Consider the following 69012-nt stretch of genomic DNA (forward strand, 5'->3'; position numbering starts at 1 on the left):
GCGGCGGCGGCGGCGGCGGCGGCGGCGGCGGCGGCGGCGGCGCACGCCTTTAATCCCAGCACTCGGGAGGCAGAGGCAGGTGGATCTCTGTGAGTTTGAGGCCAGCCTGGTCTACAGAGTGAGTTCCAGGACAGGCTCCAAAGCTACACAGAGAAACCCTGTCTCAAAAAACAAAACACAAAAAAAAAAAAAAACAACAACAACAAAAAGAATTATTCATGGTCCCCTTGAATCAGGCAGGCCTGAGACCAAAGTGAGATCTGCATGTGTGACTTCCAGATGCAGACGCTGAAATGAAGCAGCTTCTCTCTGACTCAAGGTAAGTCTTCAGATTCTAGAGCCACCACAAAAAGAGTTCAGCTGCCCCGAAGTTACCCCTCCACCAGAGGGATCCCACAGAGAATCATCACAGGGACAGAGACCCACTAAGGAGTCTTGGAGTCACAGTGACACAGAGGAGCTGACAGGAGCTGTCCTTGCTAAGCCCTGTCAAGACTGTACATGCTTGAGCCCTATGTTTTCTTAAGCCTTGGCCAAGTATGTCCAACCTGTGGCCCATGGGACCACATGCGCCCCAGGATAGCAAGGAATAGGGCTCAACACAAAACTGCAAGCTTCCTTAAAACATGAGATAATTTTGGCAATTTTTTTTTCTTTGTAACTAAATTGCTTGGTTCTCTAACATGAAGTTTATAGACAATAAAGTCAATCCATAATATAAAAAGGTTGAGCACTAGACTAAGGAAATAGTTCAGTCGGTAAAATTTTTGCCTCAGAAGCGTAAGGGTCTGAATCTGTCTCCAGTTTGGCATGGTGGCCCACACTTGTAAATCCAGCCCTAGAGAGGGAGAGATAGCTAGATCCCTGACAGAGCTGACTGGGGCATCAAGAGAAAGAAGAAGAAGGAAAAAGACACACAAACACATAGAAGAGCTCATCAGACAGACTGAAATCTCAGCCCGAGAAACCTCAGCACCCGAGAAGCTCAGCACACTTACTATGAAGACTTGAATGGGGAGGCAGGGTTATTCCATCAGCTGAAGGAGGCAGGGCAATTATACACAGATAAAAGAGGAGGCAGGATTTCTGGTAGACCACTGGAGCAAGGAAAGATATTTAGCTCATCTCAGCAGGAGTACTGTCTGTAGGGGAGCAGTCTTCAGACTGTAAATATCTGGAAGGAGAATGCTGTGGTGGACATTTTCTGGAAACACTATCAACATCTTCACATGGATCAGAAGAGAAGGCTTTGCCATTTCCCTCAGAGCCTCACTTCTGGGGAGGTGGAAGGGGGAGGCTTTGCCATTTCCCTCTAGGTCTGAGATGAGGATCCTTGACATGGTCCGTGCCCATGTCAACAACACACATTCACTCAGGACTTCACTCAGGCCTTCCTCTACTTCCATGGCCCTTGAACTTGCAGGCTATATACTCCGTGGGTGGCAGGCTACCAGTCCCAAAGCAGGTGGACAGTGTTCCTACGGAGAACATCCAAGGTTGTCCTCTGGCCTCCACATGCACACTCACACTCTTATCTATGTGCATACACATGAACACATAAGCATTTTCATCTTTTAAAAGGCTGGACACACATTTAAGCTTTGATGTGATGCATTAATTCCCATCACTCTGACAAAGAACCTGAGATAACTTCAAAGGAGAAAAGACTTACTTTGGCTCAGTGATTCTGGTCTCTAGCAGCTTGGCCCCAGGCCCTTGGGCCTGTAAACAGTAAATTATGACAAGAGCGTAGTGGAGGACACTGCTCACCTCAAGGTGGTCAGAAAGCAAAAAGAAAGACAGAGCAGGGTACCAATATCCCCCTTCAAAGACATGCACTCAATGAGCTCTTCCTTCTAGTATACTCCATATTCTAAAGCAGTGGTTTTCAACCTGTGGGTCGTGACCCCCAGGGATAATATATCAGATATTCTGCATACCAGATATTTACATTATGATTCATAACAGTAGCAAAATTAGAGTTATGAAATAGCAATGAAAATAATTTTATGACAGTTCCTCACAACATGAGGAACGTCGCAGCATCAGGTAGGTTGAGAACCACTGTTCTGAAGCTTCCACTACCTCCTAACAGTTAGGTTATCTGGGGATGGGCTTCAACACAAAAGGCTTTGGGAGACATTTCAAATCCAAACCATTACAAGTGGCTTGATATTCAGCCACAGTGCCTGAAGAATTGCCTAAAGGAGAGGTCTGTCCCTAGCTTGTGAAGGAGTTTTGACCATCAGACCCAATCAGAGTCCTTGGGACTCTTGTGGGATGTTCTTCACTCTTCCTTGGAGTACCTTGTTTATACCTATATTTCACCATTTGTGAAATCTCCTGTTACACAAGCCACATCATTTTTGTCTTATTTCACTCCATAGTTAACATGCGACCTCCCAATAGAGCACAGTAGATTACTTGCCCAAAATGGTCTCCATTATTGCTGTCTCTATACACATGTCTTTCATCATGAGACTTTTCAGCTCTTTTCAGTCTCAAGAGGAGTCTGTTGCCACTGCTCTCAAATCTACATTGGGTTGTGACTTGCTTTGGCCAACACCACGCAACCAAAGTGACTTCTCCTCTAAGGACCTTGCATGACTGCCAGTTGCCTTGGGACAAGGAACTGGCTGGAAGCTGAGAATCACCCATTCATCCATCACGACCCCAGCCAGCTCCCAAGCAATCCCAGAGACAGAGCCACCTAGCTGCCTTGTAGCTGGCCACAGATACATAAAGTAAAACAGAACTGCTCCATCTAAATCGTCAACTGCAGAATCACAAGGCAAATAAATGGTCATTTAAGGAACTTCATTCTGAGTTGCTTTATTCTTAATGCAAGTGCCAACTCTTTTCAAAAATAAATTCAGTTAGTTCTCCCCGACCCCTTGAGATGCTGTTTACATTAGGTTTTTGTTCCTGTGACTTAAGGCCTAACATAAAGAACTTAAGGTCAGTCTGAACGAGCCTATAAATCCCGGCTACCCAGGAGGCTGAATCAGGAAGGTCACAAGTTCAAGGCCTGCCTGGGCTCCAGAGAGCTGGGGCTGTAGCTCAATAGTAGAGTGCTTATGTAGCCTGAGCAAAGCAGGTCCAGTCTCCAGGAGGACAACATGAAGAGGGGGCTGGAGAGATGGCTCAGTGGTTAAGGGCATTTACCACTCTTGCAGCAGACGTAGATTCAGTTCTCAACACCCATATCAGGTGGCTATCCGCCACCTCTAATTCCAGTTCCAGAGGATCTGACACCTTCTGGTCTCCACAGGAACCTGCAGGCATGTGGTACACATAACTCAACTGGGCACATAACATACACATAAATAAAAATAATGACTCTTTATAAAAACAAAGAAAAGAAAACATAAAAGGAAGAGTTTAGGGAGCATGTGGTAGCTCAAATCATGGCACAAAGGTGTAGTAGGGAGACAGACAGACTGTATGTGAGACAGAGAGACTGTATGTGCTAGTTGGACATCTCCCTTTTTTTTTATTCCGTCCATGGGCTCAGCCTACAGGATGGTGTCACCCATATTCAACGTGGATCTTCATCCCCTTAGTTAATTATCTCTGGAGATGTACTCACAGACACACCCAAAGGAGTATTACTACCTCCCAAGAGATTACCAATAATCCAATCAAGTTCACAGCCGAGATCAAAACATCCCACTACTTAAACTCAGAGGACAAACACATCAGAGTCCAAGTTTAATTTGCAATAGGAGAACTTTATTAGGAAGTCAGGATAAGGAAGGGAGTGGGGCCACCCCCAGGACACACGGAAGAATTAAGTTTTCCCCAGCCGTGAAGCCTCCCCAGCAAGGAACACAGCCAATAGATGTCCAGAGGCACAATGCCAACTCCATCCAGTTCCAAACAGGGACCCCGGCTTGTTGCCGGCTCGTCTTGACATCGGGATGCAGAAAGCGTGCTTCATGTAGGTTCTGCCCTCCTGGGGCAGTCTCAGCTGGGGCTGGGTGGGGAAAGTTGACCGGGGCTCTAGTATCGCATATGGTAGGCTGTGGGAGGGGAGAGAGACAGCAGTAAGAAGAGAGGCTTTGGGTAGAGACCTAAAAAAGATGAAGAAACTAGGAGCAAGAAGCCTGGACCTCATAGAGCTGGAGAACCCTGAGCTGGAAGGACTGTGGCCCCATCCAATTCCCAGTCTCTCCTGGAGCAACTCAGAGGATGGAGAGCCCATGGACTGGCCCCCTTCACCATCCCACAGCCTTGTCAGTAAATTCAGTTATATAAGCCCAACTTCATCCCTAGATGCACATCCATGCCCCTGCAGAGCAACTGGACATGCAAAATGCACAAGACACCTTGTAAAGGAGCAGTTCCCTGATACCAACAGGCTTCTCTAAGCTATACAATGCAGGGTTGTTATCCAGACATTTACAATAACATCATATTGGATTTTTTTAAAGATGAAACCCTAGCTTAAAGCTCAATGGTTTTACTTATCTATTTACATCGGTATTTTGCCTCCAAGGATGTATGTGCACCGTCTGTGTGCCTGGTGCTCTCAGAAGTCAGAAAAGGCTATGGGATCCCCTGGAACTAGAGTTCTCAATGGTTGTGAACCACCATGGGTACTGAGAATTGAATTTAGGTCCTCTACAAAAGCAACAAATGCTCTTAACTGCTGAGCATCTCTCCAACCCAGATATTGAATTTTTACGGCATTAAATTCAATTTGTACATAGAAATTATTCCACGACCTGGAGACCACCTCACCTGCATGAGTCCTTTTTAGAGGCAGGCGATGGCACCAGTGATGGACTCCCTTCAACGGGTTGTACTCACTGACAATTGACTAAGACCTCGGAATCTCTTTGCCCGTGTGTCGATCCAGGCCTTCCATCTACTGATGGTTGAAGGCACTGGCCATGGAGCCCCACAGTGCTGCACCCATCATTTGGAAAGTACATGGTTATGAGGAATTAACTTGCTCCTTCTGGACCTCATTTTCCATAAGTAAAACCTATCTATAGGCTGCAATAGCGTGACAGTGTACAGTTTTCAATCCATGTCCTCTAATTACTGAGACTCAGGCCATGTGCAGATTTAATTTCATCCAATGGTCAGTTAAGAACCAAGTAAGGGTCTATACTAGTTTACTAGAGACTTTCCTAAAATCCACTCCTGTTCAGAACCTGCAGTTCCCCCCAAAGAAGTCCAAAGATACACACACAAAAAAAGCATAGTTGCCTAGGTGCACAAGAATTCAATAATTCCTTACCAAGTGAATCGTCATCACAGTCAGCAGATTTTGAGGAGGACTGGGACTGAGATGGCCTTCTGTCTCCTCCTCCATAGCTGCCTCCACTTCCTCCTCCTGAACTACTTCCTCCACCATGGCTGCCTCCACTTCCTCCTCCTGAACTACTTCCTCCACCATAGCTGCCTCCACTTCCTCCTCCTGAACTACTTCCTCCACCATAGCTGCCTCCACTGCCTCCCTTGGAGCCACCTCCTCTACTTTGGCCACCTCCACTTCCTCCCCTGGACCCACTTCCTCCACCATAACTTCCTCCACTTCCTCCCCCAGAACTGCTTCCTCCACCATAACTTCCTCCACTTCCTCCCCCAGAACTGCTTCCTCCACCATAGCTTCCTCCACTACCTCCCCCAGAACTGCTTCCTCCTCCGTAGCTACCTCCACTTCCTCCACCATGGCTGCCTCCACTTTTTCCACCCTGGCTGCCCCCACTTCCTCCTCCATGGTTGCCTCCACTTCCTCCTCCATGGCTTCCTCCACTTCCTCCACCACGGCTGCCCCCACTTCCTCCTCCATAGCTGCCTCCACTTCCTCCTCCATAGCTGCCTCCACTTCCTCCTCCACTTCCTCCTCCATAGCTGCCTCCACTTCCTCCTCCACTTCCTCCTCCATAGCTGCCTCCACTTCCTCCTCCACTTCCTCCTCCATAGCTGCCTCCACTTCCTCCTCCACTTCCTCCTCCATAGCTGCCTCCACTTCCTCCTCCACTTCCTCCTCCATAGCTGCCTCCACTTCCTCTTCGTCTTCCTTTGCCACTTCCAAAGCCAATTTGTCCAGCTCCAGAAGATTCACTGAGGATAAAGGAAAATACATAGGTACATATACAAGAATGAACCTGGACAGACTCAAGTGTGAACTGAGGCATCCCAGCTGAGAGGGAAGCGTACCCTCCCCTCCCTGGAGCAGAAGTAGCCCCTCTCTCTCATTGTTACCATTTTCCTTTCCAACACTCAAAAGTCCTGAGTGCTCCCCCAAAAGACACACACACGGGATGAAGTCCTCAGTCCATCAGACCCTTGCATACAAGAACTTATCAAGCAGCTTCTATTAAGAAGGCTAGAAATGGTACCAGAAGCCCAGGGACTCCTATGACATTCCACAATGTGGAGTCTACAGACTCCTGAGGACCTACAAGTCTTGTTGGCCGCCTTCAAGGAGGCTTCGGTAAGTCTGAATTTCTTTTTCCAGCCGTGTCTTGATGCTCAGCAGAATGCCATATTCCTGGTTCTGACACTCGGTTTCTTCCCGGACCTCAGCAAGCTGAGCCTCCACCTGACTGATCTGTTCCTGAATCTGTTGCAGCTGGCCACAGTAGCGGTTCCTTGTGTCTTCCAAAGCCTTCTCTAAGGCCGATTTCTAGGGAGCAAGAGGAAACTTTAGAATGTTCCGATCCTGGCCCATCCTGAGGATTCTATAAAGCCATCCCGTGCCCTGCCCTGGCAGCAAATCTGGAACAGGACTACCAACCGTGCTAAGCTGAGTCTGCAGCTCAATTTCCGACTCCTGGATGCTGTGCCGGAGCTGAGACACCTCCTTCATGTTGCTCTCCATCTCTTGGCCACTGTTGGTCACCTCTTGTTCAATCTGGGTCATCTGCAAACCAAAGGCTCAGTTAGGAACAGGTGGAGCCAAGTTCTTCTGTGGAAAAAGACTGTGCCTCACTCATTAGGATCTTCACCTTTAAAACCAAGGCTGAGACCAAGCCAAGGATAAGCCACTGGATTCTGGGTGCCACCAGCCAGGTTGCCCAATCCTCTAGACATCATATTCCTTTTCAGCAAGGCTTCAAGGCCCTTCATACTATGTCCCAGAACTATCTTATAATCTTATCTCCTTGCATACATGCAGAATGGCATGCCTTTCTCTACCAAGCTCTGTGCCAAACTTTGGAGACCCAGGGAGGAAGGGAGCAGGCATGGAACTCAGTGTGAAGTCATGGAACTGTGAAAAGAGGCTATGTGTCTCTACTAGAGGCTTCCATCACATAGGATTATAGTGAGTTGCCCGTGCTCTAGACAACCAGTCCACGGTGGTTGCATCTGTGTGTGACAAATGAAGAAGGGATGTGTGGCATCCATTGGAGGATGGATAGCTAGGTAGAGCTATGCTGAGACATGAAGAGGTAGAAGGATGAGGGATGAGAAAAGGGGGAAAGGATGTGGAAGAACACCTGGAAGGAGGGTTAGAAAACAGAATAGGCAACCCACTCTGCTCACCTTGGACTCATAGTGTTGCTCAATGTCCTGCCGGTTCTTAGAAATGAGATGCTCGTACTCCTCACGCATGTTATTGAGGACCTGGGTGAGATCTGTGCCGGGGGCAACATTTATCTCCACACTAACATCTCCATCATTCTTACCCGTCAGCAGCCTCATTTCCTGCCAGGGAAGAAGAGCACATGAGAATGGAGTGGGATCCTCCCTGCCATCTTTCAACCCTCTCCCACAGTCCTCTCAGAGTGCAAAAGAACATCATTGTGAAATCAAAGCATGACTGCCACTGAAGGCCATGCTGTGAGGAAATGGGAGAGTGAAGAAGAGAGATCTCGCAGTCAGTGCTCCACAGCACCCCCTGCTACCTCCAGCCTTCTGCTCCCCCCTGCACCCACTAAGCCAACGGAGCATTAACCTACCTCCTGGTGATTCTTCTTAACAGCATTCAGCTCATCCTCCAGAGTATCAAGCTGTATCTCCAGATCAGATTTCTCCATCTTCAGACCTTCCAACACCTTCTGCAGGCCGTTGATATCAGCCTCCACCCCTTGCCGCAAGGTCTGCTCCATCTCAAACCTGCAGGCCAGCCACAGGCAGAGAATGATCAAGAGGGTACCAATTCTACTGGGACTGCCAGAGCTCTGCAACTTGGGGCCAAGGAAGTGGGAACCAGTAGAGGGAGGAGAAGGAGGGCAAGACTCACTTAATTCTGAAGTCATCCATAGTCATGCGAGTGTTGTCCATGTCCAGGAGTGTTTTGTTGTTCCTCATTGTGAGGTCTACAATCTGAAAGAGAAGATTACATGAATGGGCCATGCTTCCTTGATATGACCAACTTCAGAGAGAAGAAAAGGCCAGACATAGCCAGCAGAGGGGATAATCCCATCCACGGTGTCCAGGAAGCAAGAGGATTTTTCCATTAACGTGTATGTTGCATGGCCCCCACACCGGATGTGCCCAGTGTGGTCTTCACTCATTCAGCAAATATTTGAAGATCTTCTGCAAAGGCAGTGTAGGGTCTAGGACAAATCCCAAGGAGCCCACCATTGCCCATAGAGTCCAAATTATCCCAAAAAGTCATGAAAAGTTGAGATGGCTTTGGCCCTCCTGGGAAAGCAGGAAAGACCTGGAAAAGGAGATGACATCTGAACCAGGTTCTGAAGGACAGCTAAGATTGCATGTGAGTAGATGGATGAAAGAGATCTGCAGCTGAAGAAAGAGCACATTCAGAAACACAAAGATGTAAGAGCAGGAGGAGTGAGTGAGAACATCAAGGACCCCAACTGTGGACTCCTTTAGGTGGAGGCTGAGTGTGGGCTACCTCTGTGGCTACTCAGCACAACACAGGGTAGTCACCCACTTAAGTCAATGGATGAATAAGTGGATGTGCAGATGGTTGGATGGATGGATGGATGGATGGATGGATGGATGGATGGATGGATGGATGGATGGATGGGTGGGTGGGTGGGTGGGTGGATGGATGGATGGGTGGATGGATGGGTGGGTGGGTGGATGGATGGATGGATGGATGGATGGGTGGGTGGGTGGGTGGGTGGGTGGATGGATGGGTAGATGGATGGATGGGTGGATGGATGAATGAACGGCTGGATAGATGGGTATCATCCTCACAATTAGAGATTCTCTCCATCTTTGATCAATCAGCCTGCATATCTGAGTCCTGAGGACCTGAAAAGATTAAGAAGGGCCCCTCAGAGCCCAAGATGAATGGAAAAGGAATGATAAGGCTGACTTAAAACCAGGTCGAAAGGAAGCTCCAGTCAGGTCCCAGCCCCGCTAGTATTAATCCAAGCTTCCTCCCTGATCTGTCCAAACTCAAAATGAAATACCAGAGTTCAAATCCAAGCACAAGCCCCTAAGATCTTAGAAACCAAGCACAAGTTTGTTTGCAATGAGAGTGTAGTTTTTAAAAGGTGATTCCCTGGTATGGCTTTGCTTGGATTCTAGCCTCTTACCTTTTTGTGAGAGAGGTTGAGAAAGGGAGAGAAGGAAGGAGAGAGAGACAGAGACGAGATTTGATCCTTGTGCATACCCTGTCCTTCAGATCTTCAATAGTGTTGTAGAAATGAGAGTAATCCTTCTGGAAGATTCTGGACCCCTTCTTTGAATACCATTCCTGGATCTGTTTCTCCAGGGAGGTGTTGTCCTGCTCCAATTCCTGTACTTTATCCATGTAGGAGGCCAGACGGGAATTGAGATTCTGCATGACGACCTTCTCATTGGTATTCAGAATACCACCTTCGCCACCTCCAGAGCCACCACCGAAGCCACCACCTCCAGAGCCACCACCAAAGCCACCTCCAGAGCCACCACCAAAGCCACCTCCAGAGCCACCACCAAAGCCACCTCCAGAGCCACCTCCAGAGCCACCACCGAAGCCCTTAGAACCTCCTCCCCCAAACATACCGCCAGAACTCCCTGCACTAAAGCCCCCTCTGGATCCTCCACCATAGCTGCCACCACCTCCACTGCCACAGGCCGAAAGGCCACCCCCGCCAAAGCCACTGGAAGAGCTAAAGCGGCCCCCTCCTCCACCAGCCCTGGAGGAGCGACTGAAAGAAGATCGCATGCTGCCCCCGCTGCCCCCTCTGCCTCCTCCGCCACCGCCGCAGCTGCTGCTGCTGCTGCTGCGACTCCAGAAAGATGAGGCCATCTGTCTGCAACTCATGATGCTGCCTCCTGGGATCTATAGGCAGGAAGCGGTCTCAGGGTTGCTGGGTACTGAGCCATCCCTGGAGCTGCCTACTTATACCCCCTGCTAAAGGTGGCACGCCTGGGTGTGCCCTCACTCTGTGCCAGCTTCCCCCCTCCCATGGACTCAGAGAAGGTCTAGGGTATGGGAGCAGCAGGGAAGCCCCAGGCTCTGCGTCCCTCGGTGACTGCCCGTCAGCAGCCCAGCCTCTCTCCATTGTGTGGGGTAATTTGATGATATTAGGCTGTCAAGGGCACCATAAATCAGCCCTGTTGCTGAGGGGGTGACCTATATCCTACAGTCTGGTGTCTGACTGACCTTGACAACAGGTCTGAGACAGCCTTCTCAGTATCTAAGATCAAAACTCACTCTCTAAACTCGCTCTGCCCACACCTGGTGGTCATCACTGTGGGTTGAGCTGCGACCCTGGTACAGAAGTTACCGTGAAGGCTAGGGAAAGTGCAGACCCTGTCCACAGGGAGTTGCCAGGATAAGCAGAAAGCCAGCACCTGCCCTGGTGAAGCCCCTATCAGATGGGAAATCCAGTTGTCAACATCCTTTAGGCTGACAGGAGAAACAGGGCTCTGCTCTTAGGACATGCCAGCTTGCTGAGAGGGTGCTGTGGCCAAAAGATGGGGATAGGTGCACAGCTGTGCATCCTCCAGGGTTCTGGAACAGCGTGTAGCATTTGTACAGAAGACTATGAGAAGATTATGGCAAACCCAATAAATACAGCCCGTCACTGTTGAACGGCTTTACAGCAGGAGTGTGTGTGTGTGTGTGTGTGTGTGTGTGTGTGTGTGTGTGATGCGTGTGTACACACAAGTGTATATACACATGTGAAGGGCCAGAGTTGTCGAGTGTCTTCCTCTGTTGCTTCCCACCTTATTTTTGGAGGCAGGGTCTCTCACTATCCCTGGAGCTCACTGATTCATCAAAACCACCTGGCCAACAAGCCCCAGGGATCCTTCTCCTCAGCACTGGTATTACAGTGCATCCATGTAGGATTACACTGCTATGCCCAGCTTTCTGCCTAGGTGCTGGCAATCAAACTCAGGTCCTTGCCCTTGCATGGCAAGCAGCTTGCCCACTGAGGCATCTCCTCAGCCTCTGAACTGATTCTTTTGCAGAGCCCCCCGCAGTGAGTACAGACCTTCCCTTGGTTGGGTGCCTGTCATATGCTCAGCCCTGGGGGTGGCGGGATACCAGGATGTGGCTTTCCCTTGCTCCTGATAGAACCCCACACTTATTCTGATCACCAATGCCAAAAGAGATTGGAAAAGAGGCTGTGGGCTCTGCTGTCAGATCACCCGGGCACAGCCCGGACTCTGCTCCCTGGCTAGCTGATAACTTGCTTTCCTACGCTGGGCTGCTGTTCTCTCCTCCAAAATGTGGTTTGCCCATCCCAGGAAAGGAGGCATGAGAACAGCTCAGGTAAATACCAGACTGCTTCTGATCATCCAACCCCTCCCTTGGCTCTGAGATATCAGTTTCTTTTTTTTTTTTTTATAGATATCACTTTCTAACAGCTCTCCTTGCTCCTATCATGCCCCTTGACCGTTTTTAAATCTTTGAACCATTAATTAATCAATGTGTGTGTTGTGATGGGGGAGATGCACCTGCCTTGGTACACAAGTCAAGAGAACCTTATAGAGTGGGTTCTCTTCTTCCACATTCACTGTGGTTCTGAGGTTCAAGCTCAGGTCTCCAGGTTTGTGTAGCAAGTGCCCTCAACCCACTGAGCCATCTTGTCAGCCCCCTCGGCTCTTGAGCTGTACCTGAGATGACCCTTCTAATATGTCTCCTCTGACATCTCTGTACTCTTAAGACAAGATCCATGCTCCTGGTATTCATGGTCAGTCTCCAGTCCTGGTATCCTTGTCCTGTTTCTCCCTGTTCTCCAAACCACCTATCAAGTCATAAAATGCTCCCTAAACAACCCTAAACTCCTGCAGTTCCTTTCCTACTGAAATATTCTTTCATATCTTCTCTGTTCAGGCCACTGGCAAACCTATGTGCCTCCTCTTCCAGGAAGCCTCCCTGAGCAAACCCGTGTGCCTCGTCTTCCTGAGCACTCCCCCTCTGAACTCCCACTTAGTCCTTTGTCCAGTTCTGAGTCCTCACCTTGCATCTTAGGGCCTCTACCACCAGCAGCACCACCCCACTGCAGCAAGGATTCCTCTCCTCCCGGACCTCAGCAGGGGCGTCTCTAAACCTGTACCTGCTCATCTTGCACATGCCCCAGTGCCCTGACCCCATGCCTGCTCCAAGTAAGATCCCAATAAAACAGAATGAAAGAAAAAGAACCAGTTATTTCAGACAGATGTCCAGGGCTGGAAGAGAACTGAAGACAGGAAGAAAGTTCACGAAGGTTGACGAGGGCCCAAAGCCCTGGAGGTGTGGCTGAGGGGTAACAAGGCTCTTCCTAGCAAGGGTCTGGAAGAGGGTCTCTGGATGGTAGGTATATAAAGAGTGACATATGAGAGATGCTTCTGGGTGATGCATGGGGACTATGTCCAATAACGGGGTGGAGCAGTCCAGGAGCTGGGGCACTAGAATTGCAAGTTGGAGACCAGCCTAGGATTCATAGCAAGATCCTGTCAAGACAACAGCAAAAAACACTGATCATGTGGTAAGAAAAGCATTCCCCTTTCTATTTTTCCAGTCTCCTGATTCTTGAGAAAAGAAATCTCAATCAGCACCACAGTCCCCTTAGCAGCTTCCACACCTGTCAGTCATTCTAGCCAAGCAAATCAAGCCCACTCTGGCTCAGAACCTGCAGGAAGCAACAGCATCTAGTTAGACCTGTCTGCCTCGTTGCCTTCTGTGAATGACAATTGATTCTCACTTTCCTCTTTTTCTGTAGTAATACAGGATTTCTGCTACAAATATGCTTGTTGAAATGGAAAGTGAGCTAGTTTACCAAAATGAGTGAAGTAAATATTTAATGGATGATACAGAACATGTTAATTAAAATAGACAATGAAGTAGGTAGAACTGAATGTTAATAGCATTTTTTTTGCAAGCCTAACACTTGAGAAACTCTTAGACCAAGGCTAGTGGGGAATCTGATCACTGTCCTCAGGATGATTCTAAACCTCTGCCCACATTCCTGGCAGGCTCCACTGGAAACACCCAAGGCCTGCCCTCAGTGTGATCCGAGGCCCGGACCCACTCTGGTGTCCTTTCTCCCAACTTTGCCACAGGCACACTAACATAACCAGTCTCAGATGGACAGAAACTCCAAGTCCCAGGGCTTGAGCTGGTGAAGGACAGGTTGGGCCAAGTTGGCGTGAGCAGCTTCAGAGAGAGCAGCCCTTCTGTGACCCTGTTCTTAGCAGATGCGTTCTGTTAGGTTTGATTTGCCTTGGTACAGCTTGGCTTGGCTTGGTTTGGTTTTGTCGTAGGGTCTAACTAGTATAACTGACCTTGAGTTCATGATTCTCCTGCTTCAGACTCCAAAGTTCTGGGATTACTGGCTTCTTTTTGCTTTTCCCTGAAGGTTACACCTATCTGGACCATTCTCTGCCTGGATCCAGGAATCCCTAAGCAGCCCCTCCCATCTGAGTTCAACGTGGGCACAGGCCTTCCCCCTGCATCTGGCCACCTCTGTATGTGGCTTCCTATGCCTCTACCCCTGAGATGGAGTCCTCCCCATTGAGCACCCCAGGACAGCGAAGTGAAGGCATCAGTGGCTGGCCAGTGAGGCAAGGCTGGGCCCCCATCAACCTCACTCTCCCCACCCTTGTGGCCTCGACCTGTTTCCCCATGGGAAGTCCTTGCATGCTGAGTTTCCAGGATGTAAACACATTGCAAGATGGAGGGATCCCAGTATGAAAGCCCAGTTGTCTGTGTGTATGCATTCCCTCCCTCCCTCGTCCCCTCATCTGCTCTCCTTCCTAGTCTTCCTCCCCCCACTGCCTCCCCCCCACACTCCGCATCTACCCTCTCTCCTCATCTACTCTTCTTCCTTCTCCCACTGCCTCCCCTCTCCCCCCGCCCATCTACCCTCCTCTTCACATCCACCTTCCTTCCCATCCTTTCTCCTCCCTGTTCTCCTTCTCCTCTCCACATCTGGATCTACTTCCAACCCAAAGAGGAGCCAACCATGCTGGGTAACTCCTGTGAGCCAGACATACATTGGTGTTACAGTTTTACACCATCTTCCCCCTTCTTCCAGCTCTGCCTGGCATGGGAAAGGTAGTGCCAGGCATGAGGAAGCTGACCATCCTAGACTGAGGGAGAGACCTCTCCCTAGCTGTGTGACACGGCCCATTTTTTTCACCCTCTCGGGGCTTAGGGTCAGCCCTCCAAACCCCATTCCCACACCTCCTGACAATGAACAAGGAATAGATGTCATGTAGCTCAGGATACCCTACCCTGGGTCCCCATAAAAACAAATTCTGTCTCTATAGCCCTTGTCCAGACTGCAGCTAATACTAGAAAATTCCAAAACATCTTAGAATATTATCCTGACTGTGAGTGGCACTAAGTATGTTTTTTTGCCTTGCTCTTGGACCATCTAGATGACCTGGATTCAACCCTCTTGCTTAGTGTTTGCCCATCCCTTTAGTCAATTGGACCCCCACCCCAGTCTCCCAAATACAGTCCCTGCCCTCAGAGCATAGATGGAACTGAACAGAAGGACTGTGAGAACCAAAGAGACAGAAAGGGGAACCCTGAATGGGTTCTACCTGCAAGGTCTCAGGGAACAGGTCCCCTACTAGAGGTATGGGGACTTAAGATGAGGCAAGGCCAGCCCCGCTCCGGCTAGAGAAGCCTCCTGGTTGCCTGTACCCAGTCACCCAACCCCTCTGGCCCCACTTGCTCCCCACCACTGTGTGTCCTTGAGCTCAAGTAAAGCCAGAAGGTCCTGAGTCATCATGAGGCTGGATGCTGGCCGGAGGAACACAAGCATGACTCACAGCTCCTCTCCTGGCTCGTGGGCTCACCCCTCTGTGAACCACCGATGCACGTGGGCACGTCAGGTTGATGCACAGCTGGAGGTGCCTGCATATATCTGTCAACAGTGACTCTTTCATGCTGAATAGTCACCTGCCACCACCCCACCTAGCTAGACCCCACCAGATTAAGGCACCCCAAGTCTAAAACCAGCGTCTTCCACCTATGTAAGGAACACTGCTTCCCCTCACCCTGGAACCAGCTTCCCCATGGTAAGTTTTGGATGCATCAATCCTTGAGCACCTACTGTGTTCTACACACTGCATGAAGAGCTGAGGCTAAAACGATGAGCAAGCCCCAGTCCGTCAGGCACCTGCTCCACAAGCACAAGAACCTGAGTTCGGATCCCACGCAAAAAAAAAAAAAAAAAAAAAAGGCTAGGTTTGGCAGTGTGGGGAACAACTGTGGAAGAAACCCAACCTTGACCCCTGGCCTACACGTGTATACACATGCAAGTGCAGCCTCACACACATGTGGACACATATAACACACACACACACACACACACACACACACACACACACACAGAACCAATGATAAGCAAGCCTTATCTCCTTGAGCAACCATAGAACAAAACAGACTCCTCCCATCAATACAAAACTCAAAAGTGAAGTAAATGTTATTGATGGCCAAATGGGAAGCATGTACCAAAGTCTGCTGTGTGGTCTGAGGGATCAGGAGCAGTCACCTGAGAGCCGCCAGAGTGAGGGGTGAGCAACAACAGTGATCAAGCAAGAACAGATGAAACTCACTCTGAGAGAGGGATCAAATGCCCTGGTGTGGAACAAGTAATCACAAATCAGACATCCAGCATGGCTGAAGGGCAGCACGCTTCATCAAGGAAAGGATTGGGGAAGATAAAAATGCTTACAACTTCATGTGAGGCTTAGATGAGCTCCTGAATAACTGCTGAGCTGAGACCCAGCACACTGGAAGACATTATCCCGACTCTCAGGGACGGTGGGCATGCCTCTGCCCTTCCTCTTGGACCATCTGGATGACGTGGGTGTCGATAATCTTCCTGATTACCAAGTCATCCTTCTAGTCTACCGGGTTCCCACTTAAGATCAAGAGCCTGTGTCAAGAAGGTATCGTAGGTGTTGTTGAGGACACATAGTCCCTCCCTTAAGGAACCTGAGGGCTGGATGTAGCCGGGTTCAAACTGTATGACTTGGAGCAGGATGGTCTCCCTTAGAAGAGGAGATAGGACAGATGATCTCCATCCACCTAGTACAGCCCCATTCTGCGTTCAGAGTAGGTGGAGAAAGTAGCTCCTCCCAAATTACATTAAAGGGGTGTGGCGCCACAGCCTTCATTGGGCTAGCCCCAGGACTCTGAGAAGCAACCTTCTTGCTTCCACTAGGCGGTGCTATCGAGTCACTTTTCTGGTCTGTTTCACTGGTGGGGACAGAGCCCAGGTCTCCAGTGGATGCTGTAGCCTTTTAGCCCTGTGAATAAGAGAGCTAGTCATCAGTAGAAATCAGCTGTTGAACGTGGTGGCAAAAATCAGGAGAGGAGGGTGTCCACATGAGACCCCAGAACTGCTGTGATGCCTGCCCTTTGTTCCTGGGGCCCTTGGAATCCAAGCCCACCACTTAACTTTCCCCACTCACCAATTCTGAGCTTGCTTATAGCCAAGTGACCTCAAGCAAGTCTGTCTTTTCCCTGTGTTCCTTCCAAACAGCAGTGGCAGTGATCCAATCAAGGACAGAGGGTGTCCCCCAGCACACTAGAGCCTACGGACTCATACATCCACATTCCTGTAAAGCGGGTTCCTTTGGAGGATAAACTCAAATATCACAGGAAGAGTAATGACTAGAGATCCATAAGCAATCCGTAGCATTCTGGGCTTCCATCTCCACTAGTGAGTATGGATGTGTTTTGCTCTCCGCCCAACCCAGATCACCCTTCAAGTGTGAACCATCCCCTATAGTCTATGTCATACTTGACAGAAAGTTCATTGCTCTGACAGGCATCCTGACATCTGGGGCTCGACATCCATACAAGTCTCATGAAACCCCTTTCTACATGGTTCCCACCACTCAAAGGCCTGGGAACCATCCTTTCCCCATCTCTAAAGTGGCTCTCTCACCTTTCCTCCCCTCTAAGGTCCCAGTCCTTCAGCTCCAGGATGTACACCTTCAGATAAGGTTCATCCCAGCTGAGCCTTGCAGGATGCCAAGACTCAGACCAAACGTTATCAAAAGTTTCAATGTCACAGGCTAGTCCTGACTTTGCTGGCATTGTAGGTAGGGACAAAGGACACCAACAATACTTCCTTTTATTAATAATGCCTCGTCTTGAACTACCACAGACCGAACACTATACACCAAGCTCCAAGCTAAGCTCATTGGCTCCATGAAATCATTTAATTCATCAGCATTGTGCAGTGAAGGTATTTATCCTCCATCTTGTGAAAGAGGAATGTGGATTCAGTATCCTGACCCAATTCTCCAAGGCTGGTGAAGATAGGATTCTCAGGTCCAAGGTTTTAGCTCCTTTGTCCAAACTGTCTTTCTTCATTCCCACCCCTACATTCAACTCTACTCAGCCAAACGAACAAGCTGTTGAAATGGATACAGAGCCAGACAACTTTTTTCCTAGCCGGGGGCAGTGAGCCCTCCCCACCCTTGGCATCTGCCACTCACCCAGATGGTGCTCCTCCCCTTTCTATTCCTTAGTCATCCACAAGAGAAAGCAAAAGTCACTCCTCCACCAAGGGGTGGCTCCTTATGCCCTCACTACGGAGCCCAGTCTGGCTTTAAACTCACAATAGTCCTCCCGGATCCATCTCCCTAGTGCTAGGTTACATGTGTGACCCATCAGACTCGGAGGTCAGCCTGGATCTTAAGGTGTATTTACTTGTTAGATTTGTATATCAGCAACAAGACACAGGGTCCGTCATTCTTCCTGCACAATGAGGAAACTGAGAGCCAGGCTCTCCGAGGTCACTAATCCAGAGCAGGGCCAAGGTTAGAAACCACTTGGCCTATTCTGGAAGCCTCTGGAAATGTGCTTGTCATGAATGGTACCCAGCATTGCTAACACAGCTGTGCCTTGAGCCCACGGACTCCAGGCACCATGCTGGACAATGTTCTTACAGGTTGTGTTTCCAGCCAACATCCCCAAGACCAGGAGAAAGGCTATCATCATTTCCATTTTACAGATGTGGAAACTGAGGCTTGGAAAGGGGTCATCTACTTCCTCCAAATCAGAGGTTCTCAAACTGTGGGTCAAGACCCCTGTGGGGGTTGAATGATCCTTTTACAGGGGTCACATATCAGATATCCTGCATATCAGATATTTACATTACAATTCATAAAAGTAGTAAAATTATAGTTATGAAAATAATTTTATGGTTGGGGGTCACCACAACATGAGGAACTGTCTTAAAGAGTCACAGCATTAGGAAAGTTGGGAATCACCTCTCTGAACTGACTTAGACTCAATTCTAGACTGACTCAGACCAGGGAGATAAGACCACCAACAGAGCATGAGTTCTTACCTTAACTTCACAAAGTTTGGGAGGACTAGTGAACCCCATAACAATGCACACAAAGATGAACACTTATTTGGAAACAGGATATATAAAGGAAATTTGTAAGTTCCAATACAGAGTCATCTTAAAGGATCACAAAATTAAGAATCCTTAACCAAAGGCCAGTGAGATGGCTTAGCAGGTAGAAGCACTACTCAAACTGACAACCTGAGTTCGATCCCCAGAACCTACCTCAGAAGAAGAGAACCAACTCCCCAAAATTGTCCTCCAACCTCCACATACACACTCTGACACAGGTACATCTGCACTCGCACACATATCGTGCACACACAATGATGATAATGATGATAAGTTTATAATTTTATTTTAAAGAATTCACCTAGTACACTGCCTGGCACCTAAAGGCACTCCATATCTGGTGAAGGTGTGGACCAATGAATGAATGAAGAAATATGCCTCTGCCCTAAGAGATCTCATGACCTGGTACACACAGCCACCTATATCTTCTGAGGTGGTGAGAGCCAACCTGGGATCTGAGCCAAGCCCGCCCCCGGGCCCTTTCTCCCAGTCCCAGAGGCCAGAGCCAGGTGCTTGCCTAAGCTCCAAAGGAACACTACCCACATTCCTCCCACCCCCACTCCTGACAATGACCAGGGAGACAGTGATTGTGCAACTCAGAAAAGAAGCTTTATTGATTGCCAGGAGGGATGAGGGTCACGTAAAGGGTGAAGTGTGGGGGGACAGTAGAGGGGTTCTTTCAGCAGTGTCTGTGACCACACAGCGGCCTCTAAGCCTGAGCAGTGCCTAGCAGCCTCAGTTCTTGGTGCGCAGGACCTGCTCGTGGGTGGAGACCACCTTGCCGTCATGCACATCCATGACCTTGGTGCGGATCTGGCGATTGGTGGAGGTCACTAGGGAATTGGAGAGAGAAGGCGTTAGCGGAGGTGGACAGATGAAGTGTTCTAAAGTGGCGAGAAGCCAAGAAGCTGAGGGGTGAACTGTCTCCTGATGCCCTCTGTCCTGATTTCCACCTGACACACTGCTGCCAGGGCACCCTGTAGTCATGTACAGTCTGTGTCCTCAGACTGGAGCACTCAACCGGTGCTGTCCAACTAAACCCAGATGCATTAGAAGGTCCAACTAAACCCAAATGGATTAGATGGGCCATCTAGGGTGCTGTCCGTGGTGCTGATTTCCATTATCGTGGCGTCTACCCAGACACCCATTGGAGAAACAAGGTGAAGGTCACCAGTCCTAGTCCTGAGGAGAGCTAGGAAATGGCTCTTTCTATCTGAAGAGACTCATATGGGGATACTGAGTAAGAACATTTAGCTTAAGCCCCAAGAAAGTCCTAATCTAGGTCCTAGATCTGCTGGAAGATCTGAAGGTTCTCCAGAGCCCAGGCACAATGGAAGGAGAGCCTTACCGTCTCTTGATGACTGAGAACCAGAGGAGAACTGGGAAGATGAGGAGAACTGGGTGGATGAGAGACTGTAAAAACAGAATAGCGTAGAATGTTAGACATTTGGGAGACATTTCTGAAAAGAAGGGGCATGGACTAGAGGGTGAATCAGGCACTCACTGGGCATCCTCGCCCTCCAGCAGGCGACGGTAGGTGGCAATCTCCTGCTCCAGCCGGGTCTTCACATCCAACAAGATCTTGTACTCCTGGTTCTGCTGCTCCATCTCACAGCGCAGCTGAGCCAGCTGCTCCTCCACGCTGCTGATCATCTCCTGGATCTGGGCCAACTGCATGCAGTAGCGGCCTTTGGTCTCCTCCAGGTTATTCTCCAGAGATGCTTTCTGTGAAGGAGAGAAATGGGGTGGTGGATCACTGGGAATGGCCATGCCCCTTCAATGAGTCCAACCTCTGTGTGCAATAGCATCCCTACCATGCTGAGCTGGGACTGCAGCTCGATCTCCAGGTTCTGCATGGTGCGTCGGAGCTCAGAGATCTCACTCTTACCGCTCTGCACCAGCTCGCTGTTGGTGGCCACCTCGCGGTTCAGCTCCTCGGTCTGTGAAAAAGAGAACACCATTCGCACCAAAAGAAAAAAAACCTGGAAGGCAGGTGATCTGCATCCCTTCCTCTCCAAATGACACCCACCTTAGTGAAGAACCACTCCTCGGCGTCCTTACGGTTCTTCTCCGCCATCTTCTCATACTGGTCTCGCATCTCATTCAGGATGCGGCTCAGGTCCACACCAGGAGCTGCATCCATCTCCACATTGACATCTCCACCCACCTGGCCTTTCATGGAGGCCATCTCCTGCAGAGGCAGAAAAGGTCCCATAGTCAGAAGCCTCATGGCTGACAGGGCTTTCTAGCAAGAGGTGATCCTGGCCTGAACACTGCCTCCCCATCTGCCATTCTATTACTCCTGTACATCCACCCTTTAAAGCTGGCTTTTCTGTTTAGCTCTCACCTCCTCGTGGTTCTTCTTCAGGTAGGCCAGCTCCTCCTTGAGGCTCTCGATCTGCATCTCTAGGTCAGCTCTGGCCAGGGTCAGCTCATCCAGCACCCGGCGCAGGCCATTGATATCAGCTTCCACACTCATGCGAAGGCTCAGCTCTGTCTCATACCTGGAATGAGGCAAGAGAAAAGGAATGAGCTATCCATCCCAGCCACACTGAAAGCTTTGTTCTCTTCCTATGTGTATCATTCCCAGAGTTGGCACCCAGGGGTGTTGCGGAGAGTCAGTATTAGACACAGTGCCCATTGAGTGCTTAAGTCTGAACATTCCTACAGTCCAGGGAATAAGGATCATCATTAGGCATTCACCTGAAAAAGGCACCTCCAGCTACAGCCAATAAGGCTCAAGGCCTCCAAATATGACAGCCTACTGCATTTTAGGGACAAGTGGGAGGAGTTTGAGCACCTCTCCCTAAAGTGTGGCTCTCACATCTGGCTGTGGATCAGAATCACCTAGGTTACAAATAACTGAACTGAACTCCCAGGGTGGAGTCCAACAGTCTTGTATTTTTACAAGCACCCCAAGGGGTTCTCCTGGCACCATCCCACTCTGGTTAGGAAGCACTGATCCAAAATGCCCCACCCTGCAGATGCTGGAAGCTCTGAGCCACCACATTGAACACTCACTTGGTGCGGAAGTCATCGGCGGCCAGCCGGGCATTGTCGATCTGCAGGAGGACATTGGCATTGTCCACAGTGGCTGCAAGGATCTGTAGAATGGAAAAGCCACGGGCCATTTGTTAAACAGATATCTGCAGGCAGATTTCACTGCAGCCTGCACTGACTGGCCTTTCTCCCTTGCTCTTGCCTGACTCTTGTTCTTCTCATCCCATGTTCACCACAGCAGCCTGAGAGACAAGCTCACATAGTCATTTTCAACGCAGGACTTTGACTCCTGGTCAACACAGGAGCTGTGCATAGGTCAGGCCCCAGACTCAAAAGCCCTAGAATTCAGGTCTTATTACTATCACTCACCTGTAAAACCTAAGATGGGTCCTGGTGCTTCGAAGTCTCCCTAAGGCTCCCTACATACCCTCCATCTTCTGGATCCTCCTCTCCATACAGGACAGTCCTATCAGCTCTCTGCACACACACACATTCCTTTCTAAGCCCATGGGGCATGGACCTCAGGTGGGACTTTCCCAAGAGACAAAACCCAACTTGCCCAGGGGATTAGAAAAAAAGGAAACTGGAGAAGAAAGGCACACAGATGGATCCCTGAGCCTGGCTGGAGTTCCTGCCAGGGACTTGTCTAATTTCCATAATTTATGCGAGGCACTAGAGCCAAGCAGGTTAAACAGGAGCAGGAAGAAGGGTTCTGAAAGCATAACCCCACCAGGCTCTCTCTGGTTCAGGGTAAATAGATGGGCCGTGATGAGTTGTGGCTGTGGGTTTTCTATGTCTGTCTGGCTATAGGGAAAGGCCAGCTGGAGAGAAAGCTCTTGGGCGGCGGCGGCGGCGGCGGCGGCGGTGGCGGCGGCGGCAGCCCAGACTAACAAGCTAATGAGCAGTTTGAGTGTCTAGCTCGGCGGCGGGTCCGTTACAGTCTCACTCCTCCCTTCTGCCCGGAGAGATAACTGCCTCCTACAGCAGAAAGTGGGCCACCAGCACTCTAGTCTCAGCTCTGCCCTCCTCTGTTGTGTGATCTTTAGCAAGTCACAGCACCTCTTAAAGCTTTGGCTTCTTCCCCTGCAAAACGTTAAGGGCCGGAACCGTTGGTCTCATGTGGGCTAAGAATTGGAGCTGAGAAAAGCATGGGGAAAAGCCAGGAAGGGACACCATCTTCTCACTGGCCAGCCCTAGTGGGGATGTTCAGGGCCGCAGAGAGAGGGATCTGGGACTGGAGGCTGTCCTGCCTAGGAGTCTAAAGATGACCTGAAGCATTGGAGGAAACCTGAATGGCAGGTCCTGCTGCCCAGTTGACCCACCTTGCTCTTCAGGTCCTCGATGGTCTTGAAGTAAGGGCTGTAGTCTTTGATCTCAGTGGGCCGCTGCCTCTGGTACCAGTCACGGATCTTCACCTCCAGGTCAGTGTTGGCCTCCTCCAGGGCTCGCACCTTGTCCAGGTAGCTGGCCAGCCGGTCATTGAGGTTCTGCATGGTCACTTTCTCACTGCCCACCAGGAGCCCATCACCACCACCGAAGCCACCACCAAGACTGCCACCGAAGCCACCCCCAAAGCTGCCACCACCGAAGCCACCCCCAAAGCCACTACCCAGGCCACCCCCAAAGCTGCTGCTGCTGAAGCCCCCACCGTAGCCACCCCCCATCCCGCAGGCTCCCCCAGAGGAGAAGCGAGAGGAGCTGACTGACAGGCCCCCATAGGTGCTGGGAGCCCGGCAGGATCCTCCAGTCAGGACGGAGGAGATGCGGCTGGAGCCACCACTGATGCCGCAGGAGCCCTTCATGGAGCCGGAGGAGGTGAACTGGCGGCTGCAGGTGGTCATAGTTTTGCGAGAGGTGAGCCAGTGAGCAAGTGAGTCTGCGGAGAGAAGAGAGTGCTACTCAGGAAAGTCAGAAAAGGATGATAGTGCTTTATAGTCAGGAGTAGGGGGCGGGCCTGACGGTTTCCATTCCCCTTGGCTTTCATCACTCCCAGGCCAGCGCCAGCTCCCCAGCAGCTCCCTCCTCTCCTCTGCCTCATCATGTCTGTCATATTTTACTGGAAACTCATTGTTTGAAGTGTTTAGGGCTTTCTCGTCCCGCCAGGCATGATTCATCAGGGGAGGGGTGGGCCTGCAGGCTACACTTTCCCATGAGGCCCTGGGAGCCACAGCCCTTAGGAACCCGCGCTCTGGGCTCAACCAGAATGACGGAGTAGGGCCTTACCACACTGTAAACCTGCTTACCTGTTAGTCCCCACTAAATGGGGATGGGAGGGCTCTTTATTACACATAGAGAAAGCCCACCATAGCAAGAAACAGGCATCTAGCTGGAGAGACACCAGAATGGCCCACCCTCAGCACTACCTGCTAAGGACTGGCCATGATAAAGGGTCTGTCACAGCTTCAGCCATCCAGGTGGCTCAGACTCCAGGCGGTTCCCCTCAGCCCTAGGTACAGATCCTAATATCCACCACGCACCTGCACACAGACCAGTGACATTAGCCATTAAGTCACCAAAGGTCTCACGGACACAGCCAGAGACATTGAGGAAGAGCCTAGAGTCAGGTACAACCCAGGACATGACGCTTCTCAGAGCCTCAGTTTGTTCTTCTGAAGAGTGGGAGCAAAGAGCACCCACCCACTGTTTCTATGGCAGACAGCTCTGGGGGGTCCAACGAGACAATGACGTTGAAGGTTTTTGTCAACTTTGTGTGGCATGGAGTCTGGCCGGAAGGTTAGTGCTTATTTTGGTCTCAAAGCACGTGAGGCCACATGCCTGGGATAAGCCAAACTTCTTTGTTTCTAGTCTCAGATGTCAGGAGAGCTGAGGCAGAGGGACAGAGGGCTGGCTCAGACACCCTCACTCAATCCCCTGTGGAGCTCACCCCAGACATGTATCAGGGAGAAATGCAGGCACCTGGGAATGGGGTGGGACTGAGTCAAAGATATGGCCAAAGTGGACATGGGGTCCCTGACTCCTGAGTCCCTGAAGGACAGGGGACATCTCCAAGAGCCCAGTTAGTTCTGCTTCAGAGGTTTGTATATCAAGCTATCCCATATCTAACAGGTTTGTATACCAAGTTTCAGCTATCCCGTATCTAACATGCTTGACAAACTCCCAGAACACCCACTTCCTGCCCCCCCCACACCCTCCTGCCAGCCCCTCAGCCCCACAGACCCCAGCAGGCATGTTGGGAGGAATGCGGTCCTGTCTGGGACTGCCTGGCATGTCCCATCTTCCCAGACAGGCCCCAACAGCCCCCGCTGAGGCTCCTACACTCTTCTTAGTATCACCTGCTCCCAGAAGGGAAGCAGCGACTCAGACAGCCAACCCCACCTGACCCTGCCTGCCACCAAAGCAGAAGTCAACACCCTCCCCACCACAGGGCTTAAGAGCTCAGAAGACAATGTTAAGGCAGACTATTGAGGCTGAGGGCTCCCCCAAATCTGCCTCTCTAAGGACTAGCAAGGATATGAGTAACCTGGAGCCCCACCCGGCTCCACCCACCCCTGACAGACACTTCTAATCTCTTTGCAGAGAATATTCTCCACAACGGTGACCCAGCCCTTCAATCTCCCCAGCATGAGACGGAGAGGATTTGGACTGAAGGACGGATACTTCTGTTGGAAACTGTGTTGCTGTTGGGTGCGGTAAGAGGTAGGGGTCTCCTTCCTGGAGAAAAAGACAGAATCCAGGGAGGTCCACGGAGAAGAGCTGGGTGCAGAGCCCAACCCTAGCTTCTTTAGTGGACCTGACATCGTTGACCAAGAAAAGCTGTCCCCCCCCCCGACCCCGTCAGTCGGTGGGACTCCAAAGAGCCTCCCTGCCAGTGCTCTCCCCCACCCCCTACCTCTCCCCCTCCTCTTCTTCCCCTACCCCTCTACTCCTCCAGTTTCTCCTCCCTCTGCTCTTCCTCCTCCTCCTCTGGACCTCATCTATACCCTGCTCTTCTTCTTCCTCTCCCACCCCACTCCTCCATCTTATCCAAACATAGAGATAGCAGGGAATGAATGTCGGATAAACACACACAGTCTAAGAGGAGACCCACCCCAGGCTCTGGTCCCCCCAGGTAGAATACATCAAGGTCAACAGACATAGACTCCATGGCCAAAGGGCTGCCAAAGGCCCAGCCAGTTGGGGTATGGGCACCAGACAGTCCTCTCCTGTCCCCATGGTAATGATGATGATGACATTTTCAGGACATGCAGTCTCCGAGGCAGCAAAGGTTAATGAGTTGGAATGGGTGTCAGATAGGCACCTCTGTCTGCTGGGACCTGGTGTACCCCTACCTCCTGTAAGCATGTTCTGTGTGAGCACCGTATCTGCCCCTCCCTCCAGCCTGCCCGGGAACAGGGAAGAAAGGAGGGGCTTAGGCAGCCAGCCCTCCGTGGTTAGTGAGTCTCCTACACCTCCCTGCGGTAGGGAGACCCATGCCAATCCAAACAGGTGAAGGGACTGGGCCAAGCAGCCCCCACACTGCCTCATTGTATGCTGAGGCCTGGGTGGAGCTAAGGGATTACATCTTCATGGAGGAGGAGCCAGGGCTAAGAAAGGAGGCACAAGCCTTGCCCTAGAAGCCCACAGTCTAGAGAGAGAGATACTGGGAGAGACCGTCACTACCTTTGGAAGTCTTTGGCCTGGAAGAAAAAGAAAAGGCCTTCAAAGTTGCATAATACAAGAGCAAGCCTGAGAGAACTAGATATCACCCACCCATTTCCCAAGTCATCACAGCCTCAGCAGCTTCCACAATGAATGCCTATTTCCCCCATTCTGGAAACCACATGCCCTCAGAGAAGATGGAGGGACCACACTCCCTCTGAAGATCTCGGGAAGGCTCCTTCCTGACCTCCACCAGGCGTCTCCTGGAGTCCCTGGGTTTGTGGCAACAAAACTCCAAGCTCTCCCTTTTTCTCCCCACAGCCTTACTGTGCGTCCAGCCCTCTTGTTCTGTCTCTCACAGTTGCACTTATTGGATCTAGTGGCCCCCCAATCCAGTGTGACATCATCTCAGGCCTTACCTCATCTGTCCCTGCAGAGACCCTACTTGACTTTGGGAGGACACCACTCAAACCCTGTGTTAGCAGACTGGGTGCCGGTAGCCAGCTGTGGAGAAGGCAGGGAAAACTTGGCAGAGATAATTAAGGTAAGAGGTGGGCAGGGCCAGTCTGGAGGTTTCTGGAGAGAGTAGTTTTGAGCTGTACGTGTTAGGGTGCTGGGTGCAGGGCAGCAGGGAGATGCGGGCTTCTCAGTACTGCTCCAGGCTTCCCTCTAACCCCCTCCTTTAGCTCCTTCACAAACACACAGCTGCTCTGAGATAGAGCAGTTTTATTTTTATTTCTCTTGTTTTTATTTTTATTTTGGTTTTGTTTTTGGGTTGTTTTTGTTTGTTGTTTGTTTTCTTCTGGTTTTGTTTCGTTTGAGATAAGGTCTCCCCATGTAGCCCAAGTTGACCCCAAATTTGTCATTTCTGCTTCTATTTCTTACATCCCAGTGCTGGGATTATAATCCCTTATCACCATGCCTGGCTATTTTTATTTTTTTTATTTTAAAATAATTTTAGATTCTCAGGAGTTTTCAAAAAGATATAAAACTTGATCAGGCTTGGTAGTGCATGCCTGTAATTCTAGTTCTTGGGAGGTGGAGGCAGGGGAATTACCCTCAAGGCCACTCACTGTCAGCCACACAGCAAGTTTGAGGCTAGCCTGGGCTACATAAGACTCCATCTCTTTAACAATAATAACACATTTTAAAATTGCAAAACAGAGTTCAGAGAATACACTCGTACCCTTCAGCCAGTTTCCCTTGATGTGAACTCCTCTTGTAAGCACTGTACAGCTTTCAAAGCAGTAAGTTACAATGTCATTAGTCAAGCACAGACATTGCTGGAATTTTGCTGTTTTTTTCCAACAGTGTTTCCTCTCTGCTACAGACTATATATTGTAGATCTCATGACACATTTACTCATCCGGTCCCCAGAGCCTCCTCGGGTCTAGGGCAGCTCCTCCACCTTCCCTGTCTTCCATGACCTGGACACCTTTTGAACAGTACTGATTGGCTCTCTAGTAGAATCTCTCTGGTCCTGTTTCCCTGCTTTCTCATGACCAGACGGGTGCATTTGCCAAGAAACCCACACAGATGTTGCGGCATCCTTCCAAGCACCGTATTAGGTCGGAGGACAGATAGATACCTTGCTGTGTCTTGTTGCCACTGAGTTGATGGTGTACACGGGCCAGGAAAATTTCTATTTTAACCTAATAAACATTGTGAAGGAGAGACCTAGAGGCTGCACACGAGTCTGATTTCCCTTCATCTTTGACCTCTAGTGTACGGTTCTGTCTTATCACCTCTTGAGCTCAAGAATCTGACTTGTTCTGGACTCCCTAAAGAGCTGTGGCTCCAGAACAGGCCTGGGGGAGGCAGGAGTCCACACCTAGAGAAAATACTCTTTGGCTCCCTCCTCTACCCCAAGTCAGACTGGGCGTCCTGGAATCATCTTACTGCCCAGTCTAGAACATTCCCATGCCAGCTTCCTTTAGAGAAATTCTACATATTTCTCCTTTGTTATGTGGAAGGCAGGAGTAGGGGAGTAGATTGGGGGTGGTAGAGCTGTTGGTATTGGGGGTTTTATTTGACTGCCTGTTTGCTTGTGACAGGCTCTAACTATGTAGCCAGGCTGGCTTTGAAGTCACAGTCATCCTCCAGCCTCAGCTTCTTAGTTCTGGGATTATAGACAACCACCATGTCTGGTCCAAGCATTTTCCTCATTCTGTTTTCTCTTGGCCCCGTCCAGCCCTGTGGGAAAGAAATAGACAGTAAGGTCCTCCCCAGACACAGGTGTGAAATATGGTCCCTAGTCCCGATGTTGGCCTTCCCTATTTTTCCTGATAAAAGGACCTTCCTTCTCTTCCAGGCCCCTAAGCCCCACCACCCCCTCCCTGCCAAGCCTCAGAGAGAGGTCTCCTAGCACTCAGGGCTCTCATTTGGAGGGAAGCTGGGACCCAAGCAGTCTCTACTGCAGAGGACAGGGATGGCTAAAACATTTTGTCCAGAACAGACCAGCAGGCAGGGAAGTAGGCAGGGAGCCAACCAGAAGCCTAGAGTAACTCCCCCAAAGCCGAGAGTCCACTTTCCTCCAGCAAGCTCTGCCATTGGCTGGTTGCTGGTATCCCAGGTCAGCCTGGCCATCTGAGTCATGTGTCCTTATAAGAACTTGGCCTGACTCAGCAAATACGCCAGGTCAAACACGTTGGCACCTGAAGCCTGTCCAGGCTGCCTAACTATGTATGCTACAAAGCCTCTGAGACAGAGACTGCCCCACACTAAAGATGAAGATTGGGGGTGTGAGGACATCTCAACTTCTGCAGCAAGGGAGCTGCCTCATATGGTCCAACTCCTGCTTAGCCTGGATTCAAACCCCGTTTGTCAAGGGCAAGTTTTCTTCTACTAGAAGGTCCCTCCCCAAGAGACCTCAGCCTAGACTCTAGACCAACCTCTTAAGTTTACAAATGGGAATGTAAGGCTCAGAGGGCTAAAGGGATGTGTATAAAGACACACAGAAGATCCCACTTCAAAAGTGAAAACATTTAACAATGCCACCAGGGTCTGGGAGAGGTAGGGTAAGAATATATACAGAGTGCTCAGTCTGCACCCCAGGATCATATCAAGGTTAAGAACATAGGTGGTCAGATGACTAAGATCCAACAATAAATCTGGTTACTAACCACCCACTGGTTTCTACCACAGGGAACATGCAGCTTTCATTCTCTAACCCATTACCCATGATGCTCCACTGTGAACCAAGCCTCCAACAGGCCAGGCTCATTGCAGGCACCTACATCCCCATCCAACTCCCAGCCTCTGTCTTAATTTATACACTTGTCCTGTCTCCCTTTCCAACTCCCTCACTCTCCTTTGGACCCAACCTCTGCTCCATCTGGCTTTAAGATATGATTTCTACTCGCATTGAGCAGATGCTCAATAAAGGACAGATGGACAGAGGGACGGAGGGTGAGGTATCAAGGAGGAAGAGAAGAAAAGGGGGTGTAGAAAAAGTGGATAGGTAAGATGGATGATAGTAAATAAGTGGTCAAATGGATGAATGGATGGTCAGATGGGTAGATGGATGGAGGGTGGGCAGATAGATGCATAAATGCAACGAAGCAGAAATGAAAGGATGAGATGGGGGATCCAGGTGATTGGCTCAGTGTTACAATGCTTGCATAGTATGCTTACGGCTCTGGGTTTGATCGGGTGGGGGCAGGGAGCACAAGAATAAGTAAATGAGTGAAAGTAGCATGGATGGATGAATGGATGGATGGATGGATGGATGATGGATGGATAGATGGGTGGATAGATGGATAGATGGATGGATAGATGGATGTATGGATGGATGGATGGATGGATGGATGGATGGATGGATGGATAAATGGACAGATGAACAGGCAGAAGAGACATGAGCAGTGGGTGAGCAGTTAAGTGAAGGAAGGCAGTCTGGCCAGTCCAGGGCAGGGGGGAGTGAGGGTCGTTTGCTGATGCTTGGGGATCGGTAGGATACCAAACCAGCAGAACACATGAAGAATGACGTCTCATTTGCTCAGGGAAGCACCTAAGCTGAGCAAAGAAGACAAGAAACCCGCCCGATGGAAACTACAAGCAGCTAAGCCTGGCTGCAGCTCTCAGCTCAGAGCTGGGCCTGCCTGATGAAACTGAGAGCAGAGACTGGGGATGAAGAAGGTGATGAGACTCTCAGTCTCCATTCAGACGACACTGGGACTCCCTCGGGGCTCTAGGAAGTGGTGTCATTGGGCTGTTGACTGAGACCGACTGAGACCGCCATGGTGTCCTCATGGAACATACCTGGAGGGACAAGTAGAAAGGATAACGTAGAGGTCTTGCCACTATCCAAGGAATGGTGTTGGCTCAGCCCTCTCTCCCAAGAGGTCTCATCAGTTCAGGCCACCTGGCTTTCCCCCAGTCTCAGTCTTGCTACCGTCTCTGTGACCTGAGTCCTCCTACAGCTCACTTCAATGACTTAGAGAGCTGCAAAAGTACTTCACCTGGTAGGTATTAGCATATTAATTCACTGTGGTTACTCTGGTCTGATGGGGGAGCCCCATTCTTTGCCATTGAGGCAGAATGGTGGTAGAGAATGAACAAGCTTTATTCAGCAGGCTGAATGGAGGCCAGAGTCGGGAGGCTTCCAGGTCGGGTAGGTGGCACACGGAAGGATTCTGGAAAAGAGAACGTTGACTCAGGGTCAGAAAGCAGGAAAAGCTCTGGAGGGTGGAGCAGGGAGGGCATTTTCAGCCAGGGGTGGGGCTGTGGGAACTCCACCACCACAAGGTGAGTTGCTGGAGAGTCAGCAGCAGGGTCAGAACGGCTGTGTCAGGAGTCCTCAGCCACCAGGACTGGGGACAGAGAGCTAGAAGCTCAGCAGTTTTACCTCAAGGGTAAAGAGTAAAGGAGTCTTTTCCACCAGGCGGGAATTTGAGAGCAGATCCAAAGTCTTGCAGTCCATCTGCTTCCCAGGACTGAAGGAAGTTCCTTAGGACTGTGAGGGGGAGTAGGGTTTCCACAGTCAGAAAGGCTGGGGTTCAAGGCCGGGTACTAAAGGTCAGTTTGGGGGAAGCCCAAACCAAGGTACCTGAATCTATGAATTTTAATAAAGTCAGAAAAATGTTTAACAACCAGTTACCCAGGAAAGAAAGGAAACTACACTTTGATCATACATTTATGGTAAATTGTATTACTAGAAGAGGTGGGTGGATGCTGTTGCTGTTTTCTACCAGCTCATGTTGCCACACCTTCCCAGACTCCTGCAACTTGTGATTGTGGTTACCAAACAGTTCTCCTTTGGGCTAGCTCAGAGGTAAAACTACTCTTAGGGTCTCTCTCCAAAAAGCTAGCACTCACAAGACTTTATCGTACTACGTCTCATTCCTCGCCCCTTCTCATCCTAGAGTCACAGCAGAAGGCAGGCAGGAGGAACCCAGCCCAGGCAGATCAGCTTACAGGAGGTTTTCATTCCCATCACCTGGAACCCAACTAAGCCTGCAAGCATTCTTGTGACCATCGGAGCACACAAGGCAAACAGCAGCCACCGTTTAGTCCTTGGTGAGTTCCAGCGCCCAGCCCCCACCACTTCGCCTGGAGGAGGAGTGGGCAAGAGACAATCAACCAAGGCGAGACTGTTGAGAAAGAGGTCAGCCACCTCGGGCGCTGCCCACCCCCACACATGGAGGCACCTGAAGCAGGAGGACAAAGAGCACCTCACCTGTGTGATGCTGTAAGGATCTTTCCTTAAGGGCAGGGTGGCACCTGATTTATCACTGTAGCCACACTCTACACCTGTCCTAGCCCAGTACACCCCCTGCCGGGAGCAACCTGAAGTGGACTCGGGCTGGAGTCACCAGTCTGCTCCTACAAACCTGACTTCTCTGCAAGCCTAATCAAATCAAGCCAGGCCAGGGGTCAGTTCGCCTACCAGTCATGAACTCTAGGGTAAGTTGCTCAACCTCTTTGAGCCTCAGTTTCCCCACCTGTAAAAAAAAGGGATGAATCAGGCTGGTGAGTTGGCAGGGAGGCTTGATAGTGGTAACAGGGAGGAGGTGCTTGCTCTGGCTCATCGTTAGAAAGCAGGACACAGATATCTATCTGCAGCCTTGCTGCAAGAATCAAATGAGGCAATAATAGGTTGGGCCATCGAGAAACCGTCAAAAAGGAGCGGGAATCGGTGAATAAGCTGGAGGGTTTTGCCCACCTGTTGCAGCCTTGTATCCTTATGTGAGCCCCTTTAGGTTATAATACCTGACGTGTACCGGTGAGAAGACAGACTCAGAGAGGTGCCGGGTCCACCACATCCTCGCTTGCCTCAGTCTCCCCTACTGCTCCACACCAGCTCCTGCGAGGTCTACATTCCTGGTTCAGCTTTATTCTCTTCCTTGGGCCATCATTTTTGGGTTGTAGAGTCATACTGAGCACAACACAAATTAAAAGTCTACTCTATTGACAAGGCAGGAGCCGGAGAGATGGCTCAGCAGTTAAGAGCCCTTGTTGCTCTTGTGAAGACCCAAGTTCAGTTCCCAGCACCCGCTCGACAGCTCACAACTGCCTGTATCTAGAGTTCTAAGGGATTCGACAGCCTCTTCTGTCCTCTGCTAGTACATACATGTACTCAGGTGCACACACATGCATATGCGTAAATTTTAAAAAATATGTTTTTAGATTGGCAAGCCAGAATATTAGTTCAGGCAAACTTTTTTTGGTTTTGTTTTTGGTTGGGTTTTTGTTTGGTTGGATAATTGGTTTGGTTTGGTTTGGTTTGGTGTTTTTCTTCTGAGGTACTAGGGCCTGAACCAGAGCCTTCTGTATGCTAAGCAAGCATTACAATTACAGGCATTTACAACCAGTGTTTGATTGGTTTTGGGAACCAAAGTCTAATTGTATAGCCCAAAGTGGCTAACAAACCTCACTAATACAGAGAGAGAGAGAGAGAGAGAGAGAGAGAGAGAGAGAGAGAGAGAGAGAGAGAGAGAGAGTCTGATTTAGTATGGAGTATTAAGCAATAGCCCCGGACGAATGTCAGATGGCAAGGAGAGATTCCTATAAGCACTGTGGAAAGCGATACACTCTGGAGAGAGATACGCTCTGTGAAAAGCCCCTGCAGTGTGTTGACTTTACCTGTGTGAAATAAACAACAACTGACCCCTCACTTACGTAGCTGCATATTGTATGTGATTTATGAACTACTGAAGAACGGAAGGACACACACAAGGCTATTAGTGCAGATTAACACGGGAATGGGATAGGAGGCTGATGTGAGTGGAGGGGCCGGTGGAGAGGAAGACGTGGTCCAAGTGAGACAGGAAGAGGGGAAAATAAACACGTTTTCTACATATGCATAAAGTCTTGCATGTGAATATAGAGTACAGAAATTTAACAGAGCCTGGAATGGAGCTTGTTGTAGAATCCAGAGTGTTCAAAGCTCTAGCTAGGTTCCATCACACACACACACACACACACACACACACACACACACACACACACACACACCATAAAAAAGAAAAAGAAATTAAACAAAAAAATTGAAAACTAAAGAATTAGCTAATGAAGCAGAATGATGCATTCCATGATCTTAAAACTTAAGAGGTGGAAGCAGGAAGATCAGTGCAAGGTCATCCTCAGCTGAGCAGAGTGGCTAGCCTCAGCTCCATGACTCCCCGTCTCCAAAAATATTAAAAATAGAAAGAAAAAAAGCATCAGTTGCTTGAAGACCACATCAGTTTCCTAATTTAAACAAGGCTGTGAGGATGGGCGTGATGGCTCAGGCCTATAATCCCAGCATTTGAGAGGCAGAAGTAGGAGAATCTTGAGTTTATGGCCAGTTCAAAAAACCCGAAGACTGGGTATAATGCTTGCTTAGTGTGCATGGGGCTCTCAGTTCAACGCCCAGTACCTCCAAACAAAAATAAAACAAAGACACCAAACCAAACCAATGAACCAGCCAAACAACTTTGGGCTCAAGTGATCCTCCTGCCTCAGTCTCCTGGGTAGCGGGGATGACAGCTGGGCCACGGCTCCAGACTCCTAAGTCCTTTTGCACTGATTTTTTTTTTCTATTAATGTGACATTCAATGAAGCCCCTGAGCAACTTGAAAATCATCTTCTGTACATATTCATAGATAATGGAAAATAGTCGGGAGGAATTTAAAACTCTGGGCATCAAGTGACAGATAAGTGATTTTTCTTTTTTATATTTTCTATTTTGTCATAGAGAAAAGCAGGAGAGGAAAGGTGATTCCACTTTATGTGTAAAATGTTATAGTTGGAGGAAGAAGAAGGACCCTTGAGGCCAGATGTGTTAACAAGAAGCGGAAGCAGAAGGGGAGTCTCCAGAGCAGCTGCTGCCATCTTTGCCTGTCATCCCTGCATCTGCACAAGATCCCCATGAGAAACCTTCAACTACTGGGGGAAGGGACGCCGAGCTGCTACAGCTGTCTCCATAGCAACCCAGATAACACATCAGAGGGAGGACCAGGTCAAGAACTCCATCCCCCGCAGGACTCAGAGCACCTGTCTTCAACACCGGTATCTCCTCATGGAGGCTGCCCTGTGCCCGTGTGATGGCTGTGCCCTCCAGAAACGCCTCTGAGAAGGTTCCATGAAAGCCTGAGAGAACAGACTTCTAAACCACAGCTCCATGGCTTCACCCCACCCATTGTCACTGAGCCATCCTTACTTGCTAGACACAGTCTAAGGCGGCTGTTGACTAGCAAAACACCAAGCTTTGCCTCTGTTTGTCTTTAGAGAGCGTCAGAGGTCTTGAGCCACAGCAGTAGGCGGTCTAGCGTAAGAAATTGCTTCTCTCAGACACTGGGAAGAAACACTGAACTTTTTATAGCTCTTGGAAACAAAAGACCCAAAGAAAGTAACCCTCACACACTCACCACTCATTAATTCGCGCCAGCAGAGGTGAGTTGCGAGCTATCATTACCTCTTACGCTAGTCTTTGTCTTAGCAATTACCTAAAACGGTGTTTCACAAACGTTGACACTAACTCAGGCGCAAGGAATCCGAGGGTGTGTTTAAACAGACAAGTGACAACGTACACCATGAGTATTCAGTCTCCTCATCCAGGCCCAGGAGCTCAAAAAGCAGCTAGGGCTGATTTAGGACTTGGATCAGCAGGCATTTCCAGGTGGAAAAGCAGGTTCCCTGTCTAAAGGAAGCTTCTAGAATTAAGGCCCCATTTCTGCTTAAAATTGCTGGGTATCATTTGTGTGTTTTGTTCTTTGAGACAGGCTGGCCTCAAATCACATAGCCAAAAATAACCTTAAGTTTCTGATCCTCTAGCCTCTACTGCTTGAGTGCTGGGATTACAGGGGTGAACCCTGATTTATGTGTTATTGGGGGACTGAACCCAGGGTTCTGTGTATGCTAAGCAAGCACTCTACCAAGTAGGCTATATCCCCAGTCTTTACTGTCCATTAAAAGACAACTGTTTTATGTCTGCAAAACACAGCAATGGACAGGGAAAATTCCAGCTCTTCAATGAGTTTTATTAACTGCCAAGCCCCAAGAATACTTCATCCCCCACCCCCTCTCGATTATTTTAGGCCTTGTTGTGATTTGAATACTGTCCATACCACCTCTCTCTCCGAGGAACTTGGGCAGGAGCTCAACTCCTGCAGTTATACGGCAATGGTATTAGGAAGGTAGACACTTAAACTCAACTACAGTATTTGTAGGTGGCCATCTTTGCAAAATGACCAGGCTTAAATAAGGTCATTATTGAATTTTGGTGGCTATAGAAGAAAGAGAAGAGAGACAAGATACACAGACATAAATACAGGGACTCCTGTGTGTCCTACCAAGAGAAGTCATGTGCTACTCGGAGATTCTACCTGCAAGAAGGTCATCACCAGAGGTTGAGCCAATAGGACTCGGAACCAACGGAACCCTAAAAACATAAGCCAAAATAATAACCTTTATGAAGTTACCAGGCATCACATAGTTCATTATAATAATGCAAAACTAGCTAATATGAACCTCGGTTTCCCTGTCTATGTAGTGGCAGCCCTTCTCACGAACTTCTCGAGGGTCCAGTGATCAGAGGCAAACTGTCTGGGGACAGTGGTCCTGGCCACTCTTTACAACAGCTCCCGCACGCAGGTAAGGTGTGATCCACAGCCTGTGTTCTGATATCTCATTCTGAACAATTCCTGTGCATGTGTGCCAGGCCAGGAGCTGTTCATCAGCCCATGTCTGTATCTCTGTGTAAGGGTCCCTGTATGACATCAGCTCTGAGACAGATGAATCGCTTGATTAAGGAAGTGCTCGGAAGACAATGCTCAAAGTTGGCACAGGCATGTCTTGAAAATGACACTCCCGTTCCCTGCTGGCAAATAAGCAGATTGGCACAACGCCTCTTGAAATCAATTTGGCAATACAAATCAAGAACCTCGAAACATTTCTATCTGCTCATTTAGTAATTACATTTCCGAGAACTAGCCTAAGGGAATGATCCAAAAGTATTTAGTTATGAAAGTGTTATGTAGAAGGATGTTCACTGCAGCAGCCACAAATGGTGGAAAGAACACCAAAAATGGACAAAGCTTTTAGTAATAAAATATTAATCGTGTTTCATTTATAATATTAATAAAATTGACACCAGGGATGCCACTGTGTCTTAGGCTGCTTGCTTAGCATTCTTAGGCTCTCGAAGTAGATACACAGCACCATGGGAAAAAAAGTTGAATGCAAAATGGATTCAGTAGACTGTAGCTGTAATTACAACATACATAAGTGTTTTCATGTGCGTGTAAAAATAAGAAACTTGTTACCGGTAGTTGCTTTGGGGTATTGGGGTTTAGGGTTCAGTATGACTCATAAGGTTCACCCTATAATCTGGAAGACAGGGTTGGTGACCATAAAGAGAGAGATGTGTTTGCTGAACAATTAACAAAAATTATTTATTGTAAAATAATGAATCAGGCTCAGCAACCTTGAAAGGTGAATATGGTTTCACCACGCAAAGCAGGGATTTCAGATTAAAAAGACAAACTAAATACATGGTTTAGTTTCGCCTTGTAAGCACCGCTAGGATGACTGTAATTGGATAAAATCCATGAGGACAAAAAGTAAGAGTAAAATCCAAAGGACAAAGGGGCTTACAGCAGTGAAGTGTCCGAATCTGGACAAGGAAAATGGAGTGTCCACCCAGGCAGAGAGCGAGAGCAAAGCAGATCACACATCAGAACACCAGAAGGCCACTCACTGCCAGCGAAGGTCCGAGACATCTCTGAAAATGAGGTCAGAGTGAGCTGGAAACAGGAGGCCGGCAGGCAGTGCATTCACGCAGTCCTAGTATCCAGGAGGCTGAGGCAGGAGGATCCCAAGTTCAAACCAGCCTAGGTGGCATGGTGAGACCCTGTCTCAAGAAAACAGCAGGAGGGGTGAGAGGTCTTTTTTTTTTTTTTTTTTTTTTTTTTTTTTTGGTTTTTCGAGACAGGGTTTCTCTGTGTAGCTTTGCGCCTTTCCTGGGACTCACTTGGTAGCCCAGGCTGGCCTCGAACTCACAGAGATCCGCCTGCCTCTGCCTCCCGAGTGCTGGGATTAAAGGCGTGCACCACCACCGCCCAGCTCGTCTTTTTTTTTTTTTTTTAAATTTATCTTATGTGCATTGGTGTGAAGGTGTCAGATCCCCTGGAGCTGGAGTTACAAACAGTTATGAGCTGCCATGTGGATGTTGGTAATTGAACCCAGGTCCTCTGGGAAATCAGCCAGTGCTTTTAACCTCTGAGCCATCTCTCCAGCCCTGGGTTAGAGGTCTTAAGCAGTAGGGAAGTCTCCATAGGTCCTCTTTCCCTCCTCACATCTGATAGCTACCGACTACTCTAGCTTTGGACCAGAAGAATCTGGAAGTCAACTCAAAAAAAAACACACCCCAGTAGGTAGGAACCAAGAGCAACAACTGGGGTAACACACTGAAATGATCAGTTAAAACATTACAGATTAGCAGACTGGGACCTTCCCATCCCCCTGCTCCCGCATGTCTCCCAGAAAGCTGGTAGGTAGCTTTTACAATCTACACAGGAAATTATAAACATCCTTTCCAAAGAAGTTCCATCTCAAGGGAAATTGACTCTAGATTCAACATCCAGGCACTTCAGTGAAGCAGCATATCGCGGTCAGATAAATCCACAGTAAGACGGCCTAGAAGACAAGCCCTGTGCTGTACACATACTCCAATCAGCTCCTTGTAATCTTTCTCTTAAATGTGATTGGCTACCAAGGACCAAAAGAAATTTGAGAAGAGTTTCCTGTGTGAAAGATGGAGTCAAAACAAAAAACAAAAACAAAAAACAAAACAAAAAAAAATTGAGGCACTTACAAGAAAGCTGAAAAATAAAAAATAAAAAAAAACTAGAGTTGTCTAAGCCATAACTAACAGGCCCAAAGGGACAAAACATCTTAAGTCAAGAACTAGCCGGGCGGTGGTGGCGCACGCCTTTAATCCCAGCACTCGGGAGGCAGAGCCAGGCGGATCTCTGTGAGTTCGAGGCCAGCCTGGGCTACCAAGTGAGTTCCAGGACAGGCGCAAAGCTACACAGAGAAACCCTGTCTCGAAAAACCAAAAAAAAAAAAAAAAAAAAAAAAAAAAAAAAAAAAAAAAAAAAAAAGAACTAAAGGCTGCTAATAGTGGGTGGTAGTGGCATATGCCTTTAATTCCAGCACAGGGCAGAGGCAGGCCTGGTGTCCAGAGAGAGTTCCAGGACAGTCAGGGCTACACAAAGAAACCCTATCTTGAAAAATTTAAAAAAAAAAAAGCCTACTGACAAAATATCCAGAGCTATGGAATATCAAAAACATTGCAGTTTTTTTAAACTTTAAATAATATATTTTGTTGACAAAAATAAGAATTTTTTTCAAAAAGTAACAAAAAAGACAAATTAAATTGAAAATAGGATGAGATACTCATGAAAAGAAAAGGGTTCCAGAAAGAGAGGAAGTAGGGAAAGGAAGCTATAAAAATAAGGGAATTTTCCAGAACTTTAGAACTTAAGTTCCCATGCTAGAAGTAAGAACTCATACCCAATCCAATGGGAGAAGACACAGCTGTATCAAGGCATTACATGTGATAGTCCATTCCATTAGGGAGAAAAAGCACTACAATGTTTCCAGTAAAGAGAGTGGGAACAGAACAGGACAAAGGATCTACAACCAAAGTGGTTTGAGACTTTTTAATAGCAACACTGAGAGCCAATGATGACACTGAAAACCCTCAGATGCAGAGGAAAAACAGTGCCTGACCTAGACTACTATACTCAACCAAACTATCTAGACTCCTATACCCAACCAAACTGTCAAGAGTGAGAGTAAACAAAAGATCTTTCCAGACATGAGAAGTTCCACAACAACAACAAAAAAGCTAACCCATATGAATCCCTTCTTGAAAAACAGCTGGAATATGTGATTCCCTAAAATAGTTGAGGGAGAGAGAGAGTGCTCACATAGTAGACTGGAACAGGAAGACAGAAGATATCTTCAATATGAAATTGATAGAAATCCCAGGATGTTAACACATTAAGAGGATATGTATATTCAACAGTAAACCAGAGAATAAGTGAATGACATAAACATAGAAAACTTAAACAAATTGGTTTAAAAATGTTTATTCCAAGGAAATTTACTGCACTATAAAAACATGTTTTGACTATGAATAGTATATAGTCACAATAATGTATATAACCAAAATTATGAATCTGTTCAGAAAATGGAGAAGTCAATATCTTATAAGAACTACATTATCATCCTTCAGATAGAGGAGGAAGCATTTGGTTAAAAAGTGAAGCTAAGTAATCAAGAAATGGAAGTAGAAGATTGACATTTAAAAATAAAAAAGCCGGGCAGTGGTGGCACACGCCTTTAGTCCCAGCACTCGGGAGGCAGAGCCAGGTGGATCTCTGTGAGTTCGAGGCCAGCCTGGTCTCCCAAGCGAGTTCCAGGAAAGGCGCAAAACTACACAGAGAAACCCTGTCTCGAAAAAATAAAATAAAATAAAATAAAGAAGACAATACCAAAAAGAAAGAGCTGAGGTTGAAAGTGGGATGTTAGAAATTTCTTCATGGTTTATTAAAATGCAAAATCCCACGCACAAATAATAAAAGAACAAAAGGGGAACCTGAGCCGAATCACAAGCCACCGCCAACCCCATGCCGTGGCTCATTTCCTCTCCACTCTGCCTTTTCTCTTGGTCACATCCATCCCCCATGAAAACCCCATCTTGGACCAAAATGCTCCTCTCAATTGGCTAGTGAGCCAGTGACAGAATTCCCATAACAATGGGAGGTAGGAAAAGAGAAAGGAGCCAGCTGGGGAATGGTTCTTCTTCGCACAAGTGGAACACACATACTCATACACACACACACACACACACACACACACACACACACACACACACATTATGCTATTATACATACATAACTCTTTTCCTCTTAAATTCTGGAAGAGAGCCAGGGAAAAAGAACAGTTCCTGAGAGGTGTGGACCATGCAATTAGGAAGAGTTGACTCATGAGAGCAGCATAGGGAAGGGCCGAGTGAGTGCAAGGAGGAACCGTCACCGGCCCTTGAGTAAGAGGGTGCTGATCTCTGTTTTCCTGACTTTGACCAAACTCCTGAGAGAAGAGATGTCTGGTAGAAACTGGAGATGGGAGAGACAGATGGAAAGAGACCTATACCCAGTTCCTGGGAGAGAGGGGAAAGGCTGTAGAAATGGTGTTAGCGCTGGAGATGAGTGAAGATGGGGAGCAGTTGTTTCCCAGGGATTCAACAGCATTCAAATGAAGGAACAGTTAAGGTGAGGAGAAAGGACAGGCTAGGAGAAGGGAGATTTTGACCATGGCCATGACCCCATCCCAAGGCTCTGCCTTCCCTTCCATATCAAAATCACTCTGTGTGTGTGTGTATGTGTGTATGTGTGTGTGTACACTCACACGTGTGCACTCACAAGCACATACGGAATGCTTGCTTGTGTGTAGAAGAGCTGTTCCCAAGCACAACTCTGAAGTTCAGAGATCAACAAACTTAGGAGTCTTTGGGGAGAAATACCTGAACAGGTGGAGTGGTGTTAACGGAAAGGCAGAAGACCTGAGGTGGAACTTCAAATGCCACATCCTGTATCTTTAATGCAAATACGCTAACTTCCCTGAATCCCAGGAGTTTTTAACCCCAAAATGTCCCTAACTACACCTGCCTTGCAGGGGCCCTAAAAGAGGAGAGTTATAGACCCTCTGTAGAAGGCCTCACACGGTGGCCATCAACATTCATGAATATCTTCCCACCTTGTGTGGCCCACTCCCCCACCATCCACCCCCTAATGACAAGAGAACTTCTGGAAGATCTTCTGAAACACAGTCAGTTCTCTACATCTCTTTAAGTGTGGGAACCCCAGAGGAGTTCCTGGGAGGCCCCTTCAACTCCTCTCCCATCAGTTGAAACATGGAGATCACACACAAGTTTTGCATCAACCAGAAAGTCAGCTTTATTAGCCCACCACCAGCAGAGGGGAAGGGAGACAGCTGGGGGCCGCGCTAAGGAAACAGGGTCCTGGCTCAGGCCTCCAGGATGTGAGGCTGGTACGGGCCAGGAGGCTCTGAGCGAAGCAGATTAGTTCCTGGAACTCTGGCTTTGGCTCTGGCTGAAGCTGGATGAGCCTTGCTCCTTCAGAATGGACCGAGGCTGGCGAGAGGATGAGGAGAAGGCTGCAGAAGAGAAGGGGGAAAGTGTGGTGGGCTCTGGGAGCTAAGTAAGCTGCCAGGCAGGGGAAGGGAGGCCCAGGGCTCTGGGAGGAGGGGTTTGGCCCTTATACCACAGAGTCAGGCTGTGGACCCCAAGTGCCTTACCTTCTCGGGAAGAATAGGACTGGCCAGATGAGTGCTGTGAGGAGGAGCTGCTGGGATGGGGGCGGGGAGGAAACGGGAGTGTTAGATGTGCTGGGAGTAGCAGGGGACAGAGGTGCTATGAACAGGGTCTAAGGGCCAACTCACTGGACATCCTCGCCATCCAGCAGCCGGCGGTAGGTGGCGATCTCCTGCTCCAGCCGGGTCTTCACATCCAACAAGATGTTGTACTCCTGGCTCTGCTGCTCCATCTCACAGCGCAGCTGAGCCAGCTGCTCCTCCACGCTGCTAATCAAGCCCTGGATCTGGGCCAGCTGCATGCAGTACCTGCCCTTGGTCTCTTCTAGGCTGTTCTCCAAGGATGCTTTCTGTGAGGGGAAGGAAAGGGAGGAGGATTGGTGGTGATGGTCGCTCTGTCTCTGCACTTCTGTCTGGGCACACTTTTGGATAGACACATGGATCTTGACCCCAGCTGGGGGTAATCAGAAGAGACAAATTGGAGAAGTGTTTTCCCAACATTCCGGTCTCAATGCCTCCATCTCTGTAATGGGTACCACGATGCTTCCAGTCTCATCCCCACGAAAAGAAAAGTGGAACTGGATGGTGACCCTCTTGAGGGATGGTGACTGGGGACCGCACTGGGGCGGGGTGCTTCATACCATGCTGAGCTGGGACTGCAGTTCGATCTCCAAGCTCTGGAATACTCTGCGGAGCTCAGACACCTCACTGCGGCCGCTCTGTATCAGCTCACTGTTAGAGGCCACTTCCTTGTTCAGCTCTTCAGTCTGAGACAGGAGAGAGGAGGAGGTGTGAGACTCTCTAAAGCCTCCCTGCCCAGGCGGCCTGGGGGAGTGAGCACAGGTGAGGTGAGTCCCACCTTGCTCAGGAACCAGGCCTCCGCATCTCTGCGGTTCTTCTCCGCCATCTGCTCATACTGGTCTCGCATCTCATTCAGGATGCGGCTCAGGTCCACACCAGGGGCTGCGTCCATCTCCACGTTGACATCCCCACCAGTCTGACCCCTCAAGGCAAGCATCTCCTGGGAAAGATCACAAGAGGGTGGTCACCTCTCCTGGGAACCTCACCAAACCAGCCTTTCATCCCCAAACATAGCAGCAGCCTCACCTCCTCATGGTTCTTCTTCAGGTAGGCCAGTTCCTCCTTCAGGCTCTCAATCTGCATCTCCAGGTCAGTCCTGGCCAGGGTCAGCTCATCCAGCACCCGGCGCAGGCCATTGATGTCGGCCTCCACAGTCTGGCGCAGGGCCAGCTCATGCTCATACCTGAGAGGGCAGAGATCATAGCTGCAGATGAACAGCCCTACTCTTTTGTCCTTGCCCTCTGCCCTCTGCCCTCTGCCCTCTGCTCTCTACCCTCTGCCTAGCATGATGGCTGCTCACTTGGTCCTAAAGTCGTCAGCTGCCAGCCTGGCATTGTCGATTTGCAAAATGGGCTGCGCATTCTCCAGAGTGGCCGCAATGATCTAGAATGGGAACAAAAAGATAGGAGGTCTGATCAGCCAGCCAGGGACCCTCTGCTCAAGGGAGAAGGACAGAGGCGGGCAAAGGAGTCTCCCCAAATCCAGTGATCACCTGGCTGGCAGGTCAGCTCCTACAGCTTCCGCAGACAACTGGTTACTTCTCTACCCAACTCGGGATACGCAGGGTGCAGTTCTATCTACCCCCCCCCCATCCCAGGCCCAGAGTTAAGGAGCTGAACATTCAGCACAAAGTAGCCTCAAAAGCATTAAGGAGTCAAGCAAGGTCTTAGTTCCAGCCGAGGCAGGGATGTTCGAAAGAGATCCTCTCCCACTTCTCTAGGTAACTCTGACCATTGGCCTCCAAAAGTCTTTAGTCTTCTTGCCTATGTATCAGACTCTGTGGAAGTGGTTTCCTAAAGTCCGCTGCAGTTCTGGCCGCTCAACATGTCATCCCCAGAACCACCCACCTTGCTCTTCAGGTCCTCGATGGTCTTGAAGTAAGGGCTGTAGTCTTTGATCTCAGTGGGCCGCTGCCTCTGGTACCAGTCACGGATCTTCACCTCCAGGTCAGTGTTGGCCTCCTCCAGGGCTCGCACCTTGTCCAGGTAGCTGGCCAGCCGGTCATTGAGGTTCTGCATGGTCACTTTCTCACTGCCCACCAGGAGCCCATCACCACCACCGAAGCCACCACCAAGACCGCCACCGAAGCCACCCCCAAAGCTGCCACCACCGAAGCCACCCCCAAAGCCACTACCCAGGCCACCCCCAAAGCTGCTACTGCTGAAGCCCCCACCGTAGCCACCCCCCATCCCGCAGGCTCCCCCAGAGGAGAAGCGAGAGGAGCTGACTGACAGGCCCCCATAGGTGCTGGGAGCCCGGCAGGATCCTCCAGTCAGGACGGAGGAGATGCGGCTGGAGCCACCACTGATGCCGCAGGAGCCCTTCATGGAGCCAGAGGAGGTGAACTGGCGGCTGCAGGTGGTCATGTCGTGGAGGAAGGTGAGCGCGTGAGCAAGTCAGCAGAAGGTAGAGAGAACAGCTCAGGGAGATGTGGATGCTGTGGGTGCCTCAGACACCAGGTTCCTTTATATGCACCCGGGGAAGGCGGGGCCCTCCGACTGCTGACTCTAGGTTCCCCTCTGGATTTCGTCACTCGGTCCCGTCCAACTCCTCACTCTGGATTATTCAGCCCAGGGTGGACTCTCCCCTCCATGTGCTGGCTCAGAGTTCCCACCCAGTTCTGGGGGTGTGGGGCCGAGAGAAAAACACACAAATCAGAGCTAGTACTGACTCAGGCTGTGTGGCCAGGAATCGGGCTTCTGTTCCTGGAGCCCGAGGGGACGGCAACAGCGAGGCAACAGCGAGGCTTCGATGCAGGCTGTTTTGAGGCAGCTGCGTCCTCAGGCAGTGAGTCAACCTCTCAAGCTTCCCTGCCCTACAGTGAGAACCACAGGTGTCAGGAGCCCCATTGATACACTCCCAGACTGTCTCGGGATGCTGTCGTGGGATTTCACGTGCCATGCTGGAGAGCTGGGTTGATCGCTGTGGAACCTGAAGTCCTTCGCCTCCCCTCTCTGTGCCAGCTTTCCCTCCACAAGGACAAGTCTGGGCTGGGTAGCTACAGTCCTTTCTAGTTCTAAAAATCAAAGGATTCCTCTCCCGTGGCACCTAATTTGGATCTGGAGGCTGCCTATGAAACACCAAGACGTCCACAGTGGCGTACACCATGGCAACCATACCCTATGCAGCCACACACTCACCCTGCCTCTCACTCACTGCCCAGTACAGGAGGATCTTGTCACCCCTCTGAACCTGCAGGACACAACTGTCCTGAAGAAGCATGCCTGGAGGACCCTACCCCAGTGGCCAGCCTCTTCAACCTTCTTTGCAGCCTAGCTGCCTTTGGAATCCACCTCCAGATCCTGGCCCCTAACGTAAGACCCTGCACCTAGAGAGCATTCACTCCCAGCTCACAACTCTTCCATGCCACCTCCTGCCCTCACCTGCTCAGGGCCTCCCCTGTGGTCTGCAGTGGACTGCAGTAGGGGGGAATTCCATCCTGCTCCTAATTCTGTTTGTCTGCCCCTGCCTCTACCTCCACTGCACCCCACCGTGGACCTCAGAGTCCCCATGTGGAAACCATCTTGCCCAGGAGCTACCCAGCAGCTTTCTGGTGGCCACAGTTCCAGGCTGGGCTTGGTGGCCTTGTTCATCTAGTGTGCACAGGGTTGTCTCGTTCGTTGTACTGCTCAGGGATACCGTCACACTTGTTACACAGTTCCGAGAGGAAGGCCAGAGGTGGATGTCATTCCCACCACTAATCTACAGATGAAGGCGTGGGAACACGGGCAACTTGGGTGGGGGGGCTCCCAGAGCGTCAGCCCCTGCAGACTCTCTACCATCGAGAGCCTCTCTCTCTCTCTCTCTCTCTCTCTCTCTCTCTCTCTCTCTCTCTCTCTCTCTCTCTCGGCACCTCTCGGTTCACATCTTCTTCTCGATCCTTGAATGAACCTTGTAGGTGAGGAGGACTAGGGAGGAAAGAGGTGGGAGTCAACCATTGCCACTCGCCTTATAGCCACCAAGTCAGACAGGCTCCCATGAGCTGTGCAGGCAAGGGGGCAAGTCAGTCCAATTCTCACCTGCCTCCCCATAGCGCTTAGTAGGAGTTCTGGCCACGGTGGGCATAGCCTTAGCCTGAAAGAAAGGATGGAGTCTGGACCCAACGACAGTCTTCTGGATACCATGGGCAATGCCCATGGCACTGGACTCTGCTCTTGCCCTGTCATCCTTCTCTTGAAGTGACAGGAGCCCAAAGAGTCTTGCCTGAGGCTGAGTTCAGTGAGGGCAGAGAATTTGGGTTTTTACTACGACAACTCATTGTAACCTGTTGGCCACCCAACCAGAGGTTAAAATACTCGGTGGAGGTCTCCCGTTATCTCTGGTCTGTAGTAGTCCTCCAGTCTTGGGCTTCGGGAAGGGAAGAATTCAAATGGGACGCATCAGTAGATCAAGCAGTAAAGGGTTTAATTAGAGCAGGCAAGGAAGAAAGAACAGTCTTCAGACAAGAGGGGGCAGGGCTGAGCGGCAGCGGCCTCCACACTGGCAGGCATGGGGTTATATTTTCTGCTCCACACTGTCACCTGCTGTGTCCCTCTCCCAGGGTGCACATTTCTAGAAAGGGGGTGTGCTTTTCTTAGAGGCCCACTTTGTCTGGAATTTAGTCTAAGTCTATGTATATTATATAAGAATACACTTAAAGGGTTTAAGCACCCCTAAAGCTGACTGGGGTAAAGAGGAGCAGACTTTATCATGTGATCTCCTGGAAACTAACTCTTGAAGTTGCTTTAATATAATCTGACTGGCAGGGCCCACTATCACCCATTGTATCTGTTTTGGGGGCCCTGAGCTAGCCTGTCTGGATTCAACTGCCACCATTATCTTTACACCATTTTTTAAGGCCTTGAGCTGGCCCACCCATGTTCCTTCTCTTCTCTCTTTGGGAAGCCTGCTTAGTCAGAACCTCCTGGAGCAAACTTCCTGCCCAATGAGAGCAAAGCTGAAGTGCATGTTTGGAGGAGCAGACCTGGAAGAGAGAACCCAATACTGCTCACTCAACCCCAAACTTTGGCAAAAGGATCTCAAAATCTTGGGGGAACCAGTCTGTTGATGTCTGGATGGGCCTGGAATTCATGTCCAACCACAGACCCATCTCCCTTAAGATGGGAAATGGCCACCAAGCCCCACCTACAGAAGGTGAAATGTTTGCCCAAGGTTTAACAGCATGAAAGGAAACAGAGACTTGAACCCAAGCTAAGGTTCATACTAACTCTCTCTCTCTATCCTCTCTCTCCATCTCTCTCCTTCTCTCTCTGTCTCTCTCTGTCTCTCTGTCTCTGTCTGTCTGTCTGTCTGTCTGTCTCTCTCTCTCTCTCTCTCACACACACACACACACACACACACACACACACAGCACTCTTGTGGTATAAAGTCCTGTGATGCTTGACTCCCAGGCCATACCGACCACAGGAGATATTTGGAGAAGTGAGACTCCCTGGGATTCAACTATAAAGGAAGAGGTTGTCCTGTTGTTCCTGGCCCTCTGAAGGGTCTTGGCAGGGCAAGGTTGTGACTGGGCCTTAGGCAGTCGGAGATAGCAGAGGAGTGAGGGACACTTCCTCTATGCTAGTGATGCATATTAATCCCAAAGTTGCCAGTACCTGGACCATTAAGCTACAGGTAATAGTCACTGAGTCCAGTAAAGCTGGCACCCCTCCAGGCAATGAACTCCTCCCCCATCTCTGCCTTTCGCCCCACCCCTTCTCAGGTATGAAGTCATATCACACTTGAATTGGCCAGGAAATATCATTGGCCAATGCCACACCTCAACTCACAGCGGTTCCCAAACCCAACAGATCATCAGACTCTCTACACAGACTCCTTGCCTGCGCCAACCCCTGCTTCAACATTGCCCAGGACAAGCCTGGTCTTGGAGCTCTTTTACAAGCTCCCCAAAGGATTCCCAGGCTGGAAAAGGAGGAGGCAGCTCTGGGAGCTCGGGGGTGAGGGGGTCCAGGGAGCCTGATATGACAGAGGGGCAGTTGCAGAGCCCCCAGCCCCTGGTGGACACATGGTGAGCCACAACAGAGCAGCCTGGAGTCAGGGCAAGCTGCTCGATCTCCGGGAGCCTCAGCTTCCTTCTCTAGGATGTGAGGCTAACACTGCTGTCTCACAGGCATGTTAGAGTAGAGGTGAAATAAAGCAAGTACCTGGTAGACTACTAAGCACCGCTGCAGTTATTCAATAGGGTCTACAAAGCACCCACTATGTGCCAGGCACTGACTCGATGAACAAGAAGAGAGGCCCTCCAAATGTACAGGCTGGTGAGAAAACACAGTAAGGACAGTTCTAGTGCTGTGTGTTTGGATCTTGGTGTTATACAATCATGAAAGGAGACAGAGCAAGGTCCTCAGGGATGAACAAATGTCCATTCCTGGTTCTGTGACCAGTCCTGGGTCAGAAGGAATCTACATGGGTCAGGCCTTTCCTACTCCCTCTCCCTCCTGCATGGCTGATGTCTGCTGCTGCCAAAGGCTCTCACACCAGTCACGAACAAGGAGTCCTAAGGACTCCTCCCTAACATGAGGGAGCCTAAGGCTCTGTCTAGCTGGGATGTGGACGAGGGGCAGAACCATCCTGGTTCTGATACCTCTGTTCCCTCAACTGCTCATGAGACCCACACTGCATGAGGGTCGAGTGTACTGTCAGGCCCGCCCCTGTGCCCCGTTCAGCAGCGTTCAGGGAAAAGCTCCTTTGAAGTCTCTTGAGTCCCTGCAGACCAGACATTGTCCCTTCTTCCCCTTGACCGAGCGCAGAACTAGGCACAGGCTGTTCAGTGAACAGTGCTGCTCACCACATCCATCTCTTTGCAGAAACCTAGCAGAAGTTAGCGTGGTGGAAGAAGAATGTCGGGCCTGCCTACCGATGACATGGGACTGTGTCTATCACAGGAAGGGAGAGCTGGGGCAGTCACATGCCTGTAGCTTCCACCAGAAAGATGGGATTTGGAGATGTGGCCAGACTGGGTACGGATAAACAGTGAACCCTCCACGGAGTCTCACCACTCGGTCCCCAATCCAGGCTCCAGCACTCATCCCCAGTAGCCTGGACTTGTCTGAGATGCCCTGGGACAAAGCCACTAAAGTTCTTTACACAGCCCCCTAGTGAGCCACTCAGTGTGGCCGTCTGACCTCATGACGTCCCCCACAGAACACACCACCTGCTCACTCAGGGGAGGACCACAGTCCAGGACTGTCTCCTGTCCTCCCCACACTGACTCCTCCTCATACCAGTAAGAGCGAATCCTCAGAAGGGGAAAAGCCCTTCCTGCTTCATAGCTGAGGGAAGGTAGGAGGTGGAGCCATGTCCTCTTCCCAGAACAGAGTAGGGTCCACTCCCGCCCTCACCTTGTCCTTTTCCTGATATGTCAGGCTTCGGGAGAATAGCTGAGTCACGGCCTGTCAGAGCCTCAGTGTCTCTATCCACACAATGGGGCACCTCTCCCCGCATTCTCCCTGCTTCCTGGGACTGTGATTCAGGTAAATGAGCTCACTCTCCAGAGTGAGCCATCCTGTCCCAGGCTGGTTCTTCTGGTTAGGGCCGGATGTACATCAGGGGCTGGGGGAATGTGCTCCTCTCCTGCCCCCATCCAAGCTATACCTGCTGGCAGGCAGCTGAGAAGCGCCAGCTGGATGGCACAGAGCCTGGGCAGCTTTGAGTCTCCCGGATGCTGCCGCAGCCTGAAGAGGAAACTCGGGCTCCCACGCCAGCCTCAGCACCACTCTCCCATCTCTCATGCCATGCTGTGCCCTCCAAGGTCTAGGAAGGGTCCGTGACCTACCCAAAGTCCTCACCCTCCAGCAGCTGGGGCTCTTGCCACTGTCCGCAGCTGTCCGTGCCAGCCTCCTCTGACCCCAAGCTCCTGCCACATCAGGGACTCTGACCCCTCCAATGCCTTTGCCCTCAGGTTCTTCTCTCTCCGCCTGGCACCGGGAGAGAGAAGGTATCTCTGGGTGCTGGTTCAAGATTCCCCCCTCCCAAACCCCTGTAGTGAATTTAGACAAGGAACCCTATTTTAACATCTTCCGACACCCCCAGTCCTTGAAGAAAACCAGGAAAGCAGCTGCCTTGCTCAGTGGCTTCCAGGTTTTACTCAAAAGAAGATGTCTAGGTACCAAGGATGTCCCTGACTCTGCTGCTCACAGCTGCCACCAGAATGAATCTGGTCTGGCACTCAGGAGGCCCTAGGTACAGGTGTGGCAGGAACTGCCCCACCTCCGTTTCCCCAGGATTCCACCTCCCTCTGTCACCTGTACTCCAGGAGTGGAATCAAGCCTACCAATCACCAGGGAGAGGGTCAATGCTCCCTGCCATGGCCCTCCACAGGGCCCCAGCTCACCCCATCCTTAGCTGACTGCTCTACCCGTGAGGAGACATTAAAACAAAGAGTCCATTCTTCCTCCTGTCCCTGCTAGGAACCTGCGTTTTCCAAGAAGCAGAGACCTCCCACACATCACCAAAATAAGGCCATGAAAGCTCCTCTTGTGGGTTCATGAGACTCCTAAAGGAACCTGAACCCTTAGCCCACCTACTCTACCCACATGGGTAGGTATACCTCTCCCCATCCTGGCCCACCTCCTCTCTCAGGGAGGAGCCAGGGATTGGATGAGTCATCCCTGGGGAATCAGGCTCCCGTACCTGAGATCTTCTGGTCCATTTGTGGGTGAGACACGAGACTGCTCGGAAGGAAGGGACTATGTGACTGCCCGAGGTCATGGACTGCATACGGGACAAGAGAAGGCTACCTGGGGCCTCCCATGATGCACTGACTCTATTCCAAGGCTGGCTTGGCCTGAACCATCCATCCCACCAAGGGGAGATGACTTCGGGAGATGCAAAGTAGGCTCAGCTCTCTTTACCTAGTCTAAGCTGACCAATGACCTTTATCTGCAAGAATAATGATGGGTATCCACAGATTGCTTCTCCTGTACCCTACACACACACACCACACACACACACACACACACACACACACACACACACACACATACACCAATCCATCCAGTGTCACCATGGTCATTTCAGTGTTCAGAACAAAGGACACAGTTCACACCAGATCAATAGGCTTTAATGGCACCAAGCAGGGGAACGCCAAGAAGAGGCTGAAGCAGAAGACTGATGCTGGAGAAGGCTACAGGCTACCAAGCAGAGAGGGATGCTGCCTCTCTCTGGCTAGCCTCAAGGAGCTGGCCAGAAGGAGCTGAGAGTCCTTAGCGGGTGGTCTGGTGGACCTGCTCCCGGGATGAGATGACCTTGCCATCCTGGACCTCTTCCACAATGGTGCGCACCTGGCGGGTGGTCACGGCTACAAGAGAAGCAGACACTTGGGCCGTGGGCAAGTGAAGAAGCTACTCTCGGCCCTCAGTCCCCTGTGTGGAAGCCAATGGCCTACCCCAGATACTGCAGAGTCTCTGTTCTCTTCTCAACAACACTGTGCATACACCCCTTCTGGCTTCATTTGCCTCCTTTCCACCCCACACTCTGCTGGGATCTCTGTGTGAGCCGTGGTCACTCGGACAGGCTATTTGATTCTGACCCACTTTGTCCTTCAAGAGAGTGGCTATGTACTCAGTACACTGAGTACTGCATAAAATGAGTCCTATATCCACTCCTTTGTAGTCTCCAGGGCTTGGGCTATGTTCCCATCTCCTCCACCACATGGAGATGCCCAAGACAAAACCCAGGTGCTCATCATCTCTGTTAGACTAGAAGCCTCAGAATGAAGATGATATCCCTCCCCCTCCCTCCCCCCCCCCCCCCCCGAGACTGAGATCTGGAGGCCAAGGACAATAGCTCTACCTCCCACCGAGCTCAAGTCCCCAGAGACAAAACTGCTCTGGCCCACCTCTAGGGTATCAGAAACAAAGATGTTCTCTCCACCAGATGACATCTACTCATCACACTACTGTCTCCAGGGTAACCAATCCTCTCTCTATGCCCTCATCAGACCAGTCTTTCTCCTTTGATCTTTCCTCTGAGCATCAGTTCTGAGCCCTAACAGGTTCATTCCTCCTATGCCTACTGAGGATTCGCCATCATTCCCTGAAACTCCTTAGGGACCCTGGCTCAGCAATGTGTTAGTGGCTTTCCTGCCCCCATGCATCCCCCTACCCCAGCCTTCAGTCACCAAGATCCTTACGTTCTTTTGGCTTGTACGTCAGGCTGGAAAAAAAAAAAAAAACAATGGAGAGATTAGATGAAGTCTGAGAGTCCCTTCCTCATCCCTAAGGCCCTAACCCCTCGGCCTCTACTCACTGGGCATCCTCTCCCTCCAGCAGGCGACGGTAAGTGGCGATCTCCTGCTCCAGCCGGGTCTTCACGTCCAGCAGGATCTTGTACTCCTGGTTCTGCTGCTCCATCTCACAGCGCAGCTGAGCCAGCTGCTCCTCCACGCTGCTGATCAGCCCCTGGATCTGAGACAGCTGCACGCAGTAGCGGTTCTCTGTCTCGGCCAGGCTGCCCTCCAGGGATGCTTTCTGCAGGAGAGCAGGAGATGGTCAGTGAGATTGGCAGAGCTGTCTCCCAGGGGCTGGACCCACCCCTGTGCATAGCAGCAGCATCCCTACCATGCTGAGCTGGGACTGCAGCTCGATCTCCAGGGCCTGCATGGTGCGTCGGAGCTCAGAGATCTCGCTCTTGCCGCTCTGCACCAGCTCGCTGTTGGTGGCCACCTCGCGGTTCAGCTCCTCGGTCTACAGACAGGAACAGTGTATGAGCCTGGACCGTTCCCCAAGTCAGATGCTTCATGTCCCCCCACATGCTCAGCCCAGAGGCCAGACAGGCACTTGGATCTATTCACAAGCCACCCCTTAGTGGCTGTGACTACCTTCCTGATCCGCCCCCCCAGCCTGTATCAGTCTTGTCCCCAAGCTCCCTACTTCCCAAGCCCTGAAACATGCTCACTGAAACATTATGGTTAATCTCTACAAGCAGGAGGCAACAGAACAAGACATTTAAGAGCCAGCCAGGACATGTAGCCCAGCTCCCGGTACTGATCTCTGGCTTCTTAAGTGAAGGTGGAAATTCCCAAGGTCTTTACCCTTCTCCCTTGATGCCACGAGGCACCTCCCACTCATCCCCCAGATGACTGACTAGATTACACCAGCTCTGTTGATGCAATGCCCTCCTGACTCTCTAGAGTCTGCAGAGTCGGTCCAGGGTAAGGCATCCCTAAGATGACATGCTGCTGTTGGGGCTCAGGCCCCTACAGCCTGTAGGGACTGCAACAGCTCTCACCTTGCTGAAGAACCAGTCTTCCGCATCTTTGCGGTTCTTCTCCGCCATCTTCTCGTACTGATCACGCATCTCTGATAGGATGCGGCTCAGGTCCACACCAGGAGCTGCGTCCATCTCCACATTGATTTCACCGCCCACCTGGCCTCTCAGAGCGTTCATCTCCTATGAGAGGAGGGGATGAAGGTGTAATCCGCTGAGCCAGTGTTGGTCCTACATTCCCAAGCCTTCCTAGCCCACATCTAGGTCTGACCCGCTTCTCCAAGACCTTTTGATCTACCCAGCCTCTTCCCTCTGACCCTCCTATGGATCTGTGTGTGTGTGTGTGTGTGTGTGTGTGTGTGTGTGTGTGTGTGTGTGTGTGTTCATTCTGCATGGACTCTACCCCTACCATCAGACTGTGCCTCCCCAGTTAGACTAAGGGCTCTTCAGGGACGTCTGATTCTAGGTCTTTGCCCCCCAAAACTTTCCTTCCAGTCTCCAAATGCCTGTGTGGAGCCTAGGTTCAAGAGTTGGAACTAACACAAGCATTTGAGCATCTCCCTCCTCTACTGTCATTGCGAGCAAGGCAAGGACAGGAGAGAAGGCCTCTATGAGGCCTGAGAGGTCCCTAAGGTGCAAGGATGCATGGAAGCCCTGGACCACAGGAACCAGGGCTGGACAGAAACGGCAACTCTACAGATGACTAAACCCAACAAGACCTCTCTCCCACGCCCTCAACCGCAACCCAGCCCCAGGGCTCAGCCACCCACTCCTCGTCTGCTCTGACCTGCTGACCCTGCCCCCTTACCTCCTCATGGTTCTTCTTCAGGTAGGCCAGCTCCTCCTTGAGATTCTCGATCTGCATCTCCAAGTCTGCTCTGGCCAGGGTCAGCTCATCCAGCACCCGGCGCAGGCCATTGATGTCAGCCTCCACGCTCATGCGCAGGGCCTGCTCCGTCTCAAACCTGCAGTGAGAGAGAACCAGAGACTTCCAGCCAGGGTACTCTAACACACAGGTCCTTGTCCTGTGTCATCCCTGCCCTCCCTGTGCCCAGAGCTGGAAGGACATATGAGAGAGAATCAGAGAGTGGAATGGAAGTCAGTTGCAACCCTGAGGGACCACCACAAGGCCAGACCCCCATGCCCATGGGCTTCCTGACTCTCCTCTGCCCGCTCCTCTCCCAACCCTCTTCAGAAGTTGCTATCTTTGCTCATCCAACTAAAAGGTCAGCTCCCAGCTCCCAGGACCTCTCACTCCTGTCTTCTGGGAAGTCAGGATGAGGAAAGGTACCTCAGATTCCCCCCTCAGCTTCTAACCCTCTAATTGGGACTCACTTGGTGCGGAAGTCATCAGCTGCCAGACGGGCATTGTCAATCTGAAGCAGGATGCTGGCATTATCCACAGTGGCCACAAGGATCTGGAAAGATGGCGGACCATTAGGTCATTGAGTTTAGGGGAGCTCAACCCAGGCCCATGTTCTGAGCCAGGCTTCCTGACTGGAGGCCCAGATTCGCTGCCTTCAGAGAAAATGCTTCTTCCTGCCAGCCACTGCCTACGCGGTGTTGCCCTTGTTGGCAGAGGTGGGCAAATGGGAGTCCAATGAGCTGAAACCTGACCCTAGTGCTTGTCTGCTCACACAGACCCTCCTCACATGCCAGTCTCAGCCTGAGACCTGAAGAGGCCTTGGGCTGGGAGGGGGACAGAGCAAGAGAATGTTGGGATAGCCTCAGGACAAAAGCTGTCCCTGAACTCCAGAAAGCATGGAGAGGCTGTGAGGAACCCCTTATTTTCCTATACCCCAGAAGGCATCACTGTGAGTCTCCCTAAAAAGGTAGCTAGAGGAGCCCTAGCCAGTGGGAATTCTACACCGGAAATCACTAGCCCTGGTAAATCTGGGCTCTGGTCCTCAGCCCTACCTTGGAGATTGCTGAGCCACCCACCACTTGAGGGACAAAGAGAACACAGGAAAGCCAAAGAAGCCAGAAAAGAAAAGTCCCCTAAAACATTTCCCATGAGAGTCTCGTGCCCCACCTCCTCCTGCTTCCTCTCTTGGGATTGCTACAGAGCTCGCTCCCAGACCCCATCATCAAAATCCCTCCTCACTGGGACACTCACAAATCCAGCTCCACTCTGTGGAACCAGTCCTCCACCTATACCCTCGTGGCCTAGACATCATTGACACGAGGCCTCAGGACTGCCCAAGGAGGAAAGAGACACTCCAAAGGAGCCCCGTGATGCCAGCTTGTTCCCAGCCCAGCCAGTTGCCCCCACAAAGGGAGGATGTGGGTCACACAAGCTCCTAGAAGCCAAACCAGAGCCTGGCTGCCCTGTGGCAGCCCCCATGGACCCCAGGCCTTGATGAGGGCGGGAGGTGGGTGGTTTAGGACCCTCCTGCCAGCATCCCTACCTTGTTCTTCAGATCCTCGATGGTGTGGTAGTAGGAGCTGTAGTCACGGGCCGGCCCGGGGGCCTGCTTCTGGTACCAGTCTCGGATCTTCACCTCCAGCTCCGTGTTGGCCTCCTCCAGGGCGCGCACCTTGTCCAGGTAGGAGGCCAGGCGGTCGTTGAGGTTCTGCATGGTGGCCTTCTCGCCTCCGGCCAGCAGCCCATCCACACCCCCGAAGCTGCCTCCATAGCCACTGCCAGTGCCAAAGCTGTAGCAGCTGGCGTAGCTATTGCTCCCGAGGGCACTGCCCAGGCCACTAGCGGACCCCAGCCTGCAGGAGCCGGCACCCAGGCTGCCAGACAGTCGGCAGGAGGTGCGGGATGAACCGCCCCCGAGGCCAGAGGAGCCCTTGATGGAGCTGGAGGAGGTGAACTGGCGGATGGTGGTGGTCATGGTGGCAGCGGGCAGCGGATGTGGAGCTGGAGGGCTTGGGAGGAAGAGAGGCACCAAGGTGCGTGCCGCGCTGGGGCTCGCCCGCTTCCTTTATAGGGCAGCCAGTGGGCGTAGCGATTACAACAGCTTCTCTGCTGTTTCCATTCCCCTGGGTTTTCATCACCACTGGCCACCCGCCAGCTCCCAGGTGGCGGCTGCGGGCCCCCTCCCCTCCCACCACCGGGGCTCTGCCTCATTTCACCAAATCCTGTGCTGGGTGTCATGATCGAGTGTGTGTGTGTGTGTCTGTCTCTGGTCTCAGGCCTGTCACCTGTGATTCAGGCAGGCCCTGCAGCTACGCTTTCCCATGACCTAATACGGACAAGAGGAGCTGACGACGTCACCTCCATCAGCCCTCCCAGGCAGCTGCCACCCCAGCTTGATGGGAAAAATGAAGTGAGGGAGTTAGGCAGCTCCACACACACCTAAGGTGGCTTCCCTTCTCGACATGCCACCCCACACATGCGAAAAGCCTGGATCTGGGAACCGGGGATGGGTCAGAAAGACTGGTTACCCATCCTGACTTGAGATCTGGGCTTAAACCCACCATGCCCCCACCACACAACACAGAAACTACCTCAAGACTCCAGTTGCCAACCCAGGCAGGAAACTGGAGCTTAGCAAGGAATGCAGTATCCAAACAGGCCCAGCTCACTCAAGGAGTGGGCTGGCCTCCTGCTCTTCGCTTAGCTCCAGCACCCCCCCCCCAACACTCCTCTAAGCAACCTCAACATCTAGGGACACATCCTGGGATGAGGCTCCCCCTGGCTAGTTTTCTGAATCGGTTCCCATTCCTGGGTCCCCTAGGAAGCCTAGACTTCTCTTCTAGACCTTTCCTGTCTTCCTTCGTACAGTACAACTTCCAGGACCAGGTGGGTGGAATAGAGGCCAGCTACAGCTCAGGAGGAAGCAGAGCTATGTATGGGAAGGATGCCTTATTAAAGGAAATCTGTGGAACCCTGAAGGGTTTGTCTCCTTCCATATTCCTTACCCTCTTCTCTATCCTGAGAGATCTCAGAGGAGGATGGGACAACTCAGGTCCCAGCCAGGAGAAAAACTAAAAGATCTTCCTTCGAAATACTCTTACCCCACCCTACCCCTGCCGGGTTCCCCACGACAAAGACCACAACATGGTTCCCCAGGGTGGGCCACAGGACCCACACCATGGCTCCATCTAGCCCTACCCACTATCCTAAGCCCAGCCCTAGGTCCTAGGGTCCTGGGAGGCCTGCTGGGCGGAATGTGGTCGTGTTTCAGACTGCCAATGGGTTCCTCCTCCCAGACAGGTCTAGACAGCCCCCATCAGCAGCTGGGAGAGATTTCCCCAATAGCCCAGGAGCTGCCAAGCCACCAAAGCAAACAGGATGCCCCCCACACTCACACAGCACGGCTGCCCCACCCCACACACACCCCCGGGGAGCCAGGTAGAGCCGGTCTGGCTTCTTGGGCTGTCTCTGAGACTGCCAGGCTGCCACCCCCTCATCCGTCAAGGCCCTCGACCACTCTGGGAAAGTCACCTTTCCCAGCCAGACCCCTGAACCTTTGTTTTAATGCAAATGTCCTCTAACAGGTGTGGTACCCAGAAAGTCTGCAGGCCCTCCCAGGGACCAGCACCGGAGACAGCCCCAGAGGCAGATTCTTAGAAACAGGATGCTCCATACCTCCACCCTCAATCCTTCCTCCTCCTCCCCTCTTGACTTCCAAGGCACCCCGGGCCTGGATGGAGTGGGCAGAGCAAGTAGGCATGCGACAAGTGATACTAGACGCTTAGTATCCCCAGCCCCTCAGCCTACGCTGCCCGAGCTGATGACGGGACAAATGAGGAGTTCAAGACCAGGCTTCTTCATGACTTTATTAGCAGCTCCTGCGGTAAACCCAAGGGGCCCCTCTGTAAAGTCAGCACAAGGCAGATGCAGAAGATAATGGATAGCTCACGGGAGCTCAGGCATGGCAGTAGATGCAGGGAGTTGCAGCCTCAGCCCCTGGGGCTGGGCTGTCACGTGCAGAAAGGGTCCTCAGTGGGTGGAGCGGTGCACCTGTTCTCGGGAGGAGACCACCTTGCCATCCTGGACTTCTTCCACGATGGTGCGCACCTGGCGGCTGGTCACCATGGCTGGAGATGGCAGGGGTTGAGGGGGCACAGGGAGCCTCAGGCAGGAGCCCCTACCAAACCTGCCACCTGGTCTCTAGCACCCTTAATCTCCCCCAGCATCCCATACACAAGACAGGATAGACTCTTACCTTCTCGGGAAGGTTGGGAGGCCAAGGAGGAGGAGTATTGAGTAGCCAGGCTGCGGGGAGAGGAGACCCATCAGCCCAGAGGTATCACAAGCCAGCAGGGCCCTGGGAGCACTGCTGGGAAGGATCAGCAGCTGGGGAGGCCCCAAAAGCATGAGAGGGATCCCACAAATTGGGAAATCATGGCTAGGAGTTCACAGAGAACAACACAAACCTAGGATCAAACACCATAGGCTCCTCAAAGCAGGAGGGAGAAAAGAAGTAGCCCAGGGCATGTTGTGGCTATATTGTGGCTACTAAACCAGGGTTTACAAGGAGACACTGCACAAGTGGATTTTCCATATCCTGAAGGGCCCAGTAAGACTCCATTTAAAGCAAGAGAGTGACTAGACTGTAGATAAAGTTGACCATTATTGGGAAACAAATGTGTATGACTAAGCATGTAGACCCCAGGACACTCTTGGCTTCCCATGGAGACTTTGATCAACGTTTCCAGCTCCAAATCAAGGTGTCACTTGCCCTGCACCTCACCTTGTCCTGGCTAATGATGTCACCAACCACAGCTGACCAGTCATCCAAACCAGAAACCCAGGGTCATTGCTTCTGACTCCTCCACATACCCCCTCAGCATTTATTGAGTAAAAACTCTGAGCCATTCTCACACACACACTCAGGCATCCCATCCTGCTGTCTACACAGCCCCCGCCCCAAGCTCTCGAGACTCTTGTCAGCTGGCCAGACACCCTGTCCTAGCCTCCTGATGTCTCCCCGCTTCCACTCCAGCCCATGGCTCCCTCTATAGCCAAAACAAATATTCCCAAAGAGCTAGGCGACCGTTCTTCTGCTCAGCGTCACTCTGTGGCTCCCCATGGCCCACAAGACCTGGCCTACATGCTGTCTGTGGACATTTGATAACCATCCTCATGGTCAGGACCACTCCCTTTCTGCTTCACCCCTGCATACCTCCACATTCACATCTAACTGTTGACATTCCTGGGACAGAGCAGTGTCCAGCCCAGACTGGAAGGTGCCTAGACCCCCACTCACTGGGCATCCTCTCCCTCCAGCAGGCGGCGGTAAGTGGCGATCTCCTGCTCCAGCCGGGTCTTCACATCCAGCAGCACCTGGTACTCATGGTTCTGCCTTTCCATGTCACAGCGTAGCTCACACAGCTGCTGTTCCACACTGCTAATGAGGCCCTGCAGCTGCGCCAGCTGTGCCCCATAGCGTGCCTCTGTCTCTGCCAGGCTGTTCTCCAGCGATGCTTTCTGTGGCCCAAGGGACAGATAGACAGTGAGACAAGATCTGGGCCCTTCCCCCACAGACACCCAGAAAGCAGTCCCACCTGGGTGACTTATGTGTGTTTCCAAGACAGTTGGGCAATAACTAGGGCAGAGGGGCCCATGGGATGGGCCAAACGGGTTGTTTCTGGTTCTCCCAGTGGGGGTTCTATGTGGCAAGGCTCAGCAGAAGTGACAAGAACCAGGTAGGACAGGGATGTTGGCCCACCATGCTGAGCTGGGACTGCAGCTCAATCTCCAGGTTCTGGACAGAACGGCGGAGCTCCGTGATCTCCGTCCGGCTGCTCTGCAGGGCCTCCGTGTTAGTGGCCACCTCACGGTTCAGCTCCTCCGTCTGGAAGGCAGGGTAAGCATAGGGGCTAAAGGAGGCTTTCAGAAGGGGACAGAGAACAGAGGCTATCCCTCAGCCCTATTCTCCCAGAGCTACCCCTCCCTGGCCTCAGAGTTGCTCATAGGCACCTGCATCCAGAGCCCCTCTGTGCCCACAAGGAACGAGTGCAGTGGATCTAGCTCCTGCAAAGGACCTTGCTGAACCACAACACCTCAAAGCAGGCACTGGAGATTATTGATGTGCTAGTGACTGTCCCCAGAACCCACAGATGTTCATTCAGTAGGTGTTTATCCAAGGCTTGACCTACATATCCAAGCACACACATGCGGCAAACACCTGTGGGGGGTGGAGCCCGATCCAGGTTGGGTGGTCTGGATCAGTTCCCCAGGCCACAGCCATACAGGAAGAGCCTCGTGTGTCTGAGCTTCTCCCAGGCCTCACATTTACTTTAAAGCCTGAGCACTGGTCCAAAGTGGTTTCCAAAGAGTCTGAGAGTGACCCAGGCCATGCCAACAGGTAGCATGTGCAGCCGCCACCCATGAGCACACCTGCCCCACACGGCCACCCACCTTGGTGAAGAACCAGTCCTCAGCATCCTTCCGGTTCTTCTCCGCCATCTTCTCGTACTGGTCTCGCATCTCATTCAGGATGCGGCTCAGGTCCACACCCGGGGCCGCGTCCATCTCCACGCTGACGTCCCCGCCCACCTGGCCACGAAGGGCATTCATTTCCTAGGCAGAAAGGACAGCAGGAGATCACCCAAGGCCACTCTGGGAAGAGATCCTGGTCCTCAGGGAAACAAGCAGAGAGCCAGGCCAGCAACTCCCCTGGAAAGCTGCAGACAGATGACGTGCCTTGTACTCAAAGGGCTGTGGATTCCATCGGTCACCCCCCGACACATGATGGCACGAGGGTGCCTACAGCCTACTCTCCAGTTTGTGTGAAATAAGAGAAAGATAGTTCTCCGGTGAGGGGGAAGGGAAGAGAAGGCAACGTCACCGTACTCCCTGACCCCTGGCCTTGTCGCTTAGCCACCAACCCTACAGCATAAGCAAGGGGTTAGCCAGCCTCTGGCGGCATCAGTCCAAGCCAGACCCTGTTAATCAACGCTGGTCTGGTGGAGAGAAGCAATTTTTCACTTGACCTTAAAGTTACGGGAAGCCCTTTCCGGGTGCCCTGCACTTGGGAATCAGGCTCCCCCAGCCCAGGACAGGCAGTGTTGAGCTGGAAAGGAAGCCACCAAGGCAGAACTAGATGGCTGCTTGAGTCCAAGTGGGGTCTTAGACTTCCAGCCTTGAACTGCACTCTGGGGGCATAAAACTCAGACTAGAATAAGGAGTCAGGGTGTGGGGAGTAGCGGAGATGTGGGGTCAGACCTACAGGTGGATGGGTACAAATCAGACAGGCACAAGGTCAAGTCACCGTGCAGTGCTGGACATGTCTCGAACCCTCTCTGAGCCTCTACGGTGCCAAAGGCGGAGAGCAAGGGCCTCTTTCTCCCAGCCATGTTGTCAGCAACTGCAGGAACTCAGTTTTAATGCTGGGTAAACGGGCCTTGTTATAATTAATTACAATAATTAGCACTGTGTGTTAGCCTGATTCACTCATTAGTGAGTTAACTGTCCCCGCACAGTCAGCCAAGCCTGCAGGGATGAGCGGAAAAAGTCTCTTTGGAGGAATGGCTCGTTGAGGGTCAGCACCAGGCTAGGAACCCACTGGTGATGAGGACTGGACCTAGTACACAGACAAGGGCCATCAGAAGTTCTGTGGCCCCAGCTCCACAGCCAGCTCCTCCAATGTCTCCAAAGCTGGCCTCACCTCCTCATGGTTCTTCTTCAGGTAGGCCAGCTCCTCCTTGAGGCTCTCAATCTGCATCTCCAGGTCGGCTCTGGACAGGGTCAGCTCATCCAGCACCCTGCGCAGGCCATTGATGTCGGCCTCCACGCTCATACGCAGGTTCAGCTCTGTCTCGTACCTGCAGGGTTGGAGGTTGGGGGCATGATCCACACACCATGTCTGTGCTGTGTGCAGAGCAGAACCCACCACCAGCAACCCAGGACAGCCAGGAGGCACAGACTCACTTGGTACGGAAGTCATCGGCCGCCAGGCGAGCATTGTCGATCTGCAGCACGATGCTGGCATTGTCAATTGTGGCTGCCAGGATCTGGAGGTGATGGTGAGCTCCGTGAGCAAGTACCCACCACAGAACCTCAGAAGGCTCTGCCGTACCCTACTTGCATGCAGCCTTGCATAGGAAAGGCAATGAGGGTCCCCGTCTTTGAACACCCAGCTGTGGCTTCAGGAGCTACCAAGCCCTCCAAGTTCTCACCGAGTGACGGGACATGACACCGTGACACAGAGAAACAGGCATCCATCTGTCATCATGGGGTCTAAGATGCCTGGGCCTTATCCCAAACTAATTCACTTCCAGGCTCAGCCCTACCTGCTCCAGAAAACCCTGTCAAACCCCCTCCCCCATCTCCCTCACAGCACTCTCCATCTCTAAGGCAACCTTATCCCTTAGCCTTGTACACTTTTTATTAGATTTTCCCCCACTACACTCAGAGCAGCCTGGGAACAAGGCCATACCTGTCTGGTTCTCTTTGGACTCCCCAGGCCCGGGCACAGTGCCTGACCCAGAGTCAGCCCCCAAGGGTATATTTGTCTAATTAATTATGTGACTAATTAATTGATTGATGAGGTTATGACCGGCCCCTCCTCAAAGCCAGGACAGAGCCCAAGAAGATACAGGAAGTTCATTTATTATTACTACCGTTGTCGATATTGTTGGAAATGCCCAAGGCTGGTCCCAAGTAAGAGTCATGGGGTTGGGGAAGAGAAGAGTACAGAAAAAAAACTCACTTGGTGACAGGAGCTAGGTGGAAATTGTCAAAGTTTAAGGCTGACCCAGGAAGAAAATGTCCTATAGGAACCATCCTATGTCTAGGGTTACCTCAGCCCCCTCCAAGACCCCACTCCAGGCTCTAAGTTCCATGCAGTGACCTGGCCAGGCTGAGCCTAAGGGTCAGGTCACTTCTGTTCTTCTGCCTCCCCATCTGTCGCCTGCAGAGACCTGGCCCCACCACCTGTATACCCAGGAAGCCTAACCAGAACATTCAGAGTAGGGTATGGAAATCCAGGGGGGGGGGGTTATGCTTGGAGGATGAGGTGCTGGCTAACCCCAAACACAGAACCCTGACTCACCAGGACTCCCCTGGGTTCCCCGCTGCCCCAACAAAGCCTGGCATCTGATCTGGCACAGCCAGGAGCTCTGTTTCCAAGGGAGATTACAGGAATCCCCTGCCAGGTGGAGGACCCGGGCAGGAGCAGACAAAGGCCCTCACTGGGCTGCTGTTGGGCTGGCTTTCTACCCTAGAGCCTGGATTGGCCTCACAGCTGCCTGGGATCAGACTGGGGCCAGCCTGTCTCTCAGCGACCCTCAATCCCTGCCTTTCACTAGGACCCTCCCAGAGCCTGTTTGTGTTAAGACCTGAGCAGCCACGTTTACAGAATGCCAAAGTCATTGTGAGGAGGAGAAGAGATGGGGTCCACTTCAGTCAGGCTAGCTTCCAGTCTGAGTTGAAAAACAGACCCCAAAAGAGCCACCAGAGAGGGAGAGAGACCCACAACTAAGGCAGCTTGAGAAGACCCAGACCCGGAAGTCAGCATAAGAAACAGGGCACAGACTGAACATGGAAGTGTTGAAGGATCACCAGGATTCTGGAGTGGAAGACAAGCCATCCGTCAAGGAGGGCTCCCCGGAGAAGGGTGAGAAGCTGCAGAAGAGCAGCTCCAGAGGTAAGATGGTACCTAGCCCCGTGTCTCAGCATCCATTCCAGATGTCACCCACCTCCCAGACCCCTTCTCGGGCTATTCTCTACAGCGGCAATGCCTGCAGCTGCCTTCAGTGTCCTGAAGCTGCCCCGTCCTGCCTCCATCACCCACCCCAGATAAACTCCCTGGGAAGAGAAGAGTTCTCCTCCATCCCCTTGGAGAGTTCCCAAAGAATACACAGCCCAGGATACCCTACAGGCTCAGGGTTATCCCCAGAGATGTGAAAAGGGAGAGACGAATGGATGGAGGTCTATGGTGGAGAGGATGTCTTCTGCTATGGGGATGGAGTGAGGACCTTGGGCAGACAGCAGAAGGTAGGTAGGGGATCCCACCTTGTTCCGCAGGTCCTCTATGGTCTTGAAGTAGGGGCTGTAGTCACGAGCGGGTCCGGGGCCCTGCTTCTTGTACCAGTCACGGATCTTCACCTCCAGGTCAGTATTGGCCTCCTCCAGGGCATGCACCCGGTCCAGGTAGGTGGCCAGCCTGTCATTGAGGTTCTGCATGGTCTCCTTCTCATTGCCCCCTAGAAGGGCATCGGACACACCAAAACTAGAGCCGAAGCCCCCGCCCAGGCTGCAGGTGTAGCCGCCACCATAGCCACTTCCCAAGCCTGCCGAGAAGCGGGAGGATGTGACCGACATATTGCCACAGCTGCCACCTCCCAAGAGGCTGGGAGCCCGGCAGGCACCCCCAACACGGACAGAGGACATCCGGGAGAACCCGCCGCCGCCAGGAGCACAAAGGCCCTTCACGGAGCTGGAGGTTGAAAATTGGCGGATGCTGGTAGTGGAAGCCATGGTATCTGCAGGTCAGGTAACAGGGTCTGGAGTGGATGGAGACCGTGGGCTACCCTTTATAGCCAGGCTGAAGGAAGACTGTGCCCCTGGTCCTTGAAGTCCAAGCCAAAACCCCAGCCCTGTAATTTGCCTCTGTTCCAGCCAGCCACCCAGGGCCTGAGGCTTGGGCTTGACCTGCGTAACACATCCCCGTATCCTGAGGCCCCCTCCTGTGTCTGTCCAGCCTGGGCATCAGTGACCTCTTAGTGGTCCATTGTTCTGTTTCAGAACAAAGATGATATTAGAGCTGTAGCCCCGGGGCAGGGTGATCCTCCATCCTCAACCTCAATTAGGCAGCTGAGCTCATTCCTTGAGGGGAGTGGGGAGTCCAAAGAATCTAGCCCAGGAGCAGGGGAGGGCCTCAAACAAGGCTCCACAGGCCCGGGAGCCAGGGAGCTGATCTGGCCCCCCACCTGGCATTCCAGGATCTCAGGGAGAAAGACATGGATGGCCACTCCTGGGACTGTACTATCTGGTACAGATAGTCCTGGTAGGGCCCCTCAGTCTAAGTTGGGGGAGCCCCCAGCTCTCTTAAAACTGTTCCAAGCCTTCAAGGTAAGATACAGCCTCAGACTTGGGGATCTGCTGACTAAGAAACAAGAGGCATGGCCACTGGCCAAAGGGAGCTGTAGACCCCAGATTTTCAGGAAGCCAATAAAGGTATCTCTGTTTCTTCATCTATAAAAGGAAATCAGGTCGACAAGATGGTTCAGCAGGTAAAGGCATGTGTTATACAAGCTTGATGCTGAGTTCCATCCCCAGGAGCCACATTAAGGCAGGAAGAACCAACTCCACAAAGTTGTCCTCTGGCCTCCACATGCACACCATGGCATGTGCACACACACACACAATAATAATTCATCATCATCATCTTCATCGTTGCTACCTCCCAAGGTCTTTGGACATAGGCTGTAACAAAATGGAAAGGGGTGTAGAGGCTGGAGACAGGGCCTGAGACCAGAGAGTGAGGATGTCACCCCCACTCATTTGCCCCACAACTGAAGAAAGCCAACCCAGAGGGTTCCCAGAGATAGCACCAGGTAAGCCCACAGAAAAGCAGGACTGTTGCCAGGGTGACCCTGAGTGGGAGTCATGCCCCAAGGAAGAGCCACATCCCAGTCCTGGGAGTCAGCAGCCTCCCCTGCAGGGGAGCGGTACGGTCCCACAGCCTGGCAGCCGCTCCACCCAACAAGGAGATTACAGGCCTAATCTCTACGGCGCTAATGATTTAGGCGCTGCCAGGACACTGGCGTCTGAGCAAAGACTGTCTGAATGTGGAGCCTCCAGGGGTGGCCAAGGCCCCGGGCTCAGGCAGAGAAAGAGGCACAGGGGTGGCCTGGGCTCCTTGCCCACACTCAGGGACAGGGAGGGAGCTGGGTTTCCCGTATGTCACAGATCTGGAAAGAGGAAAGACTGCTACAAGGACTTCTTGCTTAGAAGGGGTGGCTGTCCCGGGAAGATACCCCTCACCCGAGGCACCAGGGGAGGAGCTGTAAGAACCATCTGGGAGACATGGGTAGGGCACTGGCTTCATCCTGTTTCTGCCTGGCCTGTGAAGCTATAGGTAGGGGAAGCACAGAGCCAAAACTAAGAGAGGAATGTCAGGTGGCCACAGGGTTAGACATCAAGAAGGACTTCCCGGCAATCTAGACTGTCTTGATGTTGGAGAGGAACCCCACAGAACCTGCGTTCACCTGAGTGGGCCAGAAGCAGGTTCTACTCCAGCCACCCTCCTGGGGAAAGGCCTCCAGTGGAGGCCTTTCCTCATCCTGGCCAGAGCCACTCTCTCCCAAGAGCCCCCTTGGAGCTGACTGTCCCCCCTGTACCTGTCACTCTCTGGATCACTCTGGGAAGTGGCCTGCCAAGCTACAGGTGACTTTGCCCATCAGACCACTCCCCTCAACCCCCCAGCCTTCCTGCTCCTCTGCTCCCCTCAGCTGTGGGGCAGTGGGGAGGAGGTCACCCTATCCCTCCGACCTGGACCCCAGCCCCGAGCCCACCCAGCCTTCAGGTTTCTCAGAGCCTGGCTGAGATCACCATCTCTCCACATACCCTCCAAGACCGTGGGAGGAAGGAATGATCCCCCAGTTTCTACCTCCAGGGACCTCAGACATCAGCTTCAAAGGCCCAGTTAGAGAAACAGAGTCTGCTAGGTCTCTATCTCTCTCCAAAAGCCCCAACCGAAGCCCACCACCGCCACCGCCACACCAACTGCCAGCTGGCACCATGGCATCCCTTATTCCTGACAGCAGGCTTCAGGCCACTCTTTTCTAGGCCATGTCTGTTTCTTGGTTTCTGTTCTAATTCCACCGTGCAGAGCGGCCTCACATACAGACTAGCTAGCCTTCCCTACCCAGCTAACGGGCAAAATCAAGACAGCACAAGCTGGATACCGGCCTGTTGTTTCAGCTACTTCAGAAGCAGAGGCAGGAGAATAGCAAACGCATGGCCTCCCCTAGGCTACAGAGTGAGCATGGCCAGTCTGGGCGACTCAGTGAGACAGACTCAAAATCGAAAACAAAAACCAGGGAGGCTAGAAGGAAGGCACAGTGGGTAAAAAGCCTTTATCCCCAAGCAAGATGGCCTGCCTGAGTTCAGTTCCGAGGACCCACATGACAGAGAGCCAACTCCTGCGGGCCATCCTCTGACCTCCAGGCGCTGTGGTAGGCTTGAACCACTCACACACACTCTCATACACACACACACACACACACACACACACACACACACACAAAGTAAATGGATTTTGTTTATTTTCTTTTGGATTTTTGGTGGTGTTTGCTTTTAGTTTTTTATTTTGAATTGTTTGCTTGTTTGTTTTGTTTTGTTTTGTTTTTGAGACAGGGTCTCTCTACGTAGTCCTGACTGTCCTGTAACTCAGTATGTAGACCAGGCTGGCCTCTAACTCACGAAGATTCCCCCTGCCTCTGCCTCCCATGTTCTGGGATTTAAAGGAATGTTCCATCATGTGTGGCATAAATGTAAGTTTTAAGAGATAAAATAAGGGGCTGGAGAGATGGCTCAGCAGTTTAGAGAACTTGTTGCTTTTGCAGAGGACCAGAGTTCAATTCCCAGCACCTACAAAGTGGCTCACTGCTGCCTGTAACTCTAGTTCCGGGGTATCCGATCCCTCTTCTGACCTCTGAAGGACCAGCCACATACGCAGTACACAGACAATTCAGGGAAAACATTCATGCACATAAAACTAAAAAAAAAAATCTAAAACTTAAAAGAAAAACTAAATGCCAAAGGGGCTTGGGGTATGGCTCAGAGAAAGAACACTTGTCTAGCACGTAAAAGGTCCCGTCCACATAAGACAAAATAAGGACAGCACAAGATGGCTCTGGGTCCCAGGAAGTTCTCCAAAACTCTTTGCAATGCATGGCCATCCTTGGCCAGAGGTGAGAAGGCCTGGACCTTCTTCCTCAGCTCCTCACAACAACACTGTGAGGAACTGAGGCAGCAGAGTGGCAGTGATCGGTCAACCTGGTGAGAACATTCGCAGCTCCCACCCTCCCTGCTAGGGGAGGAGGCCCATCCAGGCATCTAAAGGCCATAGAAGTCCTCTGGCCCCGTGAATCTCCTGCCTGGGCTTGCCTTCCGCCCCAGCAGGGAGAGGCCCTTGCTGCCCCCGCAGCTGTCGACATCTGGGCCCACACTGAAGCTGAGCAGCAAAGAGGATGAGATCCAAGGGTTTCCTTGACACCAGACTGGGGTTGCTGGAGCCAAGTCCAGGTGCAGACAGAGGCAAGAGGAAGTCCCAGGGGGCAATGGGAGACCTCTGGATGTTCCCCCAGGACCCTGTGAGCCAACTCCAAGCTGGACTACCACCCAAGACTCCCAGCCTCATTCCAAAGATTGCTGAAAAGCCAGCAAGCTCCAGAGTGAGCTGCAGCGGGCTAGCCTCAGACTTGAGCGCAGGAGTCAGGAGAAGGCTCACTCCTTACATTGGGCCTGCTCACCTCCATGCCGTGAATGGCAAGCTCTGGATACAGTTGACATGTAACAAGTGCATATCGATGTTGGCAGAGGTCATGCCACATCTGCCAAGCTGACCTTGGCTCCTGTAGGCCCCCAAGGTCAGTCCCAGGATGAGGGATTGTATATTATAATCCATCTTATATTAGAGCAAGG

At 51.3% G+C, this 69012-nt stretch overlaps 5 protein-coding genes across 8 annotated transcripts; all 5 read right to left on the reverse strand.

The window, feature by feature from the left end:
- Positions 1–4002: 4002 nt before the first annotated feature.
- On the reverse strand, positions 4003–10186 carry Krt9 (keratin 9). The gene is made up of 8 exons (XM_059270726.1): positions 9551–10186; positions 8204–8286; positions 7920–8076; positions 7504–7665; positions 6755–6880; positions 6420–6643; positions 5522–6078; positions 4003–4022 (listed from the first exon to the last, which is right to left on the reverse strand). Exons 1-8 carry the CDS (start codon positions 10184–10186, stop codon positions 4003–4005), a joined length of 1965 nt encoding a protein of 654 aa, XP_059126709.1.
- A 9176-nt stretch (positions 10187–19362) lies between these two features.
- On the reverse strand, positions 19363–23651 carry LOC131917719 (keratin, type I cytoskeletal 14). 2 transcript variants are annotated; one of them, XM_059271764.1, is made up of 8 exons: positions 23072–23651; positions 21771–21853; positions 21097–21253; positions 20779–20940; positions 20564–20689; positions 20254–20474; positions 20098–20162; positions 19363–19582 (listed from the first exon to the last, which is right to left on the reverse strand). In XM_059271764.1, exons 1-8 carry the CDS (start codon positions 23588–23590, stop codon positions 19485–19487), a joined length of 1431 nt encoding a protein of 476 aa, XP_059127747.1. In that variant the 5' UTR covers positions 23591–23651; the 3' UTR covers positions 19363–19484. The 2 variants fall into 2 exon arrangements, with proteins under 2 accessions (XP_059127747.1, XP_059127748.1); XM_059271765.1 differs by lacking the exon at positions 23072–23651 and adding an exon at positions 22119–22228.
- Positions 23652–41916: 18265 nt separating this feature from the next.
- On the reverse strand, positions 41917–44614 carry Krt16 (keratin 16). Of its 3 annotated transcripts, none has more exons than XM_059271767.1 (8): positions 44096–44614; positions 43549–43631; positions 43275–43431; positions 43027–43188; positions 42809–42934; positions 42297–42517; positions 42153–42199; positions 41917–42011 (listed from the first exon to the last, which is right to left on the reverse strand). In XM_059271767.1, the coding sequence occupies exons 1-8, from the start codon at positions 44612–44614 to the stop codon at positions 41917–41919; spliced, it is 1410 nt and encodes a 469-aa protein (XP_059127750.1). The 3 variants fall into 3 exon arrangements, with proteins under 3 accessions (XP_059127750.1, XP_059127751.1, XP_059127749.1); XM_059271768.1 differs by having other exon boundaries at positions 41917–41935; positions 42173–42202; XM_059271766.1 differs by having other exon boundaries at positions 42153–42202.
- A 6701-nt stretch (positions 44615–51315) lies between these two features.
- Krt17 (keratin 17) lies at positions 51316–56320 on the reverse strand. Its single transcript, XM_059271772.1, is given in 7 exon segments — positions 51316–51532; positions 52427–52720; positions 52811–52936; positions 53481–53642; positions 54268–54424; positions 54795–54877; positions 55868–56320. Coding segments are annotated over 7 exon segments (1332 nt in total). The 5' UTR covers positions 56300–56320; the 3' UTR covers positions 51316–51454.
- Positions 56321–58353: 2033 nt separating this feature from the next.
- LOC131917721 (keratin, type I cytoskeletal 42) lies at positions 58354–64839 on the reverse strand. Its single transcript, XM_059271769.1, has 8 exons — positions 64375–64839; positions 62290–62372; positions 62027–62183; positions 60778–60939; positions 60086–60211; positions 59624–59844; positions 58580–58629; positions 58354–58451 (listed from the first exon to the last, which is right to left on the reverse strand). The coding sequence occupies exons 1-8, from the start codon at positions 64837–64839 to the stop codon at positions 58354–58356; spliced, it is 1362 nt and encodes a 453-aa protein (XP_059127752.1).
- Positions 64840–69012: the final 4173 nt, after the last annotated feature.

The sequence above is a fragment of the Peromyscus eremicus genome, chromosome 8a (genome assembly GCF_949786415.1).
Source record: "Peromyscus eremicus chromosome 8a, PerEre_H2_v1, whole genome shotgun sequence".
Lineage (NCBI taxonomy): Eukaryota > Metazoa > Chordata > Mammalia > Rodentia > Cricetidae > Peromyscus > Peromyscus eremicus.

Excerpts from the sequence above, each read along its gene's own strand:
- Krt9 (XM_059270726.1), bottom strand. The coding sequence starts at position 10,186 with ATGAGTTGCAGACAGATGGCCTCATCTTTCTGGAGTCGCAGCAGCAGC. Across the intron at positions 8,287-9,550 it reads TTGAAGATCTGAAGGACAGG|ATTGTAGACCTCACAATGAG; the intron begins GTATGCACAAGG and ends CTTCTCTTTCAG. Across the intron at positions 6,644-6,754 it reads TGCAGACTCAGCTTAGCACG|AAATCGGCCTTAGAGAAGGC; the intron begins GTTGGTAGTCCT and ends CTTGCTCCCTAG.
- LOC131917719 (XM_059271764.1), bottom strand. The coding sequence starts at position 23,590 with ATGACCACCTGCAGCCGCCAGTTCACCTCCTCCGGCTCCATGAAGGGC. Across the intron at positions 21,854-23,071 it reads TCGAGGACCTGAAGAGCAAG|ATCCTTGCAGCCACTGTGGA; the intron begins GTGGGTCAACTG and ends TCCATTCTACAG. Across the intron at positions 20,690-20,778 it reads AGGAGTGGTTCTTCACTAAG|ACCGAGGAGCTGAACCGCGA; the intron begins GTGGGTGTCATT and ends TCTTTTTCACAG.
- Krt16 (XM_059271766.1), bottom strand. The coding sequence starts at position 44,614 with ATGACCACCTGCAGCCGCCAGTTCACCTCCTCTGGCTCCATGAAGGGC. Across the intron at positions 43,632-44,095 it reads TCGAGGACCTGAAGAGCAAG|ATCATTGCGGCCACTCTGGA; the intron begins GTGGGTGGTTCT and ends TTCCCATTCTAG. Across the intron at positions 42,203-42,296 it reads CTGGATGGCGAGGATGTCCA|CAGCTCCTCCTCACAGCACT; the intron begins GTGAGTTGGCCC and ends CCCCCATCCCAG.
- LOC131917721 (XM_059271769.1), bottom strand. The coding sequence starts at position 64,839 with ATGGCTTCCACTACCAGCATCCGCCAATTTTCAACCTCCAGCTCCGTG. Across the intron at positions 58,630-59,623 it reads CTGGAGGGAGAGGATGCCCA|CCTGGCTACTCAATACTCCT; the intron begins GTGAGTGGGGGT and ends CTCTCCCCGCAG. Across the intron at positions 58,452-58,579 it reads CTCCCAACCTTCCCGAGAAG|CCATGGTGACCAGCCGCCAG; the intron begins GTAAGAGTCTAT and ends TGCCATCTCCAG.